The sequence below is a fragment of the Lonchura striata genome, chromosome 5 (genome assembly GCF_050655825.1).
Source record: "Lonchura striata isolate lonStrDom1 chromosome 5, ASM5065582v1, whole genome shotgun sequence".
NCBI lineage: Eukaryota > Metazoa > Chordata > Aves > Passeriformes > Estrildidae > Lonchura > Lonchura striata.
Window position 1 is genome coordinate 8,714,871 of NC_140707.1, and position 72,089 is coordinate 8,786,959.

The 72,089-nt window shown below is 38.7% G+C and overlaps 2 protein-coding genes across 5 annotated transcripts; one reads left to right on the forward strand and one right to left on the reverse strand.

The window, feature by feature from the left end:
* Positions 1–5,427: 5,427 nt before the first annotated feature.
* Positions 5,428–35,769, reverse strand: KIF18A (kinesin family member 18A). Of its 4 annotated transcripts, none has more exons than XM_085581224.1 (17): positions 35,701–35,769; positions 34,390–34,773; positions 33,566–33,723; positions 32,568–32,672; positions 31,552–31,662; positions 28,438–28,635; positions 27,035–27,208; positions 26,066–26,140; positions 25,732–25,841; positions 22,444–22,606; positions 21,763–21,927; positions 21,214–21,335; positions 20,801–21,039; positions 11,502–11,982; positions 10,880–10,984; positions 8,216–8,325; positions 5,428–6,029 (listed from the first exon to the last, which is right to left on the reverse strand). In XM_085581224.1, exons 2-17 carry the CDS (start codon positions 34,712–34,714, stop codon positions 5,881–5,883), a joined length of 2,790 nt encoding a protein of 929 aa, XP_085437350.1. In that variant the 5' UTR covers positions 34,715–34,773; positions 35,701–35,769; the 3' UTR covers positions 5,428–5,880. The 4 variants fall into 4 exon arrangements, with proteins under 4 accessions (XP_085437350.1, XP_085437349.1, XP_077640523.2 ...); XM_085581223.1 differs by having other exon boundaries at positions 35,472–35,765; XM_077784397.2 differs by lacking the exon at positions 35,701–35,769 and adding an exon at positions 35,538–35,678.
* Positions 34,874–46,353, forward strand: LOC146767218 (uncharacterized). Its single transcript, XM_085582354.1, has 4 exons — positions 34,874–34,912; positions 35,039–35,165; positions 35,243–35,793; positions 46,089–46,353. The coding sequence occupies exons 1-4, from the start codon at positions 34,874–34,876 to the stop codon at positions 46,203–46,205; spliced, it is 834 nt and encodes a 277-aa protein (XP_085438480.1). The 3' UTR covers positions 46,206–46,353.
* Positions 46,354–72,089: the final 25,736 nt, after the last annotated feature.

Here is a 72,089-nt window from a genome sequence, read left to right on the forward strand (position 1 = left end):
TTAATTCTACCTCAAATACAAACATATTTATAAAGTTTTTTTTACTCAAAGACCAAGTTGCACATAGTAAATAATAATAAAAAATTAAAACAACACAATATATACCTCAAAAAATCTAATTATTAGGTAAAACTATGTGCAAATATCACTGCTTGTTAAATATTGCTGCTATTGTCTATATATAACTTTATGCTATATATATGCAAATATAAGATAATTAGTTTTAGTAATAAACTAACAACATAAAAATAAAAAGTAAATTATCCCGAAGTAACTTTGTAATACTCATATCCCCATTTGTCTCTGTAACTCAAAAGTAAGTTTTAGACCCTTAAGATTAGTTCTAAAAGCAAAAAAACACCAATCCAGAGCTTCTTTTCAAGAAAACTGCACTCACTATTATTGCAAAACAACATTGTCCACAACACAAACAACAAAACAGAGCTCTCTTTTATTTTAGTTAGCTTTAGCTAACTAAACCAGAAAAGTTCCCTAAACTGTAATTTTTTCCTTTTCTTTAAATCTACTCTAAACTAAAACACCCAAAAAAACCCCCACCAAAATCTCACACCTATAACCCGCCAAACCAAACCTAAAACACAACACTTTCAATGCCAAAAAAATTAATAACCAACAAAGAAAGCCAAGCTACAGCCCATTAAAAAACCCTTTGAGTTTTTATCTTTTAAAGCAACAAGTTTTATTGTTTAATATTGTTCATTTTTTGTGCAAGTAAATGCTTTACCTATTAAATAAACAATTTTTTCCACTTTTCTCCATTTTTTCCCCAAGCCAATTAAAAAAAACCTGCTTAAACTTGCTTTCTTAAAAAAAGCCCTTTAAAAGTTTTTCTCCCAAAATTATCCTAAACCAAAAACATATGCCTGTGTGCAAAGGGGAAGACTTAGAGACACAAATTATCATGTGCAAGCATTCTGATCATCTCTGAAAACTCTTAGACCAGGGACTGAGGAATGGGAATTGATTCATTAGGAAAATATTCTCTAATTTCAATATATTGTATCATATTCAGCATATATTTTTGTGAGTTTCCATAGCACCTTTAAATTGTAGATGCATAAAATATGTGAAAGCAATCCAGCTTTCCAGTGCTTTAAAATTTCTTCAGTGCTTAAAAATGTATCTTTGCCATGTCAATGAATCTGAAATGAAATATCCTACAGCAATCACAAAATCATTCCCCCTGTAACAGTGTCCAAGACATCTTTTCTCTTCTAGGTGAACGAGAACAGCCAAGCGTCACAGAATCAGGAAGCCTGGGAAATGCCTGGTTTAAAGGTCAGCTGGAGGAAGACAGACTGTGAACCAGATGAAAAAGCAAAGCCAGACTATGGAATAAGTTTATGATGCAAGTTTATGAAAAGATAAAAATCACTATTTCCAAGTTTTATAGCTATACTGGAATATTTGTGGATTCTGGTTTTTCAATTTTTGTTGATGGTTTGTTTTAGGCTATTGTAGTTTTTTTCTGTCACTCTCTGTGGTAGTTTTACATGGAAGGAATCTACAGATGCAATACAAAAGCTTCTACATAACAGTCTACCAATCTCAAAATTAAAAAATTCTCCAATCAACAAACCAAAACCACTAACTCTCCAAAATGGGAATTCCTAATTTACACAAAGCCTAATTTACACTGCTGAGATCAGAAACAGCACTTGGTGCCCATGATGGTTCCTGGACTTCTACATCTCCACACAGGTGGACTCTCATCTACAACTCCTTATCTCAGAAAGATGCCCCAGGCAGGCTAAAAGGTCAGAAACTTTAATCTGTTCTTCACCAGGGTGCATTATTATAAATCCACACATATAGAACTATTATAAACACACACATACAGAGTTACCATAAACTCACACAGTATATAGAGAGTAAACATGAAACTCATTTGGGAAGAGATATCCAGACACCAAACTTTAAGGTCCTCTAGGAACAAGATTTACCTGCCAGGTGAGTGCATTGCCAAAAGAATCCAAACCAGTTTCCCATTCTGAGCTGCCTTCTGGAAGAGGGTCTCTTCCACCATTTTTTCCTCTGTTAACTACACAGGATGTCAGGAAGACTACCCTGACATCTACTACACCTGTACCACTGACACCCTACTTGTATCACAGCACATGTCCCAGCTGAGACAGCCACAATCCCAGTGTCACCACACAATTCCAGAAAGCTCCAACCCACACAGAATCACACCAGGGCACTTGAGGAGGCTGCAGGCTCTGCTCCCTTGTCCTTCAGCCCAGCCTTTCATCCCCTCCTGTTGATGCACTGCCCCTGTGTGCCTCTGGGCCCTGTGTGCTTGCCCAGCACACCTGGGCACTCCCTGGCTCCTTACCTGCAATTTTATTCACCTGTCCTGCACAGCTGCACCCACTGGGGATGAGGCTCTGTGTGCCTACGAATGGAATTGTACAAATACAACCCCAAACATTCCCCCGCAAGAACTCCTTCAATTACTGTTGTCAGGTTAAGGTACAAGGTAGAAAATAATTCTCTATTCTCTCCCTTCCCCATCTTTCAGGCTTCCATTAAGCACCTGCTGTTGGGCACAGCTGATGCCTCGTGAAAGCTGACCTAGAACAAAGGCTAGACTGAGTTAAAGAAGAAAGTATTCCACAGATTTGAGTAATCAGTTTTGAACTCAACTCTTTTGATATCCATCACATTTTAAACTCCAGACTTCGTCATCAAAATATGCTATTCAGGGAAGAAATGTCATGTGTTTTGAACTTGTCATTTAGGTCTCATAAAGTAAGAAACAGTGAATAATTGTTGCCTAGTCCCTTTTTTCCATGATTCGTTATTTCATACACTTTGAACATAACTCTTCACTTCCAGGGTGAAGAGCTCCTAAATTACATTACTTGTATTCAGGCTGTTCACAGCTTTAATTGCTCCTCTCATCCATTTTTATACCCTTTGTAATTCAACCACATTTATTTGAAATGTATAGGACAACACCAAGATTCAGGCAAGGAACTTGCACAATGGTTTGTTCCCTATTCATTTTTGTGCTATTTTGACCACAGAGACGATGTTTTTATGGCATTTTTATAATAACTCCAAGGTCTCTTTCCTGAGTAATAATATCTATTTGAGAACCCATTGCCACATAAGTAGTTTGGGCTGTTTTCCTTCTTGTGCATTATTATGTATTCATTGACATTGAGTTTCATTTATTATTTTATTTCCCAGTCTTTCAGCAACTAACTAACATGCTTCTTCATAGTTAACTTGTTTCAGCTAGCTGAGTAATTCAGTTTCCAGAATTTCTGTCAGTTTACCTCTGCACCCCTTTTTGAAATAATTTGTGGACATATTAAAGCCTATGGACTGGACTGGAGCCCCTGTGCCAGGCTGACAGGGGTGCCAAGCACAGGGCACAATGCTCCACTCTGCCCTAACCCAGATCCTGAGTGGCCAAATGACCACAAGCCCCACCTGGGGGCAAGGCACAGGGCTCTCTAAGGCCAAACATGAGGTGAAGCCCTCATCTTGACCCCTGTCTCCATCTTGGAGTTTCCAGCTGAACACTGCTGGAAGCCAGAAGGGGGTAGTGATAAGTGTGCTTTTCTGTCTTTCTTCTTCTAATTCCATCTTCTTGGAATTTCCTAGGCTCAAAGTTTGCTAAGTTGAATGGATCAAGTTAATGGTCTAAGCAGCATTTTATGTTGTTATAATAAGCAAGTAAATGAATAATAGTACAACCTATACCCTTCAGCCTTTCAATGTTTTTGTAAGAACTTCCCAGTGGGAAAAGATTTTTAACATCCTTTTCACACTTGCACCACTGACACAACTTAACCCTGCATGGTACAACAGCAAAATCAACAAAATGTGTTCTTCAGATAAATGCTATTACTTCATTAGTTTGTAAAGACAAGCCAGCAGGTATCAAAACAGATCGGCAAGAAAATGAAATGGGCTTTATCATACCTCCACTGCGTCCCAAATACACTTTGCTTTCTACCTAACTGGCAATCTGACAGAAAAACTGCTTAGGCAATGAAAAGTTATCAGAAGTTTTGTACCAGTAATGCGTGTGGAATGTGCTGGGAAGCACTTTCTGCTTATGAAGTCTAGATATGCTCACAGTACATAAGAAAACAAATGCATGTACAATGAAAGTGAAGATTATTACTCAATAGCAATATGAAAAAATTCTCACTTCAATCTGCTGTATCTCTGGAAACAATTTATGCTAGTTATAAGTGGTAAATACATACCTAGCTAACAAATCTATGATCAACTCCTGATTCAATCAAATCTCATGTCAGGTTTTAATTTTCTCAATAATTTTTTTTTTGTCCCTGCAAGTGTTGTAATTCAACCAAGTGATTCCACTCAAGTGCATGCCAAAGACATTCAGAAAACATGAGATTCATCATTTTTATGTTTTGACTATCAAAATGGTGCATGCACAAGCTTATCTAAAAACTTTTCAAGACTGCTATGGACATCTAAGTCTTATATGCCACAAGAGCAGTGGAAGTAACAACTATATTTAGCAAAACCCAACATGCCTCTTGTACACACATGATATCAACAAAAACTTTTTTTTGTTGTGGACATTTTACATTAAACACTGAGAACCTGAAAAAAATCCCATAAGTCAAAAATAGTCTTTACAACTTCAGCTGTATCAAAATCATAAACTAAAATGAATTCCAAAATCTTGCTGTTCATCATGATAGGTAAATAGTAAAGCAACCCTCCCTCTTCATTCTACTGAAATCACATCACTTTGCTATGTGGACATGTCTCAAATCCTAGTTTTTAGGCTTCACCAAAACTTTCTCAGTTCTCATGACACTACAAGAGCCCAGGCTCACCACAACTCTATCACCTATAACTCTTCTAGAAAGCAACTAGGAGGATTCAATTTCTCCTAGTATTTTTAACTAGCAATGCCTATTTCTTAAGAAATTATTTCTTCTTCTTTGAACTTCCCCAATGAAGACTGCTTCAGCAACAGAGTTTGCTCCTCCCACAAATAATCCTGAAAGCTTCTGCAGGCAGCTCCCATTTCCTTCTTCAGAGGCTTCTGAAAAATGCTCCTCTAATGTGTCAAGAAAGAGTTCTACAGCATACTTCATACTACTGCACTGATCAGGTGGGAAGCTTCTTGCTTCAGACAGTTCTGACACCACAAACCACTTACTGGACTTCTTCCTCTGGTTCTCACCAGATTGGAGAAATTAACTTCATTTTCACAGGCCAAACACACCAGAATGACATTCTGATGTCAAGGTTACACTACAACTATATATAAATTGCTTGTCTCTGAATACTAATTTGCTAGAAGACATAAACAACATGCACTTATAACAATATTTATCAAAATCAATTTAGACATTTATCCTAAGAGAAGGAACATTTTTTGCTAGAAATACATTTCACATTATATTGCTCTTAATATTAGAATTTATTTATTTATAGAAGTAATTAATAAAAACATATTTGCAGATGAATTAAAATGAAAAAACAAAACAGGAACATTTACAACCAAGTAACAGACTAAAAACCAGAAAGACAAAAAATGAAAACAACACTTTTGGAAATATTTTTCTGTCTCTTGGAACTCTGTATGTCATTCATAGATGCTAACAATCTAAGAACATCTAAGGCATTGTAGTGCTCAACATGAACATGTTCTAATATTAGCATCTGCCTAACTTGCTTCCAAATTATTTTAACAAAAGGAAGCTACTCCAATGAAAATAATTTAGGGGGTCAAAATAATTTTTGTTAAGATTTCCATCCTGAAACTCTAAAAACTATCTACGAGAGGAAATGACAATTCACCCTATTCACATTTGCTATCCATCAATCCTGCTTGAAATAGGGGTGAACACAGAACTAAATCCTATTTTTTTTCTTGGAAACACAAAGTAAAAGATTTTTTGATGTCCTTGATTTAACATCCAGTGCAACACTTCCTTGAGAAAGGCTTCTAACAAAGTTCCTTGGCGTATTCTGTTCTTGCTTCCTGCTCTTCATTTTAATTCCTAGTGAAGAAAGAAATGTTATTAGAAATAGAGAGACACTTCTTCAATAAACATAAGTAGTCTGTAGCCGACATGGACCTCCTCTTTAGAATAGGTCTAAGAATCTTTACACAATTCCTTCCTTTACCGAAAGCCTAATTTTAGCATGCAAAAATGTAATCACTCAACTCAGTAAACCAGTCTTTTAATTGTCTACAAAGTCCCATGATTAGACCCACAAATGACAGGAGATGGTATTAAAAAAGCACAATGGTCTATAAAAACATGTAGAAATATGAAACAATATTATTAATCCTTATTATAGAATAGCATTGAAAAATGAACACTGTCACTATAGAAAGTTTTGTCTTTTTAATCTGAAAACAACTCTTCCTCTTAGGTATTTGGTTAAGGTTTATTCTGCTCTGGTAATGCACTCTCCTGAAAATAAAGTCGATTTCATATTCAGTTCAACACTGAATAATCAAAATTTTATTCTCATTTCAGAACATGCTTCTGCATTACATAGATCCTTAATTCCAGAATAGTGATTGAAGAGTGGTAACTTCATAACCTGGTCTGTGGTAGCAGACATTGATACTGATATAACCCTGTGTGCAATTTGCCAAATCAGTAACTTATCAGAGCTTAGACTCAGATATTCAGTTTCCAGAAAGCTTCTTGTAATACGACCTCAACATTTCCAGTGAATAGAGAATAAGTCATTTTCCCTCACAGCAATTTTTACTTAAAAACATGTATGTGCTGTAAAGCCAGTGTATTGCCCCATACTACTAGAAAAAGCTACACAATGGAAATGTTTTCTCACATTGCTTTTCTATTTCATAAGAAAAGCAGACTAAAATTTTAAAACTAATATTGGATCTCCTCTAAATAGCCCAAGAATATTGTTAAGTGTACCTTTGAAGAGAGAGGAAAAGGAGGCAGAAATTAAGGAAAATTGTACATGTTTAACATATTAAAATCTGCTGCAAGTGCCAAGCAACTTAGTGCCATGCACTAGAAAAGGCAGAGGCTTTTATAAAATTGTGAAGGCATTTGTGAACATTGGCTGGAAAAACTATTTGTAACTGATTTTATTACAGAAAATATTTATACACCTCAAATAGAAGCCAAATAATTAAGGTACACTTTCACATAACAGAACTTGGTAATATAATCATCAGCAGTATGTTAGTTGCAAAATAATTTTTCCTGTTATTGTTTTTGCCCTAAATAGTACCAAATTTTAAGACCAAAAAATTTCTGAAAGAACCTTTTACCTGTTAAAACAAATAATTTTGGTGTTGTAAAATAAAGCAAAGAATTAAAAATAGGCATGAAAATTATTAGAGAATTTTATTTCTTGATAAACCACACTTAGGCAAAGACAAAATAGATAATAAAGTTCACCAAATTTCTCAACAAGTACATAAAGTATTTTAGGTGGAAGACCTTGGCTCTTGGGAAAAAGGGTTTCCCAACAACCTTGTAATATTGAACTGAGTTTTGATTAGATACTATCTATATAACTGATGTTCCTTTTTTTTTTAATAAAGGGATATACTAGTCCAACCAATGGCCTAGTATACTAGCACAGCAATAGCTACTATTGAATTGACAAAGCAAATTGAGAGGCAATCCTAATTTGCACTTGCTGTGCAATTGCTGTTACCAAGGTGATGCCTTCTGTCCCTCTGTGGTCGCCAGAAACTGATGCCTTGAGGAGGCTGGCCTAGAGCAGAGGCTGGACAGAGCTAAAGAATAAATCAGGGATTGATTAAAAGCATCTCCTCCATGGATCCACCTTGGGCAGCACCAGAGCCCAGCCAGGGCTGCACCCAAATGACCCAAAATGGTCCCAAAATGCACGAGCGCTCCCGGGGCTCTCCCTGGGATCAGTTCTGCTCCATTGGCACCTTGGAGTTCATTGTCCCATTCCAGCTTCAGCCCAGGCAGCCCCATCCTGCTTGTTTTTCTCTCTCCAGCCCACGCTGTTTGTGCTCCTGGGCTGAGATTTGGATCATTTGTCCTTGGTCCCAGCTGGAGCAGGAATTGTTTTGTGTCCCTGCTCTGTGCAAAGAGCTCACCATCCCCTCGTGTGAAGCTCAGAAGTGCACACTAAAGCAGCACAGAATGCAAAAGATACAAAAACTAAACCCTGAGGCAGCAAAGGCAGCGTCACCCACCCAAGCTCTGGCACTCACCAGCCACCTGGGGAACTCGCAGGACTGTGTGGCTTAACAGCACATCCTGCCGAGAGCGCTTGGCAGAAACCGGGTCTTGCAGGCTGCCCAGCACCGTGTTCGAGGTGGAGCTGCAAAAGGTGCCAGAAAGGAGTTTGCTTTCAGTACAGTCACTGCTAACGGTGATTCTAGCCTTGAAATATTATCCAGTGTTCATAGAATCATAACAGAATGCAAAGAATAAACAAATTTACTATGTATATCTATGGATACTATTCCTCTTTTTCCTTTTTTTAAAAATTCACAAGAATGCTTCAACTGTGAAAATAAGAAGTAATGTTGGCACTTGTATTCAAAGGCTGGACATGTCACAGTTTTGTCTGAAACCATAGAAGGCAATTTGATGGCCATCACATACAAATTATAGTAAGAAATAATCTTAAGGCATGTTACAAAATCCTTGAAATGACCAAGCTGTGTTTATTGAACAAATCACATTTTTTTACGGCTGCAATAACTTTTCTACAGCCTCCAACACAGTTGGAGGGGGTGGCTTCATAGCAGACAATACTTTTTAACTAAGCTGCAAGAAAACTGTTACAGCTTCAAATTTATTAAAACAAAACATCTATATTTTATCCATAGCACTTTATGTGATGGACTTAAGGTCTGCAGTGAAAATTATGAACCCATCTGATCTCACCCTTCTGCAATTGCCTCACAAACTTCCCGAGTTCCACTCTGCAGACAACCTCGTAAACAAGGTAATCGTATTTATGTCCCAAGTTCCTAAGCTTTTCCTATTCCTGTAATAAATATTGTATTATTTCCACTTTATAGTCCCCTAACTCACACTTTCTTAATAATAATTTTCTGCCTAAATGAAAATATATAGCAAGCAGCAAAGACTAAGACTTTCCTTGTGCCAGTCCTAAAAATCTACTCATGCATGCCTCTTGCAAGAGAACTTATGCCAATAAGAATATACCATTATTTGGTAAAATAGTCTCTTATGACTGACTTGCCTGAAAACACAACTGTTTCAAATTATCCTTCTAATGTGGGCCATATGACTGAAATTTATGTTTTTATTCTAGCATTAGTAGGAGATGAATGACTGGAGTGAGTCACTTGAATCAGGGAAAGCATGGGAGAGAAAAGAGGGAAAACGTAAAGAAGAGAACGGAATGAAGGCGCTCAGAAAAATAAGAGCATATTCCTTTTCTCCTCTGTAGATGTGTTTTCATTACTCCTCTTCATCACCAACCACTAGCAAAACCATAAAGAATTTCAGTCTACAGACAAGTTACTAAGGCAGAATGATCTCCATAAAAGGAACATAAGTTGTGGGATTTTTCTGTAGAAAAATTCTGGGAAATATATTTGAGACACAAAAGAAACAAGGTGAGCAGAAACATCTAATCTTTTGGGAAGATATAAACATATATATATGTATATTTTAATTATTATACAGTTATTAAAAAAAAAATATTTCAAATGCCTGTCTGAGAACTTTTACTTTAAGACTAGATAAAACAGGCTTCAAAAGGTCCCAAACCTCTCCTTAGAGAGAATGTAGGAAAAACTGGCTTGGTTGCAGAGAACAGGCGATTTTTTTTGCTATATTCATAATCAGCTATTTGAAAATATGAGCAGTGCCTCTTTTCTCATCCTAGAGCAAAAGAATTTATTTCTCATCCTGGCAAGACAGTTTAGAACAGTAACTGGTAACAATCAGAACAGTTACATTAAACTAGACCAGATGAATCTGATCTTCTAGGATAATTCTCTATGTTAAAGATGCTAATAAACAAAAAGGCTCTTAAGTTTCTTCCATGTCCTGTGATCTCTCTTTAGCCTTGTCCCAACAGTCTTGAGATATTCTTTGTAAGACCTGAGTGGTGGTAGCTCCACTTACTGTCTAGCAACAGGTCATTTGTAACATGATTTTAAAATGGTTGAATCAATTTTTGCTTTTGGAAATAAGAAAAAAGGAAGACCAGCTGTTTCATAGCTAATCAGGTTGAATTACATGAAAAAAAAACCCCAAAGCCAACCAAAGAAATGCGTACACAGAAAAATTACAATTTAAATTAATGTCTATTCAGTTGCAGCTTTTCTGCTGCTCCTGCTCATAAAGCTCTTTTATGGTCATAAACCAGAAGCAATGATACAAAAGTTCTTCCTAGAGCGACTGCAAAAATTAAATCGCAATATGTGAGACTGAAAATGAATTATCAGAAAATCAAAGTTGATCACCCAAGTATTGTTGTGTCTTTTTTCCCCCTGCTCTCTATTTTGGTAGTTTCTAATGTGCTCTGGCAAAGGCAGAACATTTCCAAAAAACTTAAGATTTTTAATGGATGATTAAATTTCTCCTTTCAGAATTACGTGCCATCTTCCTATTTTGAATAGACAGCAGCTACACAAGACATGATAATTAGTTTATAATAATTAAGACAGAAGTTCTTAAACCAAGACTAAAGAAAAAAATCTACTGAAGTTACCCAGAAAAGCAACAAAAATATTCAATTGAATTCAAGCATATTTGAATCAGAATGGGTCATATGCAGGTCCAAATGACTTCTATAAGATGTTTTCAGATTTGAAATATTAGAATGAAACTGAACTAAGAACATAAGAAATGAAAATTCATTTTTTATAGAAGGGTTAGTTTAATCTTACCTTAATATCTTTCTTTTTCTCTGAGCAGCCGAAGTCATTGCCATGTACGAAGGCTTCTCAAATACTGGAGCAGAATTTTTGTTTCTTAAGGAAGAAAGATCAAATCTGAAATAAAAGAATTATATTTTTGCAAAACATATTCTTGGTAAAAGTCAAGTAAATTTGTTCTTAAATGTAAACAAATATAAAGCAAGTTGAAAACCAAAACTTGAAATTAACTTGATTACCGTTATCTGAGGTAATTTTGCAGACTTCTGACATGCACAGCAGCTTTAGGCATAGCATTTCACAATGTGGAGAGGTTAAGTACCCATTTTAAAGACAGAAAACATAAGACTTATAGAAAGTAACTTGCCTGCGGCATCACAATCAATTTTAAAAATGCTGTATTTTCTTTTTGGTACATATCTTCTAAAATAGGATAAGCTTTCAACTTCATTTGTTGTCACTAACATACTACTGTTTTCAAATAATGGCAAAATTGAATTTGATGTTGATCAGAATTGAGGGTTTGAATGTTGGGTTTATTTATAAAATGGATACAAATGGAAAAACCCAGCTGTAAAGACAGGCAGGATTAAATTACTTGGTAATGTTTCTCACCCATATAAAAGGCAAATACCTTTGCACAATGCTGTTGCTGCATGGCTGTGACTCCTTCTCAGATGAGAAAGCAGACATTTCAGATGTTTCATCTGTACCTTCATAGAGAATGATAGTGGAGTTCATGACAGCCTCGTGGCTCTCGGGGATCACATCACACGTGGTGTCCATGATGCTGCCCTTCCTGGCTGGCACGTGTGCACTGCAGGCACTGACTGCCCCCAAGCCTGCCAGGTGCAAAGCCTCCTTCACCACAGCCTGAGCAGAGTGGCTCTGCACAGCCTTTCTGCACGAGTCTGGAGTATAGACTAGAGGGTAGACCTCCTTGGCAAGAGAATCCTCCAGGTGCTGCAAGCTGCTGTGGCTGGAGGCAGGTGGACTTGGAGCTACCACTGGAGAGTCCATCAGCTTCCTCCTGGTTCTCTTCTGTGGTGGTTCTGTGTATGCTAACACCTGTGTATTGTCATTCTGTTCTTGTGATGTTGTACCAAAAGAGGTGTCTGTCAAACAAGTAATGATGGTTAGCACATCTAACTGCACATCCTACCTAAATCTTGTTTCTTCCCTAGCGAGACACGAGCAGAAATTCTTACAAATACTATTTATTTCATATACCTATCAAACTTGATAATGTAAGAGAGATTATTTCCACTGCAGCATTGTCCAAGATGGCATTTGCTGAGACACTCGAAGTATTATAAACGTGACCAGGTTGGTACAGTTAATCCCAGAGGTTAAGGAAATCGTCACAGCTAAGATCTGACACATGACAAGAGGGGATGGAAGAGTAAGAGTATTGAAAATTATTGCACTGCCATGACAAAACTCAGACTTTAAGATGGTACAATCACAGTAACCTAGAGCTGACTCCTGATCAGAGCCAGGTTTTTTCCCCAGCAAGTACCATGCAGAATAATGAGACTGTTGATAAAGGAATGACATAGAACCATCTACAAGGACAAAATTTTCTGACAGTGTAAATGAGAAAATAGTGTTTTGCAAAGGGGCAAACAAAGAAGTTACTGGTATTAGTTACTAGGATCTATCACCCTACTCTACCAACTGTGGGGAACAAAGCTCCTGACTAACAACTTCCCCCTCCCTCAAAAATAAAGCAAGCCATACAGTGTAACTGGCCATTCTCATTCATCCTGATTGAAACAATTTTTCTTTAAGAGTCACAATGGTTTTATTTTGAAGTAAATAGGCCTTTTCTGTCTTACTTTGGCCATTGCCTTTATTACTTTCTCTTACTGAAGCTTTCAGTGAAGGAAGATAATTTTAAGACAGCTCACTGTTCAAATGGTGACTTATACAGTTATAATACCAAAAACCTATGAAATTTCTTTTTTAAACAAATCAAGAGCAGGAGAGGGCTGTCAAAACCCCAAGTGCTTCTATATTTAACTTCCAGCGCAAATTTAAGAAATGAAGCCTAGTATCCTTAAAATGCCTATGGATTGGATCCCCTTCAGCTGGCAGCCAGACTCATACTTCTCCTTTCTGCATTGCCTACTTCATGCCTATGAGCAACTAAACTGCAAAAAGAACTGCTTTTTAAACTGATGCAAGTTACTCAGGAATTAACTATGGTATTCCCAGAACAGTGTTGATAAATATTTATTTCTTCTAAATTTCATTCTATTTGTGCCTCAGACTAAGAAAGCTAGTTTGAACTCCTCAGTCTGAATACTTCTATAGTTCTCTCTCATGTGTTAACACTTAGGGCATTTTAACTGTTCCAAAAACATACTCTGAACACGACAGATTGATTAAAAACATGTATGTATTATATTACTTCACCTCCACAAGCTTGATTTGTTACAGAAAGCAAGGCTTAAATAATTGTAGCTTTTTCTCTGCTTACCATTTCACAGGACCCATTTAATATTGACCTCATTGCCCAGTTGCAACCCAATTTGCCAAGATGCTTTAAAAAAATCTGTTTTCCCCAAGCACTCTCAGAAATCAGATCTCCTGGGAAAAGGCTCAAGTAAGATCTTCATTGATAAAAAGCCAAGGAGGGATCATCTCAACACTGATTTTGCTACACACCTTGGTACTAGACATGCCATATGATTGGATGCCCAGCTAGATGAGATAATGCCCAGTTGGAAGACAGAAAACAGAGCTCTAAAGGACAGCCAAGGATTTAAAGACCACAATGAAACCTAGACCTGCTCCAGGAGGCTACAACAGGTACTACCAAAGTGTGCACAGGTACCAAGTCAATTAGATATAGGCCACAAGACTGTTCTATCTTGCCACAACTTATACAATAATGAAACCATTGAGAAACCAAAGCAAACATTAATTCCTCACTCAGGGGCTCAGTGTTACAATGAACAATGTTTAAACTGCTCATGGGAAAAGCAGTGTGGACAATTACATGAACAATTACATGGAGCTTTGAAGAAACACATAGATGGAAAACTTGGGCCTGAGAGAACTACCTGACATGAAATAACTGAATTGTGAATGGGTACAGCTTGCTTTATATATGTAAAGGACCTTTTCTTTGTTAAAATGCAAAATAGATTATTATCTTATACAGCATCTCATTCACAGCCAGCTTTCACCAGGTGAAATGCAGCAGGTTGCTGGGATGCTGATTGCAATCTAAACACCAAGCTAATTCAGGATATTCCCCATGAGCAGTGCAATGGAAACAGCAGTAAAACAGGACCAGAGCATCCCCAAATGTAATCTTGACCTCCCCCCAAAATAAAAAAAGGCCCACTGTGATAAAGACATATTTCTCCAAGACTTGGTTGGATTTAGTAGTAAACAAGAAACTTATTTATGAACAATTTAAAACATCTACTCTCTGTCACTATCAACAATGCTATGCTTCATTATGTATTTGCTCTTTAAGTTTGTTTTAATAAGTACAATATATACTTCAGTGTAAAAGACTAACAAATCTTAAAAAAAATTCTAGTCATCACAACCAAAAATTGAATCCAAACCTTTTTTAAAAATACTTTTGACATCTTATATTCTTCAATAATAAGGTTTATATAATCTAGTGTTTGAAACAACTATCCATTAAATGACTCAGGACACATTTAAAATATTCATTTATTAGTTTTTACTCCTATTTATATGCATCTGAATGTCTGTTTCAGGAAAAGTGATGGTTAGAATTCTATTAGTCCATTGCTACATTAGGACAGGGAGGTTTCAGTTTCACAAAGTTTGCTTACTGTAAGACACTGAGGTTTTGCTAATGTCCTAAAGTTACTAGAAGAAAGTCTGATGGAGAAACATTTTGGTGGGAGTGCCAAGGTTTAGAAGCTTCTACAGGCCTAAATATTGGAAGCATTTTAAAATTAACTGTAAATACCAGCATTTAAATCATTAACTAAATACGTAAAGAACACAAAAGTACTGCCAACATAAATAATTTGATGAATTCCATCATAATGGAGAGCATTTTGTACTGTAATACAAGTAAACTAATAACAATACTTGCAGGAATTCTATATAAGGCAAATATAAGCTGTTAGTAAAAACAAAGACCTATTTTTAAAATCTATTTATTTCTGGAATGAAACTCATTGTAAAACTAAGTTAAAATCAACAAGCTTTTCTTGTCATTAAAGTCTTGGAAACAATACAAGATACTTAAGGAGTGTCCCTTCCCACAGCTTTTTGTGAGACTATTAGGTTGGTCCTAACACAGTAAACAGGTGAACAAACCAGCAATATCATATTTAACTTGGCTTCAGTATATAATATAAATCAAATATGATGGACAAAAACAACTCCAAAATCCTAATTCCACTTTAGCTTCTTGTTCTATTGTATATAGCTCCAAACAGTTATGGCCTCAGGTAAATAAACATGCAGCAAGAAAAACATTATGACCCACAAAACAAAGAATTGCCACTGCTTCTATTTCCGTCTTAGTAAGGAAGCAAGATATTGAGCTAGTTGCTAACTGTTTTGCAAGTGTAAAATAGTAGCCTTTTAAGGGCTACTATTGAAAAGGGACTCAGACAACCGAAGTTGCTACAGAAACTCTACTACTTCCATAAATCTCTAAATACATGATACTGAGGATGATACTTGAAGAAGGAAGTAGGGCTATTTACATTTCCTTAAAGAACAAATCCAACTAGCTCCTGAATGGACAGATAATGGTGATCATTAATTATTGTCATTTTCCTACTGCGAGATAAACAACATGCTCAAACTATTAAAAATAAAAAATTCAAAGGTGTTTCTTAATAAGGAAGAATATTATGTTTATAGGCTATATTTGCTTCATGTTTTATAGCTACTTCAATCCTTTGCACCAATATCGTCATCATCATAATTCAGTAATATTGTTTATTTTATATACAAAAATGAATCACGTATATGCTTTACAGAACAGCCACAGTTAACTTGATGAAGTAGCTTAAAAGAAAAATTTGGAAGTTTTATTTCCTTAATTAGTACTTTCACACCTATAATGCATCTCTTTAAAAATAAATATTATCCCAAATATATTTTAGAGATCACATATTTGCTGATCCTTAATTTCAGGTTGGTGTTTAAAAAAGATTCTTTAAGATACTATTTAAGAGATTCACTCAGAAATTAAACATAAAAGCCATTGCCCATTGATCAACCACCCCCATTCAGTGATACGAGGTGGTTTTGGTCCTAAGTTTGCTGTATCATTTATCCCAAAAGACTATTCAGAACACTATTCAGAAGTACAGATTTATGTGACAAGAAACACAGCAATATCAGATATTTACAGTCCTGTGCACTAATAGCAGAAGCAGAATGCACTATGTGTGAAACATGAGTCACAGGAAAAGTGAGCAGAGCTCATGGTAAAACAGCTCTGATGAATTGAGTTAGTTCTAATTGACATTAGGGACAAAATAATGGCCAAGACTTGTCTTCTTCTGGAACTCATGCTAATACATGCATAAGGGGATTATTTCTGGAAGCTGTGCTAAATTAAGTCTAGCAGGTTGTTCTGCTAAAGTGAAATTAAATATTAATGTATGCATTTCAATAAACATTTCTGGGCTACCACTCATTGATCAAATTACAATTCTAATCATACGTTTTCATTCCTTTAACAACTGACTCATGGAATTCCAAACTGCAAATGAGGTCTAGTCAATGCATTTCAATTCCTTAATACTCCTGTGACCCAAAGGCATCATCACTGTGATAGCAAGTTTCACAACAGGTTCACAAACAACAGCTGTGAGCTGAAAAAGGCTCAAATCCAGGCTGCATTCTTGCAAGTCCCAGTGATCAGGTGTACTGCTTCATGCAGCATGAGAAAAAAATACTCAGAAGTCACTTGAGACAGTATGGAGAGCTGCTCAGTAAGACAAATCTTTCCTATTCAAGACACATGCTTTTCCTACTTTTTATTAAAATCTTTTGCTGTGTGCAACTATACCTCTATTTTCCCTGCCATACAAAATAAAAAATTGACTTTTCAGATCAGAATGCTTATGACAACGGGAGGCAATGGATGCCTTTTTTTTTTTTTCCCCTCTATAAATCAATTCCATCCTCTCAGTGGTAACGTACAGTAAGGCTTCTGGAAATGGGATGCTTGAAACAGTGCCAAGAACTTCCCCATTCAAAGAAATACATGCAAGTACCAGTCAGAGCTCTCCACCCATCAGGTTGAACTTGGAATACACTATGGCTCCCCATTAATGAACACTTAAGAATGGGTGCCCAAATACATTCTTCAATTAACTCATGCTTTCTTGGAGACAAAAAATTGTTCATGACATTGCACATTTATAATTACATGAAGCATACACAAGCTTAATATAAATTTTTAATGTATATGTCCAAAAAAAAAATATTGTAAAGCCAGCATTTTCTGTAAAAAGCAACAAATTTAACTTCTGATTAAGGTCAGGATTTTGCAAAAGGTGTTTTGCAAAAAGATTTCAAAGGCTAAAGGAAAAAGAAGACAGAAGGTGGTCAACTCCGGTAGTGAAGCCCTCCATCTTCTTTGGCAAAGCATATGATCTTTAATGAGCTTTCACTAGAAATCAAAAGCTGATTCACTAGAATTGACCATCTTGATAATTTGACCATAGAAACAGACATTGAATAAACGGCCAGAAAACATTATCTTTTCCTCCCATACTGCAAATTTAATACTGTTTGGTATATGAGAGACCCTTTCCAAAGGAGTAATCTTTATTACAAAGACTTGGGCATTACTGCAAATCAGCTGAAATTCTTTGCTATTTTTGAACTCCTGATTGAAAGAAGGACCTTACAACAAGATCATATCAAAATGACTTAATATAATAAAGTAAGAACATTTAGAATGGTATTCCAAGAACTTATTTCTGTAGAAGACTAGAATAAACCCCCCTACCCTTTCACCTTTGCTATCCTTCTCTTTGCAATTTTCAGATTCTCTTCCCACGTCAATTACTGGTTTGACTTTGTTCTTCAGGACCAGTTAAACAAAGGTAGTCAATTCCAAAGAAACACACAAGACCTTAAAGTCCTGCTTTCATAGTTTTACCTATTCTGCAGAACTTATGTAGCTGCTTTGACCTTTTGGAGAATCAAAGTGCTTGTAATCAAAAAAGTTATTTAAAAAATATTTTAATTTTTATGTGAAAACATCCAATAATAATCAATTTGCAACTGAACATTATCATGGTTCTCTCAAAGAACTGCAGGCAAAAGTCTGTGTCATTAAAAAAGTTTCTGCAATGATTACAACCTCATGTTCTGCCACACACAGAATTCAGCACTGTCTTTAAACACAGATGGTCTCCTACACGAGTGCCCACTTCAACACATAGTAACTAAAGAGAGACCTGTAGTTTGTTAATGATTGAAACTTCCAAACTGGATAATGAATGGATACTGCATACATTCCTAGATACGTCCAAGTTCCACAAGAGATACAGTTATTTGTTTTGTAAGCCTACATTGAAGAGAAGTGAACATTTTTCTCATAATGCTTTGTGTTTTATACGAGTGCTATCTCATCTTTGCAGAGGGATTTTACATCAAAAAATTATCTTCCAAATGTGTTAACATAGATTCAAAGCAGCACCTGAGATTTGTTACTAGCAGACCTAGTACACTCTCTTCCTCAATCTAAACACTCCAGACTTACATTTCATAGAAAGGAATCATTGCATTGCTATCAAGCAAACAAACAATTTAAGAGAAGCTATTTAGTTGTGTTTGTGCTGAACAGAAAAAAAAAAACTTCAAGCACTAGTAATTGGATTACTTTTTCCCTCCCCACTTGTATTGAAGCGATTGTATCAACCCCATTAGTATTTTAGGTAACCTTTCCCTAAAGGTTGCAAAATTTGGAAAACAGTTGTTTCTACCATGTTTTATCCTGTATGTAATGAGAGGGGGAAAGGAGTGACAGTAATGTCTCCTATTTCCTCTTGCAAAGGCCAAAAAGGAAATAATAAAAATACCACAAAAGATTTTTGTGGTAATCTTCAGGCAAAGGCACAATTTACAACTGAAAAAAGTCTGTTTTAGCTGAAAACTGAAAATCATTTACCTACTTGAACATAAAGTAACAACAACTTTAAATAAACTACAAAGTGAACAACAACTTTAGGATAAGAGAATAATTGGAAAACCTACACAAATTTCCTGAAAACCCCTTAAATAATGTCTAATGACTTTAATAAAATGAAATGTTCATGTTTAAATAGTTGATGTGGAATTTAAATAATAGTAATTTTAATATTTCCCTAAGAACCAACCAGGCCTCTTCCAACACAAAATTTCAAGAAAGGTAGAAAAAGAAGTAGATTAATCAACAACTCCAACATAGCTAAGTAACATCAGAAACTAAAATTCACAACAATATAACCTACATATGACAAGATAGACTCATTGCAATAAATATTTTGTTATAAAGGATATTACAGAACTTCTGGATTAGTGTCCCTATCTACTCTGTCAGAAAACACAAGTACCTCTACACAAAAAAAAACGTTTCTAAAAACATATGCCTATGATTTAAAATAAATATTAGCTTTCAATCTTGCTGAAAGAATCCCTGACTAACATGGGCAGAATAAGTGTAAGCATGCAAATCTGCTAACTTCCTTTTCCTTCCCTCTGCAGAAACAAAAGCAAACACACATTAAAAAGAAAAGCCAACCCAAATTAAAATCAAAGCCACTCATGAATAAAACTCTCAAACCAACCAAAACACAAACAAACCAAACAACTCCAGCCCACTTGCCAACAGTCTGAACTTCACACTGCAGACAGCAAGACACAGTCTATCAACTATTTGGTACCATCAACAGCAACAAAAACACATGTTAAAAAATCACAGACACTCCTAATGAGAAGATGGACAATACATGGTTTTGATACAATAATTGCCAAGTTATAAAGAAGAAAGTTATCAAAAGGAGGAAACTCATTTCACAGTTCACCAGGGGTCAATGCTCTTTCTGGAACTACCAGCTTGTGAGAAGCTGAAGTACTTTTTGAAGCAGTATTTATCTCTTTTTCTCTTGTTACCTATGGATGTCTGTCAGTTACAGATTATTAGCAGTAATGAGAAAGCCTCAGGGTGTTGAGTGCTCTCTGGCCGCAGCACAAAACACAAGCATGGGCCCCAGAGCTTGCACTATCAGGATGAAATTTGGCATGTAATCCAGCAGAACAGCACTGACTGTGAAGATTCTTCATCCCTTTTTACCCAGACTATGCTCCAGGGCAACTCACTTGACAGTTGAAGAAAAGCCAGCTTCATAGAGTTATAGGGGGAAAAAATGGGGCTATCAGGATAAAAGCCAGTTCCATGGTAGATATGGCAAGTCCTTTGATTCCTGGAAATAAACTTCTAAAATATTGTAGTAAATTTATTCCAAGAGAATCTGTAATTAATACTAAATCACATCTCCCTCAAGGCTATTGGAAATTACACAAAACTATACCTGCTTAACGTTTCAAGCCACTCTAACAGAATTATAACCAACCAACACTATGATTCCTTTCCCATCAATGTCACATGAAAGATTCAAATGCAATTTTTAATAGCACTCACAGGATCTATGAACATTGATACATGGGGTACATTATAACAAGAGGATTAATTCACCTGTTACAGTATATGCCTAGCCATTGAAAAAGTAAATATCTTGCATATATCTAATTAAGAATGGTGTAAAATTCACAGAAAGTGGGCCTGAGACTCAATTTTACATTTGGCTTCAGTATCTGCAGAAGTGCACATCTGTGTTTATGGATTATCAATATCTGACTGTTGCAGGAGATATTTACAAGTATTTCCAACAGAGAAAAACTGAATGATACACTTACTGCATGGGGTGTTTGGTCTGCTCACAAGCTCTGGGAAGGAAAAGATAGCTGACATTTCTACTTCATGGTTTTGATTTTGCTTCTTTTCTTCAGCCTGGTCAGCCCAAGCTACTGATTTTTGTCTTTGAATCAGCTGCTCAACCTCTGCATATTCAGTCTCATTTAAGTCATTTGTCAAGCCAGCTTCTTTCAACATCAGGTATTGCTTGCGAAGCACTGGAAGTGCAGTATTTAGTACTCTGTAAAACAGCAAGAGGCAAGACAAGTTCCCTTAAGGAAACACATTTTTAATCCAGAAAACAAGCTTGAGAAAAATCTTGCTTATTTCAATTAAAACTAAATTCTCTAAATAGGTCTTCTCAAGTTAGGAGTGCCAGAACATCTCATCCCACCCGCCAAGAAATCATACTTACTTTTCTGTTTGCTTATTATACTGATCTTGAAGGGATACCAGAGTCAACATGTGCTCAATCTGGGCTTTAAGGGCCTGAACTTCTAGGTTTAAATGGCAATATTGCAGATCTTGATAAAGTTCCTTTAGGAAATTAGAAATAAAATGAAAATCAAACAGCTGTACATCAAACTGGTAGAAAGAAACTAAAACTTCAACTAAAAATAATATTAGACCAGTCTATATTGAAAAGTAAAGATGGAGTGGAGCTATATTATTTTAATAAAGTTTTACAGTAGAAAAGTAGGAATTATTTGATTTTTATTGACATGCATAAATGTAACTTTGTAGATTCCTTTGACTAATAGTATGTGTGCTGCAATCAGCATTAAAAATCCAACAGGCACACATGGATGCTTATCTATGCATGCCCAAACATGTTTGACTCTTTTTGTATACTCCCTCCATATATTTTACTTTATTTTTATTAAGCTATTCTTAACTCGGAGGTTTTACCCTTTTTCCAATTCTCCCCCCATCCCCAACCATGGCAAAGTGAGAGGCATTTTACTTTTGGGATGCACCCATCTTGACCCAGGAGGTGCATTTCATTTTCAATACGGTGCAGCCATTTGGTGTTTTCCTCAAAAAGATTGGTCTGCTCTTCTTTCTTCTTCTGCATGCGTACATAGTGGCTGTTAAGTGCTGAAAGCCTTAGATCCCGCTTGCAAGTGGCCTAAAAAAAAATCCCCCCCCCACCCAGAAATAATCAACATTTAAGGTGGAAACTTTCAAATTATGTCTACCAAATTCTCTTTCTTTGTAAAGATTTTTTTCCTTATTTTTATATAACATAACCAAATAATTCCTAGCAACTCGAGCATGTCCTACAAAAAGCATTAAGTAAAAAGGAAAATCCTCTATCTTCAAACATCACTCTTCTGATGTCTGTACTGTTTCTGAACTATGACAACTAGAAGGCACAAAACCAGCAACAGCAAGCTGGACATAGGCAAGGTAGTGTCCTAACAAGGCAAAGGGTACCCTTTTCTATTTAAAAGACAGCTATACTCTGTCCTTAACCTCCATAAACAGGTCACTACATCAATAGTCATAGAGGAGTGATAATCTGTGTGTCCCATTTTTATGAAATATTTATGCCTTAATTCATTACACAATTGCTTCAGAAACACTCACACAAGTATACCAAAATGAAGAGCTGAGACCCTGAACTACATTACAGAAAACTCACCTTTTCTACTCTTTCTTCAGAGCACATAAGTTGAATTTGTTCATGACACTGATTCTGGTAATATTTCTTTAGTATATTTTCTTTCAGTTTCTTTTCCACCCTGAGGTACTCTTTTCTGATTTCCTCACGGTTTGCAAAAACATTTTTAAGTATTTCTTTGTACCTAAACCCAAAGGATAATAATTAATTATTTATTGAAGACTTTTTATAACTATCTCTTTGATAGGGAAATTTTAAATTCCAAATTAATAAAATAAAGAAATTAAAAGGAAATAAGTAAAGCCTATTATAGATAGGCACTAAATAAAATGTCAGTAGATCAGTAAGAATTTCATGTATTTGAACTGAAAATGGGATGTGAAATTTTGAATGAGTCACTAAAAATAAATCTTATCATAATTATGAAGACAACATAAGACTTATGTGAAGAAGCTTCAGATGCCTTTCTCTTAACACCAGAAGATACTAAACACCCATGTTCTCTACTTTTTACATCAATTTATTAAACAGATCAGACTACTGTTGCCATAGACACACAAGGTGCTCAAAACCCTGCTAGCTATCCTCAAAAAAAGGAAAACCACAAAGGTCTGCGGATACTCACTTTCCCTGAGGGCACTGTACAATTTCCATCACTAATGGACGACAAAAATCAGAACTTTCACATGTTTTAGGCTAACATACTAGGCTAACGCGAGGGAAAACCAAACTGTGGTAGATAGTACTCAAGGAGTTATTGAGTAACCAGTTATCTGGGTACACCTGGTCTGCAGCACAAGGCAGAATAACAAGAACAAGAAGACCTGGAAGCATTGCCATACTGCAATATAACTTTCACTGGTGGTACTTTCTCACTTCACTCCTGAATACTGAAATTTTACAGTACAGAATAGCCAAAAATTCACTGTACATCTCAATAACAACCAACCTCATGTATAAGGTATTTCATTACATCCTACGTTGTTGGAACTTTACATAAAAATCAAAGTTTAACATGCAAGTGTTCTAAAGACATACAACATTTGAGGTTATACAGTTTTCAGTATTAAAAAAACCAATAAAATGAAAAACTGTAAAAATGCTAAAAAAACCTAGGTTCAGCTCCAGAACAAGTTAGAGACGTTCTTGTAATGTACTTGACTTCTTGCCAGTGTTTCAGAAATAGTAATTCTATTTCAGTCTAAAGTTTGACTGAGTCTTTTATTCTGAATGTTTTACTACTTGTCTTTTAAAAAGAAACAGAATTAAGAAAATAATTCTTCTCTGCAGATTTAGAAATACAAGAGGCTTTCACTGAGTGTCTAGAGGATGCTATCATATCTAAGTAAAATGTGTACTAAAACACTCACAGAATTTATAAGTGCTATTACTTTAAGGAGCAGTAATAGGTTAATGGCTGGAGTCCATGACCTCTGAGGTATTTTCTAACCTAAAAGATTCCATAATAATGAAAAAGTCAACTGCAGAGTATCAGAGCTCTTACCTCACACTGTTCCTATCTATATAATTATTGATTGATTGCACACTGCTTGGAGAATTTTTGTCCTCCATATTATCCACAGAAATATGCTTCTTTCCAGCTGCTTGGGAAACAGCAATAAGGAAACAAAGTGCATTCTCCAAGTTTCCATCACAGTAAAAAACTGTGTAAAAAAATTCAGAGGAGGGTGGAGATTCTGATTCTTTGTATCCTGCTTATGAGGAGCCATGACTGCTAAACCAACCTTTGGTGTACTTATATTCATCAATGTTCCAAATGAAGCATAAAGTATAGAAGCCTTTGTGGATTCAGTCTTTCAATTAGCACATTTCTGTGTCCACTGTCTACCCTAATAGGCTCAAGACTTGAAGGGTTGGCAGAGAGCCCATCTCCAAGCTTCGGCAGAAGGAGGAATGACTTTTAGGTTTGAAGAAGCAAGTGGTACTCAGTAAGTCTCTTTCAGGTAACAGTGATGCAAAAAACCATGGGTGGTTGGACTGAAATACAAGATAATGGAAAAGGCTCTCTTCCCTGTCCCAACTAAAAGGAAGAAGGCACCACAATACCTTCAAAACCTGTAAATGAATGGGAGAAATCAACTCATTACCCACACTACATTGCTGTGATGAATCTGGCAGGATACTCCCCTGAGAAAGAAGAGAATGAGACCTCCACATCATTTCTGACATCCAGAGGGACTGGGATAGGTTTACACATTGCCCTTGGGATTTTCCATAACAATGAAATGCAAAGGAACATTCTCTGACCAGCAAACCTTGGCATGGAATATGTCCAGCCTTTTGAAAAGATATTTTAGAGACCTTGCCCTTGACTGACTCTTCCCACACACAAAGAATGAAATAAAGGGCAAATCACAGGAAATTAAATCAATCTTAAAGACATACAGTGCAAAAATATGCAGGAAAACTGTCAGAACTATCAACATGACTTCGGAGCCCACACTTCTTTTGAAAATTTAATTCAAATAACCTGAATGAAAGGGTTTATTGAAATGTCTGGAATGCCACTAAAATAAAGCACAGTTAAAGAATATCTTGCTTTGAATGGTTTCTTACTATACCTCAGAAAGTTTTCCAGGTTAAAAACCAGCACATTCAAAGGGCCAAATAAAAAAAAAAAAAGTTAGCTGAGTCAACTTAGACTTTCTGGATGTGTCTCTGCATATCTCATCTTTCTGACAATTACTTGCCTTTCTCTTCAAAACCTATCCTCTTCACTGAATACAGTGACTTCTGCAACAAATTGATACTTCACATTTGAGTTCGTTACATTTTGTGTTCTCTCATGAGACTGTCACATGAAAAAAGATCGACAGGAACATTACCAGAAAGAAAAAGAGGCCAAGAAGTATTAAAGCAATAGAAAATAAGGAACCTACAAACATAAAGCGAACCCTTTATATAAAACCTTCCAGGTTTTGTCTCTCTCAAGCCTTGCAGGAAAGATCCCACTCAAATCAGTGCCTGCCAACAGTTGCAGAGCTGCTGTCATTTATGCAAAACTGCATTCTGCCTACCCACAAACACAACCTGTTCAGGAGCTTTGCTGGAAGCCAGCATTCCTATGCTCCTTCCTGTCACGTGTCATTTCCTACGTCCTCCCCTTTAGTTTTAAAACCACCACCAAGTTGTTCTAAAAAGAACCAACACGTCAGGCAAAGCCATACCTAGATCTAAGTAAAGCAATGTTAAAATGAGAAAACCAATACTGAAAAGAGTAGGTTTGTTTTACAAACGCTTTTACAAGTTAAACAAACTCCAGCTTGGAAGCAAATGTGATTCATTTACCTTTCTATTTCCATTCGCTGGTTGTTTGAACATTCTGCAGTATTATGAATTTCAGGAATGCTTGCTTGCTTTTCTTCATATTCTCTCAGTTTCTCCTTCAGCATTAGGATCTAAACCAAAAGAGGCGCCTTTCAGTTGAGATATGTTTTTTTGTTTGTTTCCCAATATTATAATTCTGTGCTGATATTGAACAGTTTTACAAATGGCAGCAGGTCATATTCCTCTCGGAAGACAAAATTTTCTTCCTTCAAAATACATTACACCCATATTACCTTACAGATTTAATCCCATCAACTATTTATTATATTCAAAGTTAACAGATTTTTTTACATACCTCTTTCTTTTGTTCATTGCAAATTTTAGCATACTGGCTTATGTGATTGTCCAAACTAACAACATTGCTCTTCAACTGCAAAGAAACAAATTAGAATTTAAAGGCAGCTCCTTCATGTGTTCATGCATAATAAGCATGCTGTGTTTATGTACTACATAGTTACACATACACTATGTTATGAGGAAAGAGATTAATAAAATTCTGACTTGCACAATGAGAATATGACAGCTTTTGCTGTCATCTGTTGCACACCCATGGCCAGGACATTTCCCTCAACAAATCAAGAATAATTTCATTTCCATATGCATGCACATTTTGCAATTATTCAGATTAGTTTTACTATTTAGATGTCTGTCTTGTGCATTTTATTATAAAAGCTACCATTAAGTATGCAACAAATGGAAACTACAGTGAACCCTGTACAGTGAACCCAGTGAATCACAGAAAAATAATTAGGAGCTGCAATAAAAAAAGATGATGAAAAATAAAATTAAGCAATAGAGAGCAGAAAAGGACATTCCAGTTTTTAATTTATCAAGACAATCTTGCTGAGCTTCTTGACTCCAGCTGAATTCTACCTGTACAAACCTGGATTGGCTCTTGTACAACTGGTCAGAAATGTCTAATATACTTTTCAGTTCTCTGAGAAAGTAATAGCGAAACAGTGGAAAAGGATGTGAATTCTACAAGCTTTCCAAATTTCATGCTCACAAAACAAACTGTTTCAAACTGGCAGCATCATCTCATTAAGGAAGTTATGCTGCTTTTAGGCCAGATCTAGGATTTACTATGTCTCCGCTACACCTATCAGTCAGATAAGAAAGAGCTGACTGTAAAGAAAGAAGATGCAACAGAACAAATTTTTGAGTCAGAAGGGAAGCAAAATATAATATTCCAAAAGAAATTATTTTTCTTTTAATACTACCCTATTGTACTTTGACAAGAGATCAGTAAAAGCAATATACGCACAGAAGACTTGATATCCTTTGCCCGGTTTGCATACTTCAGAGTATTATAGGTATCATCATAAAACAAAGAAGATGGGCTAATAGCAGCTATCATTACTGTTCTGCAGTTTCCTCCAAGAGAATCCTTCAATAAACGAGTAAGTTTGCTGTTTCGATAAGGAATGTGTTTCTTGCTCTAGAAAGAGTGATAGATATTTGCATGGTTTAGTTAACTGTACTTTAAATAAAAGTCTGCTTCGAATTTCAACAGTAATACAAAACATGACAAACAGCCATGAAACTTTTCTTTGACATAAGCAATTTTTCTTTGAAGTGTCTGTACATCTTAAACAGTTTAAGTCTCTTGGAACTGTTCAGCACCCTTCCAACATATGTATTAGCTAAGTTACCTTCTGATGTCTGGATATGTAACTCCTATTTCTGTGATGGGACAACTAACAGAAAAGGTAAACTACATTAAATTACTTTCAGTTTACAAAATCATCCACATTGGAAAGAACCTCTAAAATCCCTCTAATTAAATTCTGCTGCTCAAAGCAGGGTCAGCTAAAGTAAGATAGCAAGGATTATGCCCAGTAGAGTTTTGATTACCTCCAAGAATGGAGATTTCACACCTTTCCAGGCAACACATACTCTGCTTTGTGAAGCTACAGAATTTTCATCTCATGATACCAAGTTTGGTCACTAGGAACCCAATCTCATATCAAGTAAATCAATGTGATTCTTCCATACATCTGTGGTACAGATTTTTTAACTCCACCTTCCCCTCCAACAAGATGGTGATGAGGAAATGCAGCATCAGGAAGGGAAATTAAATCTGATTTTCTCCCAGCATATTTGAAGGAGGAATTTGCTAGTTGAGCAGAAGGACAAAAAGAGTGTTATGGTAGACAATGGACTTCACTTATGCAAAGGCTCAAGTTTTATCATTCCTTGTCTTGAGCTGGTGAGCCAGATCAGGAGACTGACTCACTGCTTTGAGCAGGGATGTGTGTGTGTATGGATGTATGTGAGATCCCAAAAGAACAACTTGGAAGAGGTGCTGTTTTGTCCTACAAAAGCTGCTCCCCCCTATGATTAAAGGTTAATTGTAAGGTTATTCATGTACTTATGCAAGCTTCCCTATAGATGCTTCATTTTGAAGAAGCTAGATAAGAAAAGCAGGTACCATTCATCTTTGATGCTATCCTTAGGCAGCTGCACATCATTTTTGATATTTCTCACTCACTGGGACTGTCTTTCAGCTATCACAGATACAATGGTGGAAAGCCTTAAGACAATCTTATATGAGAATGATGATGTGAGCAGCATCAATGTAACCCAAATTATTCAGTCAGCTGATCACTTTTTAAAATGTTTTCAGAACCCTAGGAGGCCAAGACTGCATGGGCACGCAGCACATACCTTTGGATCTGCCAGGGCATTAATGACATTTCCAAGAGCCAGCAGTGACCGGTTAATATTTGTTCCTTCCACAAAACGAGCCCCCTTGGCACTGGTTGCATTGGCACGTTCAGACCCTGCCAGGTCAATGAGAGACATTTTGGCAATACGGATGTTTTGATTAATGCTAGCTGTTTTGTCTTGCTGCCGAAGGTAAATCTACAATTAAAAAAAAAATAAGAAGAAAACAATTAAAAAGTGACCACTAACCAATCTAAGCAGTAAATTCATTTCATAGTGCAACAACTGTTTTAAGACATTTGTATTGGATCTCCTGCCACTTTCCCTTCACTTAAGTGGAGCACAAGGTACTTTGTTCTCTCACATCCTGCTGCAGAGGATTAAGCAACCAACTGGCCCAGGCTCACAAAGCAGCAATGATAAGTGACTTTTTTTTACAGGAAAAAATTAATTTCACAGCTCTTGATTCTTCTGCACCAAAAATGCATATCACACTCCTGAACTTTAAACTGAAAGAGGTGTTCCTTTTTCAAATGCACATTTAGGAGTACACCATAAAGAGATGTATAGGGATAAACCAGGAAAAGGCTGACCTTTCAGTGATTTAGATTTAATTGTATCTTCCATTAATAGGAAACAATACCCATTTACTGCTGTGAATGTACACTCCAGGATCTTTTCAAATGTGATGCCTCCTGAAGCCATTTGCTCCCCTTCACCCCATCCTTCCTGAAATTTTCATGTACAAAGATGGACAAATAAATAAATGCTTCTGCTTCCTTCTGCTGGTGAATGTATTCTTTCGTCAGGTTTATAAGGAAGCAGGCAAAGCATGAACATACAGTCAGTAAGAAGAATCAAAGTTATCCTTAGATGGCTTTATACTTTCACAGTATCTATTTCTGCTTCTTTTGTGTTGAGTGCCCTGCCATTTGTTAATACGGCTAATGGTTACTGACACATTCATGAATGCCCTTCTGGACAGTGAATTAGGAAAGAGCTGCCATGAACACAAGGCGACTGACTAGTAAAAACAGTATCTCACTACCTCTGTAGCTTTAAGTTTTGTACACGAGAAGTGAAGTCTTCATAGTACCTTGTAACAGAAAATAAATCGACAAGTATTGTGAAATAATAAAATAAAATTAGTATGACTTGCCATGAAACATAAATCTATTTCAAACAGATATATTTCTATATCAAACAGTACAACTAAGTTCAGTTGTACTGCTTCCAGTATAATAGACAAAAAAATAAGAACCTCAGGCTGGGAACATGCTACCAGAACAACACAGTAACTATCATTAATGAAGGAGGGAAAGGTAGGGTGACAGCCAAACTGTGTTATATGACTCAAGCTTTTATAAGAATTCAAAAGATACAGGAAATGCCCCAAAGCAGAACACTCTCAATAGAACAGTGCAGCAATTCAGATTTTCCTCTCAGATGCAGTAATTGCCTGACCCAGATAGATATTTCAAACCTAAGACATATGGTACAGTAAAGCAAAACTTGCATCTGTAAAATCAGCTAAGAAGGTCCTGGGCCAAGACTTACCAATTTCTGAGTCAGGTTATTTTTAGCTTTTCTTATTAACTTTATGGGATCAGGATATTATCTGAAACTATCTCTACAAAAAAGCAACTCTTAAAAAATAATAGCAACATTAAAAATGAAGAGCAATCACGACAGCACTGGGGATTTCTCATGCTTACATCTCTGAAAACAAAGACAATTCCGCTATGCAGAATGTCACAGATTTGTGGAAACAGATGAGAAACTCAAGAGATTTATTTAATTGCTTGCCGCTTGTAGAAACGTACTGAGAAAAAGCCTGCCAGATAATAAAATGCAGAGCTTTTTCCTAAGAAAAGGTGAGGGAGATAAGAGATACCAGCAAGTAAACAACCAGAAATCAGCAGCTCACTCTGATCTGTCTGCAGCACTGTACCTGGAGCCTTTCTAAAGGCAGCACACATCCCTGACAATGCACCTCTCAACCCAAACCACTTCAAGAGAAGTCTTTGTGCAATCCTGTACAATGCAGAGCAAGGGCAGGCTCAGGGGAAATTCAAAACAGGAAGGGCAAGTGCAAACATAAGTTTAAGGTATATAGGAAAACAGAAGCTTTTAGAATGGCAATGACTTTTGTTCTGTTCCATACTTAGAAGCTGTCTTTTTTTAAACTTTCTTATAGTTATTTCGCATTGTGTAAGTCTGTAGATACTGTTAAAAACTTCCCAACAGTTAAGAGCTCTAATGCAAAGACCAGAATCAAATGTACTTTTATATTTTTCAACCCAGAGTGGAATTGAATAAATCAAGATACTGCTTTGCAGTAATTAACAGCAAATCGGGGAAAAAAAAAAAAAGACATTGTTGATAACAGGACTAGTTTTTAAACACCACAGGTGTATTTAAAAAGAGAAGACAGAAGAATAAGGCAGTGTAGCCAACCCTGAAAATCTCTGGAGAAGTCTTAAGTTTTAGCATATTTGTACAACTCATTCAAAACTCCTTTCTGAAAACTAAGAATCATCACCTCACTTTTCTAAAACTTGATCCATACCAGGATATTAGAAAATCACTTTATTATCAAAATTAACATTAACTAAGAAAGTAAAACACAAAAGTACTATTTGAGATTCTTAGTTTCTAGTCAGACATAAACTGCATTCTGTAAATTATTTTTTCCAAAGAAATGCTAAGCAACATCATGATACCAAAAAGCATTAAAAAAACCAATAACAACTTTCAGTTTTTAAGATTACAATATGCAAGTCTATGAGTTTTAAATTACCATTTTACATAAGCTATTTCCTCTAAGGAATATAAGTTAAGAAGGTATAAGTACATATTTTATATATAAGTTCAAACAACTGGAATTCGAGATCTTGTCACTGAATTCCTTTTTTCTAACATAAACATTGAGAACCATTACACACTTCCAAGGAAAAAGGAGTAACAAGAAGAGTAAACTGAAAGCCTTCAATCCTCCCTTCCCCAAACTGAGGTTCAACACCGTTTAAAAGCAAAAGCTTCCATTGTATTCATCTTTAAACAAAACCTGCAGCTCCCAGTAAAGACCACTGTTGACTGGCTGTGTCATCTTACCTGAAAGACAGCATGGGACCGGGAAGAGGAGGCATTAACATCTGTGGGATGCTGGGTTCTATTTTTGTTTCCATAATCCAGCATCTGAAGGATCTCCTCTGCTGATTTAGGCTTTAAGAGTAGAACACATAAATATATAAGTTTCTTTCCTTTTCCATCCATTATAGGAATACACCGATTCGAAAATACATTTACTTTAACATTTGCCTTCAAAAAAAATTAAACTTCAAATTTTAGCTACCTAGAAGTAAGAAATTTCCTGGTTTTGAATTGAGGCACGTCAAATATTCTCAGCTAAAAAGCAGTAAGGTATGAGAAGCAAGCACTTAAGTGCAGCAACTTAAATCAGAAAATATTTTTAGATTGGAATGTCTGGACTTAAATTAGTATACCACTATTCAATGCTTTACTACAAGAAAAGTCTTTTCCTCACAAGACTCAAGGTTTGGGAAGAAGTATGTTCACAGAGCTAGGCAAGCTTAGAATATTGTTTCCTGTCACAGCACGTAACACACACAAAGCTGCAAGAAAATAGGTCCACAGGAATGGATATTCAGATTGGAAAACTAAATTCTATCACTGACCTTACCAAAGAATTGCTGTGCTGGTCTGGAAAAGTAAGTTAACATGGAACTCTTAAAACATGGTTATTTACAAACAAAAACAACCTTTAGACTTCACAGCTGTGTAGAGCACTCCAAGGTGGTAATGAAGGCAATGCCAAGATATTTTAGCCCAAAAACAAATCTTCCAAAATCTGCTGGATAAGCATCAAGTCAATGTACCCTTTTGATATCAAAGACTGAATGCTTCTATATTTTCATTCAACAAGACTAGCAGGTTTTTTTCCACAATGTACTTTTAACTAATTAATTAGATTTTCAAGTTACTGGTGCTTATTGCCAGAAAAAAACCCACTAGGAAATGATCAAATTCCATTAAACTCTCACATAGAACAATGGGAATGTTCTCAAATATCTCAAGCACATTTTAAGTTTCTAGAGATATTTACACACCTGATGCAGTGTCAGACCTTGAACTACCACCCCTTGCTGGCCATCCTCACGAACAGCCAGAGGTCCAGAGTTGACCAGCAGATCACGAATCTGTTCATTGTAAACCTTTGAAAGGAAATGAAAAAGATATTTTTATAAAATATTCCCATAGCTGACAGAATTAAATAAACAGAATTCACCAGTCTTTTTTAATACTCCTTTAGGACAAAGAAAAGAATTCTGGCTATAATTTTTTTACATTTTCCCCATACCAAGCTTAAATATTCAATTCATATGATTTCTTTTTAGATTTTAGGAGTAATTATTTTTAGTAAATAATCTTTATTCTTTATTGAAAAAATTACCTTTTTTTACAAAAAAACAGTTTTGCAACAAGCATGAATGCAAAGCATTTGGTTTTCCCCATTGTGTATCACAATCCCTACTTCAGTGACATTTCTTAGTTCAAACCTACTTCTGTTAAAATTTTTAAATCTCTTATTTCTTGGTCTGTAGAAGCATATGGCAAGGCAAACTTTCCCCATCTCCTTCTACCCCTCCCAAGTACCAACTAGAGTCCATTAAGACACTGAAGGAGCTAAAAAGATAACCATTTGACTAGCACCCTTCAGCAACAGTGCCAAAACATTTATTTGTAAAAACAGAAGACCATTTTGTGGTGCTTTTTCACAGTATTACAGGATGTTACTGTGAAGTCCTAAAATATTACCCTGAAATGATATTTCCTTGTACACATCAACAGATGCTCAGAGGCAAGACACAAATCATGAACGATCAGTAAGTATGGTAGAAGTGGTGGTTTTTGGGCAGCCTCCTGTAAAACAGTGATAGGTGCCTAGGAACACCAATCACCAACAAGGAACACCAACAAGGCAGTTCCACTCCTATAAGGACACCTTTTGTCAAGCCCCAGAAAGGACCAGAGGAAAGCAAAACCAGCTTGTCTTTACTTACAAATATGACTTATTCAAAGCAACATATCAAATGCAGGAACTCACCTCTAAATAAGAGACAGCAACATCACATGTTTTATCATCTTTTATTTGATCCATGCGTTTATAAAGTGTGACCATAGTTAAATACATGACTCCAGGATCTTCAGGAGAACCTAACATTGTGTGAGTCTTTCCAGCTCCTGTTGCACCATATGCAAGCACTGAATTTCCCCCAAACAACGACAAAACAAAAACATGTAATTTATTTGTAAGCTAATCAGGAACACCAAAGACAAAAGAACATTTATAGTCCTCTGTCATTCTGCACAACTGTTTCATAAATAGATAGTTTCTTACTTAAACTTTACCTTTCAGATCTCTAATTAGAGATGTTTCCAAATAACATTTTTGAATTTTCAGTTCAAAATTCATTCACTGCTACGTCACATTAAAATATTATTTACTTACTCTCATAACCCTAAGCCATCAACTTATTGCTGATAGGCATTTCAATTCCTCACCAGAGTCCAGCAGCCAATTAAAAAGCCCCAAGATCTTAAAGAGTTCATAAAGCAGCTTATGTCATACACTCAGTGACACAACTGCTTCTGCTTGAATAACTCTAGAGGACTCCCATTATCACATGTATTTTAGATAAAATTCCGAAGTCTATTATAACCTTAACACAAACTTATTTTTAAAATGGAGTAGAGCTATCTAACTTCTATATGCTAAAATGTCAGCCTTTCATATCTGTGAATTAAACCACAATGCTTTATTTCTATCTCAGGCTTTTTTAACGCTCCTGCGGCTATCGGACAGAATGGTACAAATGTTGAGAAATTCCCGTAAGTTTTTTAATTAAAGAAGATAAATAACAAAGTTACCTGTACAGTTATATCCATTTAGGAAGCCATCAATTAGATTTTTGGTAGTGTGCTCAAAAACTTCCAACTGGGATGAGCTGTCATCAAAAATGGCATCAAACATGAACTTCAGGTCTTTCCTTTGTCTTTTATTGATATCCCTATGGATCACTCTCCTTCTGCTGAAGAAGCCAACCTCTTCCTCCTTTGGGTCAAAGACCAGCACGTGCTGGTCAATGACACGCACCACCCTGCTGAAGCTGCCCTGCTTTTCTTTCTGGCTCTCTGGCCGGACACGGACCACCACTTTGACATGGCTGCAGACATCTTCCCTGGCTGGAGTCATCCGTCCTGCTCCCCAGCCTCACGGCCAGCACTCGGTCAGATCCAGCAGCTGAATCCTTTCTGCAATTCACACAGAGGACATTTATTTCAATATGAGCCTTCACTCTTTCCAGCCATTCACACATTCGGTCAGGGCCCTGTGCTGGGCCCATCCCTTGACATGGGACTGCCCCAGGCCAGCGAGGCTTTGGGAAGCTCTGTAAGCGCCCCAAAGGATGACTGAACTCAGCACAGCTCTCAGAAAGCCAACCAGCACTGCCCCAGGGAACTCTGAAGTTCATTTCACAATTCAAATACTCAATGCCCTACAGGCTTCCCTCTATAGCAGACCCAGCTTTCAGACCGGACACCACGTTTCTGTGGGCTAAAGCCAGCAGCCTTTCCCGTGTTGCCCTCCCTGGACAGACACAGCCACGTCGCAGGGAGCGTTGAAGAGCTGAAGCGGGATTTAGGTGAAGGTGCCCGGCACGGGCCGCAGTGACCGACACGAGCGGGATTTCCTCGCATATCCCATTTCTGCGGTTCCCAGCGGCGGACACGGCGCAGCTCCCGCTGCCGGCCCAGGGCCGGCTCCTCTCCCGGCCGAGCCGCTGCCGGCCCGCCCGGCTCCGCGGCAGCGCCTGGCCCCGCGGGCCGCTCCTCCCCGGGGCACGGCGCCGGGCCGGGCCCTGCGGCCGGAGCGCTCCGGGGCCGGCCGCAGAGCCGCTGCCGGGCTCCGCCTGCGGCCGGGGCTCCGCTCCCCGTGCCCGGGGCTCGGCCGGCCGTGCCCGGGCCGTGCCCGCTCCCTCGCCGGGCCGTGCCCGCTCCCTCGCTCCGTCTCTCACCGGGCCGTGCTCGCTCTCTCGCTCCGTCTCTCGCTCCGTCTCTCCCCGAGCCGTGCTCGCTGTCTCGCTCTGCTCTCCCCGAGCCGTGCTCGCTGTCTCGCTCTGCTCTCCCCGGGCCGTTCCGGGCTCGCTCCGCTCTCCCCGCGGCCGCACCAGCACCAACCGCCATCCGCCGGCCGCGGGATTCAAACCCGGCCAGGCCGCGCTCCTCGCCTTCCCATTGGCTGTGGCCTGTGACGTCACCGGAGCGCCGGCGGTAAGTGCGTGAGGCCGGGCGCGCGGGGGGCGGCGGCGGGGCCCGCGGGGAGGGAAGAGAGGGCGCGGAGGGAAGGAAGGGCGGCCGGCGTGAGGGAAGGGCGGCCCGAGTGAGGGAAGGGCGGCGCTCCCGGGGCGGCCTCTGCTCCGCGTATCGGTCCGGCCCGGCCCGGCTTGGTCGGGGACAGCCCCCGGCCGCTCCTCCCGCTCGGGCCCGGCGCGGGTCGCGGCCGCTGCTCCGGTCGGCTCTGACCGAAAGTGCTTCGGGCGGGGATTTTGTCCTCGCTGCTTTAGCGCAGGGCCGATCCCGGGGCGGCAGCCTGCAGTGGGGCCCGGTTCCCTTCTGGCGAGCACTGTTAGAGAAATGAAATGAAATCCGGCCGGCGTGCTCGCCGCTGAGATCTCCCGTGGGCGGGAGGCCGTGGCTGTGAGCGGAGTCCCTCGCGTCACCCCCGGGCCGGGCAGGGGATGGTGGCCCTGGTCCCGTTCAGCCGCTCCTCGCCCTCACAGAGGGGCCGGGACAGAAGGGGAAGGGTGGGAAGGCAGAAACAGCGGCTGAGGTGGAGAGAGTTTCACGGGGGAGTCAAAGGCTGTGCAGGCAAGCAGAGCAAAACAAGGAATGCCTTCCCCTGGTCCAGCCATCTCCAGGAGAGCGGGGCCCATCGCAGATAACAGTGGTCACTTGGGAACACCAATGCCACCACCCCAGTCGTCCTCTTCCCGCGTTTCTGTCCGGATTACCGTGTCCTTTGGTCTGGAATATCCCTTGGGTGCATCTGGGTCTCCTGCCCAGCTGTGTCTCCTCCGTGCTGTGCCAGCAGAAATCCAAACCAGCCCCAGCTCAGCTGCTGGGGAGAAAATTAACTCCAGCCCGGGCAAAACCAGCAGAGCACACCATGGTCATAGATGTGTTTTCTGTAGGCACACTATGGCTTGTGGTGAAACACACACCTGCGTGTCTGCCCAAAGCTAGAGTGAGGTGCACTTGCAAATTTAAGCTGGGGGAATTACTGTAAAGTCCCTGTAGTCTGTATTGGAAGCAAAGACTACAAATTAGATTTTACCAGTCTACCTCACTGCTCAATGAAAAGTCAGTTGCAGTAAGTCCACACATAAAGAAAATACCTGAAATATGTAATTACTCAAAATACAATATAAAAGTCTCAGAAAAACACTAGATGAGATATTCCTATTTGTGTAAAAAGGTTTGGAGAAATTTCTTAACCCACACCACTGAATCACCTTTATGTCAGGCTCCATCTGTAGAATTCTTACTCATGTAAATAATATAGGGCTTGAATTCCTGTTTTCTCCAGTGATTTTTAAACCTTTGCATTTCACTTGAAAAAGAGAAAAAGGGAATCTCAGAAGCCTGATTTTGCCATTTCTAGCAGTGTGGAAAGGGGCAGACATAGAAGGAGAGTATTTTTTGATTGAAAGAATATGTAAGGTTGTGAGATGATATGAATTTCAGACTTTATCAGTAAAATTAAATGTGTAGTATTTAACATGTATTAAGTCATGCTGCCCATAAGAATATTGGCTATCCAAGAGATTTGTCAATTTTACAATAATAGAACTGCCATAAATGAGACCATAATTAAAACCTTATACTGAAAATTATCTGTTTCTAAATTAGTAAGTGTTGGAATCAAGGATCAGTTTCCCAAAAATTTGCTCGTATCTGAAGCAAAACATGTTGCCTGCTCATTTGTGCAGACAGATAGAAGCTACAGAAGGTAGTAAGTGATGCTATTTAACCCAGCAGGGATGAAACAGTTACTGAAATTGAGAAGAAACGATTTGTGATTTCATGGCCATGCTATCAAAATATCTGAACAGTCACTGTGTGCACCCAGACAGTGGCATTTGGAGTGAAGAGGTGAGGCAAAGACAGGAACAAAAGGCTAGGAAGTGGCGGTGGTTGTGGGCGGGAATTGTTGGAGATCTTTGGGTCAGTTCAGGGGAGCATAACCCTTGAGCCTTGCAGCGTGGCATCAGTGCAGTTTGCCAGAGCAGCTGTACCACCATCCCTGTTCAAACAGCCCACTGACCTCTCCAAGCAGCAGAACAAAGGATTAACACAGCAGAACTGACAGGTAAACCTTCCCATTTCAAGTTAGGCATGTTTCAGTGGCAACGAGGGAACAGAGTTAACAACGAGAACTGAACCCACCTCTCTATGGTCTGAAAGTTGGTGGGGATTCCTCCAAACAGTATAGTCTCCAGTGAGAGACTATTATGTTTCTACACAAGAGTGAGAGGCAGTTATAAATAATTATAGCATATAATATAACATAATGTAACATAATATAATAAATATAGCTATATTAACAATATATATTATATAGTTGTATTAGTTTAATATATAATACTAGTATATATAATTCAATATATAGTATTACATACAATAGATATAAATAGATATATATACTATACTTACATATAAAAAATACTATTTATATATAATATTAGCTTTAAGTGTGTATGGTCACACTTTATGGAGTGTGAGACATTTCTGCATGTCCTCTGATAGAGCTAAGGGTAAGAGGTCAGCACATCTATTTTTCTTGGTGAAGGCCTGTTTAAAGAAAAATCTATGTTATGTATGGCAAGACAAATGAGGGTCTTTGCCTAGCATGTGGATTTAGGTTTCCACTTCATTTAATTCTGATGAATTTTTAAATTTCTGTTTATTTTCACAGCCAAAAGCCTGCTTCTATAATATATATCCCATAAAACCTGTCCATAGTCTCTACAGTTCATAATTGAGGAATGAACAGGAAGAGATGAAAGACAGCAAAATAGGTTACTGGGAAACTGATGATTTTTTAAAATAAAATTAGTATATGTTAAATTAAAAGTAAGAGACATTAAAGAGAAAATGCCAAACTGAAATAAAAATGGTCAGTGATGACTAGGAAAGCTATCAGATGAGCATAGTAATAAGACATGTAACTGACAATAAAAATGGCTGAGATTAAATAATGGGAAGTGAATTAATGAGAGGAAAATCTGCTACTCTTCCCAAAGGTAGAGCTGGAAGCTAAAGAAACAACTAGTTATTTTAAGTCTTGGAGAATAGGCAGTGGAATTATTGAGGGTGTGAAGAGAGTGTACTGACGTGAAAATAAATTTTGGGAAAACATTACTGAAAATATTAAAGCAAGCTCTTTTATGGCTTCAACAATAAAGATTAAAGCCAGCTTGTCCTGATTTCAAAGTTACCTTCAAGGTTGTACAAGTAGCAATCCCATAGAAAGCCAAATGAATCCGAAAAAATGTAGCCCTTCTCTGGAGAAGAGGCAGGATTGGTGTAGAGAAGGTCACTGGTCCTAGAAGGTCCATCCCCCTTTCTCCTCTGAGCTGCAGAAGGGGAAGTGGAAAATGCAGTTACCTGACAGCTCTACTGCCCAGACAATTGAACTAGTAGCAGATCCAAAAGAAGAAAAAAAAGGTGTCTCATAACAGCCCAGCCCCAGACTGAGCAAGAGCAAAGGACCAAATCCAAATTCCACAAGTATGGAAGACTTGGAAGATTTGAATATTAGTTAATTTAATTTCATGTCATTTAAGATAGCTGTTTCAGGCACGTGTTATTCACATGAAAAAAGTGTTCTGGTGATGGGACTATTAAACCCTCTGTTTTATATTTCTTATCTGCTGGGATGTTGTTATTATTAGTATTACTGCTACCAAATTCACACTGTAGAAACGTCAAACATAGCAACAGAAATTATGACCTAGGCCATTAAGAGCAGAAAAACAAACTTTCCCTGAAAACAAACATTATTCAAAAATTTTTAAAAATGGATAGAGGGAAGAAGTGAACCTAGACATGTGTTCCACTTCTGCACATAACAGAAATACCAGGAATAAAATTACTAAGAATATGTCCAAAAGGTGTGGTGCTGAAAAAGAGGAGCCATAACTAAAAATTTTTTTCCTGACTTTTGTGATGTCATTTTAAATTTTAGTAACTTAAAAAATGCTTTATTAAAAATATCCTATCAATCACAAACTATCTCACAAGATACCCTCATGATTTTCATACATCATTCTTCCCCCTTACCAATGTTTCCTGCCCTTCTGATATTGTCATCTGAGTGTGGCAATTTGAAGCATTTATGGCAATATGCTGTAGATGCACTCAGGTTAAATAACAAACTGAAAAACCTGAAAGCTTTTTATCCTAACCCAGGCAACTCCATGTGCAGGTGTGTTGGCACAACCAAAACTGCGGCATGGGGTCAGGAGCAATTGTCTAGAAACAAAAGACTAAAATTGGCTTTCTGGCTTAAAAGAAGAAAGGATCCTATCAGAGTATGCAGGTAGGAAGGCTGTATTAAACAGAGATGTAAATAAAAAAAATATAAATATATTATATAAAAAAAGAATCTCTGGCATGTCACAGAAATACTCATGAATAAAAGGAAAAAAAAAATCTTCCTTTATAATGTTAACAGTGATTGTCTAGTATGGCTCTTAAAGTCTGGTTCTTATGCGCAGAATTGGTTAAACAAGAGAAAGAATGGCCTTGGATTCTTGCCCTTTATTGGCCTTGAACATCACTCAGAGAACAAAGATAATAGACTTCTTCACCTTGTCCCCTTCTTTTTGTGAGAAAGGACATCTGCAACATATTTACAGAAAAAAAATGATGCACTATGCAATGAAAAAAACTCTTGATATACGTACATGGTAGATAAAATAATTTGTGGGCTGCAGTTATACTGGAAAAGTTAGCTCTTCAGAAAGGATGATTTGTTGTTTCCTATGCCTGTGTCCTGGTTCTGGACAGGACAGGGTTAATTATTGCAGTAGGCAGGAGAGGCCATGGCCAGAACCCAGAGGCAATTTTATAGCACCTCATGTCATTTTCTGGGCATGGGGAAAGGGTCCTTTCCCAGGGCAGGGCAGAGTGGTGGCAGTCAGATATTGTTTGTGGTAGAATGGTGAGAATTCCCGTGGGAATCCCTCCCCTCCCTTGTGCACTTTTGCTGTTTATTTGTTGGTTACTTTTTATTTTCTTATCCCATTGCATTTCCTGTAAACTGTTCTTACCTCAGCCCCTGATCTTCGCCTTCTGTGCTTCCCATTCTCCTCTCAGTGCCACACAGGAGTGGAGTGAGGCAGGGAAGAGGGAGTGAGCAGTGCATGTATTGGGGTGGTTCCAGTGGGAATACCAAGTTCAGGAGTGCCATTCCAAAACCACAGTGGCCGTGTGTGGTGCCCTGTGTGGGTCATGAAGGGTTGAGGTGACAACAGATCTGCCCAGAGCAGGCTGGAAACAAGCTCACTGTGTTGCTTGGTGTGTTCGTGTGGCCATGGCCCCTGACCCTGTGTATCTTTCCATTCTTGCACTCTGTGCCCACCACAGTGCTCCTTGTCCAAGCAGGGAGAGGAGTCAGGATTGCTGTGCTGTGGAATATCAGTTCATGACCTGGTGACAGCAAGGGCAATGCAGGTGTTTAGGATGTGTGTGCAGTGCTGCTCCCCTGCCCTTCCCTCAGGTACCACCTTTGGGAGTCCATTAATGATCATATCCAGTGTGTGGATCCAGGGGAGGGTGATTTTCCCCAGCCTTTTACCTCCTTTTCCTCCTTCAGGCCTGTTAAAACAGCTTTTGAGACTTGAGTTCCCTTTGGATGTTAAGGAAAGCATATTCTTGTTCCTAAGTCTTCCAGGTCCAGTGGGGTCTGTACCATGTTTAGAGTAATGAAAGAGATTTCTAGGGAGATTTGCCCCAAGAGTGGATAGACATGAGTGGCATGGAATTTGGGAGAAAATGGCCCATCTTTTGAAGGATTGTTCTGCTTCAGTGGTTTGGAAATTTACCCCTGAACAACAGGACCCTGATAAAGTGGCAGAATATTTGAAAAGAAAAAAATGCTGTGGCAGTTCCATAGAGGCATGGTCTATACAACTCCTAAACCATGACAGACTGGATTTTTTAGTCTACTTCTTCACAATCTTTGATATATATGTACATATTAAAGAGTTCTTGATGTACATGTAAGGAAAAGTATGAATTACTTGAATTCACTGACATGGGAAGGTGTAAGAGGTTTCTCTACTGTCTCTAAAACTTTCAACAGCCTTTGACCAGTTAAAGCACCTTGACCTCCTGGCATAAGTGTTTACTCATCCACACTGTGAACCAAGTGGGGAACTGATCTCACTGACCGGTGTCCAGCAGAGAAAAGAATGGGTTTGAGTCGGCTGAGCTCCTCAGCTGCACAACTAGCTGACCCAGCACACTGGAAGGGAATGAGAGGAATTAGCAGCTGGAGGTGGAGCCTAGTGCAGCCTAATTAAACCAGCACTGCTCCTGAAACATATGTACATCCCAGAGCAGCCTCAGGCTTCCTGAGCATTGATTAAATGTTAGACAATACCACAGTGCTGCAGCTTACTTTGCTTACTTTTTAGCAGATCGCTTTTCTCCAGTATACATTTTTGGACATGATTTTTAGGGTGTGGACAGCGATGAACCCTGTAATTTTCACAATGTTAAGGTGTGTGCCATAGGATTATATTTGCCTTAATTAAACTAACAGTTTAGATATTAATGTTTTAACAGGAATATTATTCATATGACTGCAAGTTTTAAACACGTTTGAGTTGCTTTCAGGTTTTTTTTCTGTGCAGCTGTTGAGTAAATTGAGAAAGCGAAACTAAAAGGAGTGTATTAAACAGGCACCCAAAGCCTGTGCATTCCTTTGATGACATGTGGAACTGATAACTGCACTGAGAACAAAGCTGGGAATGCCTCAGGATGCAGTAAGATGAGCCAAGAAAGTGAAATATATAATCCTTGAGAAAAAAAATGTCCTAACAAGAATACACAGTGGTATGATTTGACCGAAGGAAGCTGACATTTGCAGGGATTTAAGAAGAAACTGTAAGAACTCTTCTCCCTGGTAGTGCTGGGACTTGGGATATTTTCATGAGACTTCACATATTTTACAACATGAAATGCCTTGACTCAGAGTTACCACATTTTTTAATATTTTCCTTTAAAACTCAAAGGCAAGATGCAATAAATCTTTCAGACTACTTTTCCAAAAAATGAGATGTGTGTGTGGTGTGCATGCCTGAAGCAAGAGGCATAGCCTTACTAATCAGGGACAGTAAGTAATGGTACCTATTAACCGCTGAATAATGGGACACATTCCTCCTTCACTGACCCCTTATTTGTTTTTAAGAAATCTGCCTAAAAAGAAGTTTAAATGTTCAGCTGCTCATCTTTTTGTCTTTCTGTATGTTTAATGAAAATGTGTGCTTCTGTATAATTTTGTAACAGACATTTTTATAAAACCTACCAACATTGCAACTTCCTACTCTATGTAAAATTAAAATAAATCTTGTCATTTTCTATCATAATACTTGTCTAACACGTGGAAGGGTGAGCTGCTGCACCATTGGATCTTACACAAACCTTAGGTTATATTGATAATTACAGGACTCTACCACATGACCCTTCAGGGCACAAACAGGAATAGCTGTGCTAAGCTCCTGCTCTAAACTGCCCCTTGGAAAAGTTGTTCTTTCTCCACCGACTGCTCTGAGAAGTGAGGGAGATTTATCCTATGCTATAATTAGCTGGTGTGCATTCCTTCTCAGTACCAATGTCCATCAACATCAGTCAAACTTCTCCTCCATCTTCAGCTGGTACAGTGCGATTTGTGAAAATATCTCACATTAAGAATTCTGCTGTATTGCCTGCTTGGTAGAAAAAGAGAGATTCATAGCCTCAATTCATAATTCCCATTTAAAATTTAATTTTTAATATTAAATATGTAATCTGCTACCCATAAATAATTCCCAAATGTTAGTGAAATAATTTTGTACACTGCTTTCAAGTACCTGGTGTGATTCTTGGAGTAGTCCTGTGCAGGGCCAGGAGCTGGACATCAGTGATCCTTAGGGGTCCCTTCCAGCTCAGGATGTTCTATGCTTCTACAATTTGAATTTAATCTTCAAAGTAAAACAGGGAAATGTGTTCATATCTGGTTTGGAGGGTAAAATCTTTTTGAATGCCCACAGTATCCATATATAAAAGTATATAATTACTATTTCAAGCAGCCTGGGAAAATACATAATTGGTCACATTGCAGTATTGAAACTAAAAGAAAAATATTTAGGTGGAATTCTTGAAACCAAATTAACTTTTTTAGGAAACTTAAAGAACTTTCTTGTTGCGCCTGAAACATCAGACAAAAAAAACCCAATACACAGAAATGGATTAAAGCATAATCTAAAATGTTTCATGTAAAGCAAAACAAATCAATGCAACTACCTAAATCTGAAGAGAAGATCTTAAGAACTCTTGGAAAAGCAGGTGGGATGAGAAACCAGGACTGAGCCTGTCAAACAAAGAACGCAGAGCCCCTGAGCTGGACTCCAAGACAAATCTTTCTAACTGGACATGTTGTCAGGCTTGGGTGGGAAGAGGCAAGCCGGCCCTGGCAAGGACAGTTTTGGAATCCTGGTTCCGTGGGCACTGCTCCCAGTTCAGCACCATCTTTTCAAACTTTCTCCTCTCCACTCATTATCCACCATGTTCCTCTCAAGCTGCTGCTTATGAAATCATGTCAGCTCCATCAATCTGCCCTGAAAATAAGTCTGTGGAAAAGAACTCCACAGGACAGGAATGAACTGCTGACATCACGGCAAGAACAGCCTGACCTGCCACTCCTGCTGAGAGAAAGAGATGTAATAACTTTGTCATAAATGAGCAAATAATTGTTGATGGTGCTTTTACAAGGGCTCAGTTCTCAACAAACGAGTTCTACACAAAGCAAACAGAAAGAGCCATTTAATTTAGTTTTCTTGGAAGAGATTTCATTGATTGAACTAAAAACATGGTGTTTACTTACACCTTGTGTTTTAAAAGAGGAAATACAGGGTTTATGCCAATATTGTATGTTTTCTGCTTTTTTTAATGGGAAAACTAATGCAAATTTTTGCATTTGACTCTGGCCTTTCTACCCTGTAATAAGCTGAGTTGGCACAAACCAGAAAGTTAAAATGGATTAATAGTTTCTTCTGAGTTAAATCTGAATGCTAATAGAAACGAAACATGTTAATTTTGGTAGGTAAATTCCACACATAATAACTCTTTGACCCTGGGGGGGAAAAACAGGGTGAAAATACAATGCAAATTATTCAACTTTGAAGGCTGATTTTCAGACTCTAGAAACTTGTCTTTTAACATACCCTGTGGCAATGAATGTCTGAGGAGATAGTGCAAGTGAAGAAGATCAATAAGCTCCACAAGTTCTCTGGATGGACACCAGAAAAGTTTGTATTTACCTGAAATGGGGCTGTCATTCATAAAGATGGAGTTCAAAATTTCCTGTCACTGAACGTTCCTTACTGTCTCCCCCAGGTGACTCAAATGTTTCATCTTCACACAGATCATCTGAGTATCAGGGGAAGGGGGAGAAAAAGAAATTAGGTACATTTCTGTTAGATTTATGGTTTTTTATCCATTTAAAATATTTTTTTTGTTGAATATTTCAACTTATGTGGAAATAATACTAAAACAGATGATAACAGGAAAAGCCTAAGAGGGAATCCAGATAACTAGGCTACAGATATTTTCTGGGAAGAACTGAGGAACTCAGGCAGCAATCCTTATCCATCCCTCTGGACTTATAGGAATTATAAAGAACACATTATTCCACTTCCATTCTATCAAAGATTTTCTCATATACTAAGCTGATCATGTCTTAACCCAAAGGACTACCTAGATTTACCATTATTCAGTACCTTACATTGCAGTGATAACTAAAACCCCAATGTTGAAGAGCTTTTCTTTTTTCCAACCAACATTCCTTTTTCTCCAAACATGTACGTACATATTTATTTGAGTTTACAGATTTATGCAGTCCAAAGTTATATGAATGCATTTCCATTAAACGAAGCTATCAGCTAAGAAAAAGAATTTCAAAACTGCCTCAGCAGTGTATTCAGGCAGAAGAAGAAATAAACAAACAAAAATACTCAATTAATGGCAACACTTGAAAGCCCAGTCCACGACTTAGAAGGCTGGGGATAAGAGCACAAATCTTATGTCTAAAACTTTTCAGGATTTTGTCATCCTTTATGCAAAGGCTAAGACAAACAAGAGATGACAACCCTGCTCCTACTTAGCCTGAAGCAATACTTCTGCCAAACAGGCACTACCCAAGAGCACTTTGTACAGCAGGGCTGCACACCAGGGCACAGACCAAGAACACGTTTTATGTCAAGTGCTCTGCAGCATCATGCTACTTATTTCTTTTCCAGTCTCACATATTCATAACTACAGCCCAGCAAAACCCAGTGATGGCTGGTCCATTGTCACACTGCTGCTGTGGGGGCAGAGACCCTTCTTCCAATGAAGAAATTCACACACCAGGCTGATTCTCCAGTGTCAAAAGTCAGTTTCTTTACCAGCTCATGCAGCTAAGCAGAACACCTGAACTTCAGTGAAAACTGGGAATGTACAAGAAGGCCTCAGTTAAACATGGTGAGACCAGCAGCAGCTCTGTGTGATGCCCAGTGTGCATGCATCCTTCCCTTGTGGAAAAGGAGAGGCAGCAGAAAACTGAGGTACTAGCACCTCAGCAAAAAGAGGGTTGGAGGTCCTCTGTCCTCAGCTCCAAACCTGCCCATTTTCACCATCCTGAAAAGCTGGGACCTGAGTCAAAATGCTGCCCTTTGAGGTGGTTATCACCATGTTGACTGAGTTGCCAAATGACTAGAATAAAAATAATAACTACTTGTATTTTGATAAGTGTATTAATTACCAAGTAAGAAAAAGATCTGAGAAAACAATCTTTTTCTTAGGAGTTACTGTACACTGGTTTGTGATTGTGTGAGGAATACAGGCAGCTCTCTTCATGATCATACACTTTTTAAGTGACACAAATCCAAGGACATGCATGCCAGTAACCATGGAAGAGATACATCTTTGCACTTTATTTGGGACAGGACTGAGATTACCAAAGGAAATCACAACTACAGCAATTCATAGTAGCTATCTCATAAAGCAGACTGCACCCTGGGCACACAGGATGAAAATCTCACCTCCTGGTTCTGGAAAACAGGCTCATCCATCTGCAGGTTCCTCCCTTGCAGCACAGCCATTCCCCTGCCACACAAGGACAGAAATTCTGCTCCATTTCCATTTCTGGGGTGGTGCTCGTCAGCAGCTGCTCCTTCTCCCCGTGCTTGTGCCACTGAGCTGACCCAACCCTGTCCCCAGCAAACTTCCAGGTGTAGATATTTTATGTGTGAGTTTAATAAAGATATTTCCATCAAATGCAACGTGCCCAGCAGAGGAACAGCTTGTGTAAAGCAATGCACATAATCTGCCGTCATCACAGGCCACTCGGGCTTTGCTCTCATGGTTACCATGATATCATCACAGTCCCTCAGAGTGTGCACTGCCTTCTGTCTCACCACCAGTGTCAATTATTAATGCCTGCTCATCATACCAGCACATCATCCAGAAAGGCCTTTTCTGTCTTCCTGTGTATCTTAAATAAATAAAAACCCTCTCTCGTAATTTCTAACACAAAAGCACGTGTTATAAAAGAAGTGTTCACAGATGTCCTAAAGAATTTGCCTCTCCTGGATTAACTGGTCTGCTAATTACCCAGAACGAGAGTAGTGAGTATTTATCACAGGAGGAGAGATAAGCAAGGCAGGTGGGAAATGTTTACACAGGCCAGATAACCGAATGTTCCTGTTGCCAAAATAAACAGGTGCAGGTTTTATTGAGGCAACAAACAAGGAAACAAAACCAAACAAATACACATTTGATGAGGAATATTTCTGTTCCACAAAAACAGTACCCACAAAGTAAAACAAAAGATGCTCTCTCTCCTGGTGGCAACACTTTCAAAGCTGGAACTTCTCCTCTACCTTCTGAATTGCAACGTGAAGGATTACACCCAGGGGATTTCAAGAACCTTGTCCCAGAACAATTTGAAGGAAATCAACTGATTCTATTGCACCCAGAATCACACAACAAACTGGAACTCTGATGTAGATGCAGCCTGGGAGCTTTGAAGCTTGTGAAGTGAATAATTTCTACTGTGCCCATGCAACCAGTGTGGTTCACCTATGAGATATTAGGCTGTGCAGAGTAGAACTGAACCAGAAGATGCACACAGCTTCTAGTGGTGTTCTGCCTATAAAACCAGCACAGAGCTCATCTGGTGCATATTTGCCGCCCCCAAAAGCATACACCATGAACTCTGGATCACCAGCATCTACTGTTCTACTCAAGAAACTAATTTTATTCAGTAATAACTCTTACTAACTCCACTGAGAAACTCTAACCTCATTTTTTTACCATGTATTTTGGACCAAATTAACTTTTTTTTCTCCTTTTCACTACTTAGGAACAACTAAGACTAGCAATTTACCTTCCTGCTAAGCTGTTTGTTTTATATACATAGATGTAAAATATTTTTTTTTTTGTTAAGCTTAATTTTAAAAACAAAGTACAGCTAAGAGAAATGAGATCAGTGATGGCTGTATAGTAAAACATGCATGCTATCAAAAAGGACATGCAATAAAGTCCATTGTTAAGACTGAGCTGCTTTCTAAAATATGTTTGATATGTCTCATCAGAGCAGAAATTTGCTGTGAAGGTACCTACAAAAATACATTCCACGTTCAAGCCTTATGCATGTTTTCAAAAAGTCTTGTAAGCTTAAAAGATGTATTTCAGCAATTCTTCTGGCTGAAAACCTGAGGTGGAGGGAGATGGGCAGCTGTTTCACACTTGAATGGTGATGAGATGTGGCAGGGTGGTGTCAGCTCTAGGGAACTGGAGGTTGTGTTATTCCTCTGTAAATTACTGCATTTCCTGCCCAAAGACAGGATCCTCTGGGATTATCCCACATATCCCAGCCTCAGAGATGGTGCTCCTCCCCCTCCTGAATGAGAGCACTGGTAAATAATTACTGCAGGCAGCTGAAGCAGTGCCTTCCCATACACTGATTACCATGTGGTTGTTATAATACCACAGCATATCTTCTGGGTAATTCAATTCCCAGTCTGGGATATGGAGATGCCCAGAGTGAGGAAACTAGGGAAACCTGCTTACACTGCTGTGGAATTTTGGGAACCCTCTCAGTAAGGCCCTCTGTAGAGCTTGGCTATACAGAATGTTAGGAGAGACAAGCAGCTTCCATTTCTGTTAGAGGAGGGACATGCCAAGGACCTTTAAGTAGCAAAACCACCTTTGAAAGCAGTCAAAGCTGCCTTATGGGTCTCTGCTTCTCAAAAGCATGCGGCTGAGGATGGAATAGGGTAGCTGCTGCAGTGTATTTTAACTCCCTTCTGCAAGCAATCCTTAAAATCATTGCCTGAACTGTGAGATGCTCTTTGTTTCCCTTCTCCCTTCTGCCCAGAAAGGTTTCCCAGTCCTGGAAAGGGGAGGGCAAAAAGGAAAGCAGCACAAGGACTAATGTTTCACTGAACACGATCGGACTCTGAAGGGATTTCCCACAGAACTGAATCATCTGGCTGTGCAGCATCCCTCCAAAAGGCAGCTGCTGGACATCCCAGTATGTCCATGTGGTGGGCCCACAGCTCCTCCCCCAGTGCATCTTCCTGTAAACCTGATTTTCTCATGACCATCTTTTATTTGAAATATTGAACATTGTATAGGACCGACTCTACGAACACCTGATGGTCTCAGCTCTCAGTAAAAGCTGAGACCTTTATTTTAGTCTAGATCTTTGTCTTTGAATGTCTTCATATACTTGTAGTTGTCCTTTTTCATCTTTACTGCTTCTTTATTGTTGTCATTTTTGCTAGAAATACCTGAAAATTTATCAGGAGTTATTTGCTTGTTTTTTTTTTTTAATTTGCTAATGTTTTGCTGATTTGAGACGTAGTGGATCAATGGTTTATTTCGTGATCTTAATGACAATTATTTTTAAGAGTTTTGACATGCAAAGTTACTGGATTTCTTTTCAAGAAATCTTGCCTAAATCTTAGCCACCATACCCTATCACCAGGAACCATTTTCTAAGTTATTCAAATAGAATTCTGTATTTTCTTCTCCCTTATCTGTGTAACTGTTGCCTATAAGCTAAATACTTTTCAGAAGCATTCCCAGCTGTTCTTTCTTGTTCCTGTGTCAATAGTGCATTTTAGTGATTAGTACATGACATCCTTTACTGTGCTAGTAACCCATGTGCACTCAGTCTAGTCAGACTCTTGTGTAATTGCTCATTTCCTACCTTTTTGAGCAACAACCTAAAAACAGAAATGAGAAATCTGTATTTCAGAGCACGCTATCACTATGCACCTGTAGTCTTGCAAGAGTTAGATTCTCAGCCACTAGGTAGAACAGGAAATTATTACATTAAAAAAATCAGAATATTTATAGACAACATACTTCCTTCATACCAGCCAGCTGCTTTTCTTATCAGTAGTGCTTGGAAAATGTTTAATTATGGTACCTTTCATTTCTTTTCACAAAACAGAAAATCCGTACCTCTCTGAATATTTCCTTCAGATTGCTGTCTAGTACTGTGGAAGGAATCCCTTTCTTGTCTGGCGACAGCTAGTGACTATGACAGTGGAAGCTGTTTAAAGAACAGACAGCTGACAAATTAACTAAAGAATTAGTCAACATATGGATGTGTAGAATAATAATTTGTAATTGCTCAGGAAATATTTCGCTGAAGTTAGTCCACAATAAGCTTAGGGAAAGCTGAACTACTGTTTAAAACAAAAGGCATCACTCATTTGTTAAACTGTCAGGAACAATCAGGCTAATCTCTCTATTGTGCAATAACTCAAAGTCCTCTACCTGCATAATGAGCCAGAATTCTTCCCTATGCTTCAATTCCCAACCTGAAAGATCTGTGATATTTACCTCAAGCTCTAGTTGTGTTCACTACAATTCTGAAAGCATATTGCAGCACAACAGAACCTCAGTATTTTCACATGAAAGGATGAACTGGCACATGTGGCACACACACACTTATTTGTTGCCACACAGGGGTACAGGAGATAGCAATTATTTTTAAAAATTAGCATTTAAAGCTTTGCCATTTAACATTTTTAGCCATATACCAGAGAGTCATATAGTATGACTGGTTCTTTGAAAGCATAATCAACATATTTAAAAATTTGCAAAATAATTGCTATTAATTTGAAATTATGAAAAAAATAAACACAGAGCTTCAACAGAACAATTAAATTCAGTAACCAAATTGGATTCTTGGTAAATATTTTAGATTTGGATAGAAATAAGAATAGCAAATCACAATAACACGCGTGGAGACTTTTTTTTTGGTAGCACAGTGACTTCCATAAGAAATATTTACAAAGTGGATATGGCTATGAACTCTCCTGCTATCACTGAGTTTTCCTAACAACAGGACAAACGTGCACGGATAAAATTTGTAGGAGTATGTTTCCAAAGAAGACAGCACTGGCCTCCCTGTATTCCCAAAAGCAAGAAGATCAGAGATTGGCAGCACTGAAAACTTCAGAGAAGTATAACTGAAATCATCAAATAGAAATGCAATAATCTGGTGATCATGCTCAGGCTGTAGCTAGATATTATGTTTTTTGTTGACACTGTGAATATTTTTACTTCTCTACTTCACGGAAACGGAAATATTCTTCTATCTCTTAATTAAAGAAAGGATGACTTTTAAATATCTCAGTTTGAAATATATAAAAAAATATTATCTTTTAAATATATCACTTTTCAAGATCTATCTCAATTTTTTTCTACAGTCAATCCTTTGTCAAAATTATTCCCAGCATCAAACATTATTTGATGTCAAATAAAGCCACTTAAAATACCTGATTTATTTTGTGTCTTTGTTCCTAAGTTTTCCAGCAGCTCTAAATATTGTATTTATCTTTTGACAAGTTGAAAGGGAAGAATATATCTGGGTTTTTATCTTCTTCAAAAATATGCAGACACTGGATTTTTAACCACTATCTAGAGCAGGGACATCTCGGTTTCTAGGAAAAGCTGTGTTCATGTATTGTAGCACAATGATTGTGGACATTTTTGTTACCAAGATCTTTCCTAGAAAAATTAACTCACATTTATAAAGTACAACACATTTGATAATGTCTTCAGTCTATTTACATTTTCTCCCATGGATCTGTCTTCTTTTCCATTTCTGCAATCATTGTCATAGTGGCTTAGAGAAAGATTTAAGGTGCAGTTTTATATCACTTTTGCTGCAGTTTTAGGCTTGTGTGGCCAGCTTAATTGGAGATACATATATGCAGATATAAACATAAATAGCATGTTTTTTTTTCCTAAATTTCTAGGTGTCCCTAAGTATATTTCACTAGGATTCCATTTTGCACAGACAAAACCAAGAATACCACTTCTGTCTGCCCTCTGTAATGCTCTTCCCACCGTGGCTAGCTTTCACTTCTAGCCCCAGTACTGCCTGTGTATGCCTTGGGGGCAGCTGCACCCAAGTTAGGCTGGCTACACTTCTCTGCATCAGGCTCTGTGTTTTTCGCTACTCATACAATCTCTGGAGCCTAAGTGCATTGTTTTATTCAATAAGAATAAATAAGCTGACATTTCCCCTGATCAATGTCAGTTTCTAGTATTGACTTTTCTGCATGCTTTAATTAACACGTGCCTTGCAAACTCTGATCCCATGAAATATTGGCAGAGGCACAGGAAACAGCAGTGTTTAACAGACAGCCCTGACTGCCACTCCCATGTTCTGCAGAGGTGGAGGAGAAAGTGCCTCTCCTAACAGAAAGCACAGGTGAGTAATCACATGTTGGTAAACTTAAGGTTTAAGTACCTTAAAGTAAGCACAGCTGGCTGTGGTACAAACACAAAGAGCCAAATCAGACTTACTGTCAAACTTAACTGGTCTTGCACATAGCCTTACATTTGGAAAGGTGAGCAAAACCGAATCAAATCCAGCTTAGAACAGTGACTTCCACAACTTCAGGGTAACTAACATTTGATCTAAGTTCTGCTCTCAGTCCTGAAGAGCAGCCAGAAGAATACACAGTTTAACAATAGAGCCAAAAGTACACACAGGTTCCCCCAGAATCTTCCCCTGCAAAATATCTGCCAGTCAGATCCACTGATGTGAGAATAGAACAGAGAAATCTGTGGGTGAAAAAATTACTTTTCTGGGGAGTTGATGACTTCAAGAGAGAGGCAAACATTTTACAGTGTTCCCTAGCCACTGTGACAAGCTTTTCCACATAAAGGTCCAGTGTGTTCCACAGGATTCCTCTCACCAACTGTGTAACAGTCAGTGAGATTGTGAACATGACCCTAGAGGCTGGTGAGTAGGATGGTTCAGAAGAAATTGTAATCTGTTATGGAACCAACATCCCCCAGTATACATATGGGAAGGAGGTGACGTTTGCTAACTCACAGGGCAAGGCCACATCTATTTCCTTATTCCTCTGTTTCCATTTCCATCCATTTTCTATTTCTGTTTCCATCTATTTCCTCTATTTTCACCGTCCTTTGGCACAAAGCTGCTGAGAGGTAAGGAGGCAATTACTGTGGGATAAAAGTAATCTGAAGGAGAAGACAGCTTGGTGTTTGGAAAGTTCCTGAAGGCTTCACAGTGAGATAGCTCAGCTCTACGACAACAAAACAGATATGTCTTATAGCTAAACATAACGAGGGAAAAGTTTGATTTGCTTTGGAGCACTTTAGAAATTCTCTCAGTTGTCTGCACTCCCCCAGTCCATGCAGATAAGAGGAGTGTGTGGGGGCAGAAGAGAACCCACTTGCTGGAAGCTGCCTAGAGTGAGAGCAAAAGCAAAAAATACCAATTACAATGCAATTACTCCTCAGGCATGACTGTACTGCTTCCCACTCACCAACTGCCCATGTCTGTGGGTTGTCTCTAGCTTAGTTTTACTATAGTTAAGGAAATATTGTATCACTTGTCGTTCAGATAGATGGCATGCATTTAAATACTGTACTGTTTTCTCCTTGTTATTTTAAAAGATGTGCTGTTTTTCAAGGGTTTTTTTGGGTTTTTTGTTTTGTTTTGTTTTGTTTTTGGTTTTTTTTTTTTTTGTTTGGAAGACAGACAAGTACAGCTACTTTGACAGCACACAGCACACGACAGATTTACCACCATAGACCCATTTGCTTTGTTATTTTTATACTTTAGTAGTGGTAGAGATAATTCCAACACGGATAATGTGTAATTTACAAAGCATGTTGTAGTAGGCCAAAATTAATCCAGAACTTCCTCCCACCTCCAATTTTGTTTATTAAGACCCGAGTTATTTTAATTGGAATGAGGTCAGCCTATATGAAAGAGCTTTGCAGAAGATTTAAAATTGTTACAGAGTACAGTGGAAGCCAAAGGGTCACTCTTAGGCAACTGAGCTGGAGTTTTAGCTAAGAAACGTAGGGGTTTCTCTGATATTGTGGAGCATTAGACCACAAGAATAGCAGAGAGAAAATTAAAAAACATTAACTTTTTCAGCCACATAGATGAAAAAGAGACTGGTAAAAACAAGCAAATTTTAACAAACAGAAACAAGGGCACAGTGAAAAGAGGAGTGGCAGTTTTACTTACCTCCAGTAGTAGAGAAGACAGGAAAATACAATTCTTCATTTGTGATCATTGCCATGGTTTGACTCCAGGTGGCAACTAAGCACCATTCAGCTTCTTGATCACCACCCTCACCTCGGGCCCCTGCCCAGCCCCACACTGGGATGGGGAGGAGAACTGGGAATAAAACCTAAAACCTGTGGGCTGAGATAAGCAGAGTTCAACAGCTGAAACAAAATTTAATTTAATAATACCAATGGTTGTAACAGAAAAGGAAACAATGACATGAGAGAGAATAAAACCCAAGAGAAAAAAAGGATGCACAGTGATACAATTGCTCAGCAGCCATGCCAGCCTATCCCCAGACAGTCAGCTGTGACCCCTGGCCACTTTCCATACTGGGGATGACCCAATGGATGGAAATCCCTTTGGCCACCCTGGGTCACCTGTCCCAGCCCTGCTCCCTCCCAGCCTCTTGTGCACCTGCCCACTGGCAGGGCTTGGGACACTGGGAAATCCTGGATTTAGGGTGAGCCCTGCTTAGCAACAACCAAAAATCGGTGTGGAATCAATATGCTATCAGTTATTCTCATCATGATTCCAAAACACAGCTCTGTACCAGCTACTGGGAAGAAAAACAACTAATCTAGCTGAAACCAGGACAGTAATTCATATATGACCACAGTTTTACGGGAACAACAGCACCCCTCCTTCCTCTACAGTTTTTACTCCAGAAATCCTGTGGAATTTTTCTTTTTTGATATCCTACATTATTTCATGAGAAGAAGTTATAATGGGCTTCCAGAAAACCTGTAAAAGATATTTCTACCCTAGTAATACTCAGTGTTTTACAAGGTGCTTATAAAAATGAAAGGACAGTATCTACTAGACAAAAATGTAATCTCCTTAGATGTGAGGATTAAAAAAGCCAGTGTGACACAAACATAATGGAGCAGGCAGTCATTTCAGGAGAGCCCAGTTATGTCAGATATGGTCTTTTGAAGGTCAGCAGTTGAGATGATCTTCATTATTACAAGTTTAGAAAAGGACCAGAAGTTCCTTGATCTGCATAAAATGTCCCATAAATTATTTTTGTTAACCTTTGCAGATAATTAATTTTAAAATGCAATGTGTTTTAGTGATCTACCTCAAGGAGAGATAGGTCCATGGTTCAGCAGAAGGATGCAGCCATTATTCCCTGTGTTCTAATTATTTATAATTCTTGATCCACAGTGAAATCTCTTTTGTTTTCACACAGGTTGTTCAAGCAGATATTTAGTAATTTCCTTAAAAGATAGTTTTCTGATAGAGATATGTGTAATTATAGACTCGTAGAATAGTTTGAGTTGAAAAGGACCTTAAAAACAATCTAGTTCCAGCCCCCTGCCATGGGCACTGTGCCTTTCACTGGATCAGGCTGCTCAGATCTTCATCCAACCCGGCCTTGGACTCTTCCAGGGATTCAGGGGCAGCCACAGCTTCTCTGGGCACCCTCACCAGTCCCTCACCACCCTCACAGTAAGAATTTCTTCCTAATGTCTAATCCAAACCTGTTCAGTTTGCAACCATTGCCCCGTGTGCTATCACTACTCTCCATAAGAAGACCCTCTCCACCTTTCTTGTAGGTTCCCTTCAGGTCCTGCAAGGCCACAGTGAGGTCCCCCCAGAGCCTTCTCCTCTTCAGGCTGGATAAGCCGAATTTTCAGTGCTCCAGCCCTCTGGGCACCTCGTGGCCTCCTCTGGACTGAGTCCAGCAGGTCTGTGCCCCTTTACTGTGGGTGAGCCCAGGGCTGGATGCAGAGCCCCAGGTGGGATCTCCCCAGAGCAGAGCAGAGCAGAGGGGCAGCATCCCCTCCCATGCTCTGCTCACGCTGCTTTGCTGCAGCCCAGGGCACATTTGGCTTTCTGGGCTGTCAGTGCCCATGGCCAACTCAGGTCCAGCCTCTCACCTACCAGCAACCTGTGTCTTCTTTTTTGTAGGAATGTCTGCAGCTTTAAAGCTCAGGCAATTCCATGATTTATTTTTTTCTATTTTTAATCAAGCTTTTCCCAACCAGTTAGTTCTAAGATTGGGGAATATTATGATCATAGACACATTTTGAGATTTTTATCTTTTAGCATAACAGGCAGACATGATGCAAAATACATTTGGAGCAGAGACTCTGTAACAAATCCAGAAATGAACATGAAGTCTTTGAGGATTTCTAGATCTGGAGGAGATACATTTAAACATTTCCAAGAAGCAAGGAGAAGACTAGTCAAATGGTGAGGAAAAAAAGACAGAAACTGCAAAATGTCTGTATACATTAATAGGAAATAAAACCATGATAAAGTATAAATGGAAGCTATAACAAAAGAGCTAAGAAATAAGGAGGAAGTAGTACATAATTTTGTGAAGAGAGGAAAATATGCTGGAAAAGAAGAACAAAAGAGAAAAAATGTCACAGTGGGTGGACTTATTCCCTCTTAACCAGTCTTACAGCTGACCAGAGGGGAGAGTTATCACAAGTAAAGCTTATCTGAAAGTCAAAACAGAATCCCTTTTGTTTCTACTTAATTATGTACATATATATTAAAAAAGAGAAGGAAAACAATAAAAAAGAAGAAGATAAAATAAAAATTTACAAGTACATACCATGACAGAATTCAGGCCAAGCCAGAGGAAGGGGTCACACCTCAGTATCTCAGTGTGTCTAGTTCACACAGCACAAAGGTTATATTTTGGTACTGATTCCTCAGTGGCTCTTTGCATAATTTGAGTTATATCAGTGACTATTTTTACAAAGCTATAGAAACATATTATGAGGATGTTCAGACAGGATTCATGTCCTAACCTGATAGTTGTTAGTCACATGCTTAAATGCAGCTTAGAGCATGTGCAATAATTTCTGAAAGTTTATTCATATGCTTGAAGTTAAACAAGTGTTTCACCATAGAGATGCCTAAACCCCTATGTATTTCTCATCCTGACCTCACCCTATTTGTGCACACTGCAAAACATCAGCCACTTTGCTACTGATGTTTTGAATATTGGATGTAACCCACCAGGTCCTTTGTTGGCCCTCTACCTTTGTGCTGTGAATTTAGGAAATAATTTTGATTTGCACTTACACTAGCCCATACTCTAGAGGAAGGTAGCAAAGAGGGGCTGGCTGAACAGTACTCTGGAGGCAAAATAAAGAACAGCTAAAATGACAGATGAGGAGGCACCTAAGCAAGCTACTGGAAGAATCGTGTTGTGAAGAGTACATGTGGAAAGTGCAGGTGGGGAGGGTATGGACTGACCTCTCCTTTGAGCTGTAACTTACAGGGATTCTTTCCCACTGAAGCACCTACACCTGCAAACCCTCTCCTGAGGGCAGGAAATCCTTAGCAGCAGCAGCCTTACAGGGCAGCTCACTTTTGGGTAGAAGAGTGGTCAGGAGCCACAGCTCCTATTTGACACCCTCAGGTCCAGCAGCACCCAGTCAGCGAGAGACCTGAAGCTCCAATCATTAATTTTCTGTGTCTTGCAATCATTCATTTTTTGTGTATCCATGAGACAAACAGCAGGTACTCACCTGCATGTGTGATTGTTGAGAGGCATCTGGGCAGTAACTACAGCCAAGCTCTTGTTAGCAGAGAAAAGCTATGATGAAACAGTGTCTTTTGCTGTTTTTTTCATTGATATTGAATAATAAAAAAAATTAAATCAATATTCCTTTTGAGTTGTACTAACCAGCATAAAATAAAAGAATTGTGTTTCCTGATGAGCATGGTTTGCTCAAAGGCTTATACTCTGAGTAATTCTGAAAGTCCTCCAGTTATTTTCTGAAAGGGTTGATTTATGAACAGTGAACTTCAATGAGCTAAAATATCATCAGTTTTCATCATTTACTGTATTAATGAGCTTTAAAATGATACAATTATGCACATTGTAGTAATTACTATGTACATACATATAGATGCATAAATGGAAAATGAGATTTCTGTTATCTACAGATAATCTTATAATTCAGAAGTATAAAAGATGATGTGTTGTTTTTTTCTTATCACATGGGCCTTTAAGGTTTGAAATAATTTAATAAAGGTTTCTGATGAAGCTGGAATAGTTGGTGACTCATAGGTCATCAGTGGGTGGCAGGTGAGAGAAGGGAAAGCCTAAAGCAGTTAAGGTTTTAATGAGACTCAAAGCTAGTTTCCAATTCAGAACATTCTTATTATTTTTTCCTGTTATTTTAACCACTACACAATGTTAAATATATTCCCTTTTCTCAGTTTATGTTTAGGCTGATTTGTTCGTTCCCTTTTCTCCAGTGTTTCTAAAAAAGAAGATTCTATCAGAGTTTTTAAAAATTGACGGATTAGTAAATACAATGATATTTTAGCCATAATGTAATGAGTATTTTTTTTTAAGACTCCATAAGTTTTGACTAAAAAAACCTACTATTAAAACATCATAACTTTAGTGCTGCATCTTAACTTATTCAGCATGTATTTATTTTATTTATTTAGAATTTAACTTGTGAGGAGAAGCCAGAATTTGACAAGCTTCCACAATTTCCCAAGCAAATCTGACTATGATAACCATTTCATATGTCAGGAAGGCTGGGTTTCATGTGTCAGTTCAGCTGAGATGTCATGACAGGACCAAGAACCGAGCACCTGGATGTTATGTTCTAACACACCAGACTGTTCTGCCTCAGTTCCCCCAGCTGAATTGCTGAGGCTGATCCTTCCATTTTCCTTTGGCTGCAGCCCTCATCCCATGGTGGAGAATCTCTCCTCTGCCATGTGGATGCAGCCATGCCCACATTCCTTTGGAGGGGCTCACTGTGTGAGTCAGCTGGACTGAGTGAATCATAAAAGAGTAAAAAGAAATGCAGCACTGTCCCCAGTGGCAAACAGAAGCCAAAGATAAAATGTAGAGATGTTTTAACTGCGTGAACTTCTTTGAATAGCTTCTGGACTTCACTTTTCACAGGCTTATGTTCTTCCATGGGGAAGAAAAGTCTGGTTTCATGTGGTTTTTTCCTCCGAGAAACATAGATCACCACTGCACACTGGCAGATTCATGTACTTCTCATTATAAAACAGAAATTATATAGTTCTGGTATGCTCCATTCTTCTTCCACTCCTTTTAGCTTCTCCAGTCTATTCTGTTGTTGTTCACCAAAGACTTCAAGGAGCAAACATGACCTCTCCTCTCCACACACAGGAGCAGTAGAACCTCTTGTGGAAGATAATTTCTATGGCTCACAGCCTGCCAAAATCCAAACAAATTCACAGAGCTTCTCAATATCACATAAACTAAGTGACAAGGCAAGAGAAGGTCTGAAGGTCTGTCCTCACACACCTCTGCACCCGTTTTATTTTGACAAAATGAGGCAGTGCTGTGGTTGGAATCTCTTTGGTCAGCTCTCTGCCTGCCTATCTGGAGAGACAGGGTTCTCTCCCTTTGCAGGTGCACAGGACTGTGATCTGTCTGAAATCCTCAGCATCTATCCACATCTGGAAGACATATGGTTTCTTACAGGTGCTCTAAGTAAAAAAAAAAAATAGTGTTTCTTACTAAGATGAAAGAAATAAAGCAATGAACCCTAGACCCGACAGCAGCACAGAACCCTGCTACCCTCTCCAAAGCTTTTTGAGCAGAACTGACAGCATAACATGCACAAATTTCTTACTGTGTTCCAAACAATTCAAAAGGGAACACCCTGATCCTGCAGCAAAAAGATGGCTTGATGCTGAACTCTCCTGCAACTTCAGCTTATCTTCAAGAACCTCCACAACATGTCTAGTATCAACCCCAAACTGAACAGAGGCAGAGGATTACTACAACCCACAAGAGTAATCTGATGACTGAATCTAAATCAAATCTTTGAAAAAAAGACCTAGGATTTAAAATTATTGGATAATAATTCTTATTCTGAGACTAACAGTCACATGTGAGTTCTGTTCCAGTTGCCATGCTATGACTGCCTTTTGTCCTGTTGGTGCATTGAAACAAATCCATTAGATTGTAGCCAAAGACAGGAATATCCATCCTCCCTGAGCTTCCACATTAGAATCCCTGGTGTCTGAAGGCAAACATTAATGAACTTCATGTTTTAAAACCTCTAATGGGAAAGCTGTCCTTGATCCATTAGAATGACCCCAAGGCTCTACCTGCTATTCACATCACTTTAATAATCTCTGTGCACAATATTTCTAAAGACCTTAGCAGCAGCAAAACTGATTTTGTGTTCCTTGATTTTATTTTCTTCTTCTGCAGAGCTCACGTTTAATAATTTTAAAGAATATGTTTTCCACACAACTGCTTCTATGCATGTACAAGTGTCTTATGAAGGAAAAAAACCCAAAACTGTTCTTTAACACAGTAAGGTAGGACTGGGGATTGCTTTGACCTGGATTTCATTAACCAAACCTACAAAGAATTCAATGACTAATAGTATGGATTTTTAAAAATCTTATTAACCAATGACTTCCTATTTTTCCTGTCACTGTACTAGGCAAGAAAAGGAAGAGAGCATTTTGCTGGGTATTGTACACAGCGAGAGAGTTCCTTCCATTTTAGAAAATAAATTATCCGAAGTTTTGAAAAGAAACAAAGAACTTAACCAGAAGAAAAGGATGGGGTCAAGAGTGGAACCAAGTTATTCAGTCTAACAGGTGGCTGTCTTGGTACTCCATGGACTTTCTTTTTCTATGCATGACAGTGGAGAAACTCATTCAATCACAAATGACTTACCATGATTTCATGTGAGATTAGAGTGAGGCCCTCCAAAAAATATGCATGCTCTTCAATTTCTGGTAGAGAGTGACAAGGAGGTGGTTTTGTATGCAAAGACAACCAATTTGTAGTTCAGCTAACAGCTAAGATCAAAAGCAAAAACTCTACTGAAGAAAAGCAAAACAACAAACTATAATCTAGATAGTGATTTTTAGACAAAATAGATGTAGTTTTCTCCCTAAGATTACGATGCTAAATTTAGAAACAACCAGAAAATGTTGTTGTTAAATTGTCAGCTGCAGCAAATTTAGGGTTAATTTGTAATATAAACTAACATTGTTTCAATACTTCTAGTTTGCAAACACAAAATTTCCAGAGAGCCTTTTACTATGAAAGTTGATATAATACTTTCATGATCTTGTATATAATGATGTCCAAATATCAAAAGAAAGACTAATGTAATATACAAACTGTGAAGGTAATTTTAAAATATCAATTAATTATATGCCCTCTAGCACTGAATTTTGTGCATTTGTTTTAAGGTATCTAGAATCTACACACATAATTTACTCATTATGTTGCCACTGCGCTTTTAACTCAACATTATTTTTCTTTTACTGGAAAACACAATTTTTGCCTCTTCACCATTACCCTGTGGGCAAACCCCCTCCCCCCCCCAGTGCTCTTGAATTATCTGGATGTGCTCTTACTGGCCATGGACTCTGATCTAGTAAATCACAGACTGGTTCACTTAACTGTGCTTTCCCTCAGCTCCGAGCTGAACACCAGGGAAAGGTCAAGGAGTCTCCCTGGGTCATGCTAAGGAGGTCTCAGCAAAGAGACCCAGCCAGGGCTGCACCCAAATGACCCAAAATGGTCCCAAAATGCACGAGCGCTCCCGGGGGCTCTCCCTGGGATCAGTTCTGCTCCATTGGCACCTTGGAGTTCATTGTCCCATTCCAGCTTCAGCCCAGGCAGCCCCATCCTGCTTGTTTTTCTCTCTCCAGCCCATGGTGTTTGTGCTCCTGGGCTGAGATTTGGATCATTTGTCCTTGGTGCCCAGCTGGAGAAGGAATTGTTTTGTGTCCCTACTCTGTGAATGGAGACCAACACTCAGCAACACTTAATATGAAGTTCAGAACTATACAAGAAAGCAGCACAGAATCTGAAAAATACAAAAGCTAAAACCTAAGGCATCACATCTTTGTCCGATAACTCTCATACTGAGTTCAGCAATAGCACAGGTTCTACACAATGATGAAGAATTGCACAACCGGGATAAATCAGCTGCCTGCTAGCAAATACCCTCTGCAGGATAGTGATGAAAAAAACAATCATGCATGTATTATCCTAGAGCAACAAGGAAACTGAATTTAGGCTTTCTATGCTGTCCTTCCTAACAGTGATAGTATTATTGTCTGAATTTCTGAGAGAAGGTAGCCAAACCTGAACACTGAACTCAGCTTTCTGGTGCATATAAAATACGTTCATCAACCTTTGCAGAACTAAAAAATGTGATTCTGTGGAAAGAAATCCGTAAGTCGACAGGAAACAGGCCTGCACAGTGTTAACATCATCTTTCTGGATTTCAGTAAGGCATTTGGTACTTACACAGCATCTTTCTGGGTAAGATGTCTGGAATTCAGCTGAATAAACACACCATGAAACGGCTGAGAATGGCTCACAGCTGGGCACAAGGCTGGAGTGACATCAGGCTGCTGAGCTGCCATGATGGAGCTCTCCATTGTGGATCCCAGGCTCTTCTACATCCTCATAACAACCACGTGTAGTCCTAGGAGAGATATGAAGTCTGCAGATGGCACAAAACTGGGGGCAGCTGTTGATGGCCCTGAATGCAGAGAAGCCCTGGGGGCAGCAGGCACAGCATCTCCAGCTGGGCAAGGGAGGGATTGTCCCGCTCTGCTCTGAGCTGGGCTGGCCTCACCTCGAGTGCTGGGGCAGTTTTGGGTGCTACAATATAAAAAAGTTGTAAAACTGTCAGAGAGTGTCCAAAGGAGGGCTGTGAGAGTAGTGAAGGACCTAATGAAGGGCAGCCACGTGTGCTGGGGCAGTTTTGGGTGCCACAATATAAAAAAGGCTTGAGGCCATTAGAGAACTTCCAAAGGAGGCCAAGGGGAAGATCAAGGACCTTGAGGGGAAGGTGTGTGAGGAGAGGCTGATCTGCTCAGCCTGGAGGAGACTGAGGCCAGGCCTCAGGGCAGTTACAAATTCCTCCTGAGGGGAGCAGGAGGGGCAGGCACTGATCTCTGCTCTGTGTGACAGGACAGCACCCGAGGGAACGGCCTGGAGCTGAGTCAGGGGAGGTTCAGGCTGGAGAGCAGGAGAAGCTTCTTCCCCCAGAGCGGGGCTGGGCACTGCACAGGCTGCCCAGGGAAGGGTCACGGCGCCAGCGTGACAGAGCTCACCGAGCGTTTGGACAACGCTCTCGGGCACACGGTGGGGTTCTTGGGATGTCCTGAACTGGACCAGAAGCTGGGCTTTGATGATCCTTGTGGGTCCATTCCTACTAAGAATATTCTGTGATTCTGTGATGGTTGGTTCAGTTGAAATAGTTTATTTCAACTTTTCTGGCCTGTGAACTTTTGGCAACTAATTTGATATTCGTGGTAGAAAGTTAAAGAACCCTTTAGCCTCTCTGGTCAGGCAGTAAAAGTGACTACTTTGAATTTTGGTGACTAACTTTGTATTTTTTTACACTTGCATTAAATACTAGGTCTCCAAATTCAATTTAGGCACCTAGGACAACAGTTCAAACATTACTATTTTTTTGCACAATTTTAGGAAGTGAACAAGACCATTTTTTACCTTTGTGAAAAATAATGTTATACTGAGATCTAGGAAATGTACATGAAGAAATGTTTTGAGGATCAAGAGAAGTGGCAGCAGGAATACTGAATAGTGGAGGAGGAAGAAATATCAGATTTCTGGTGGGTTGGTGAAACCCAAGGGGTTCAAGCCACTTGATCATCACTACAACAATATTCCCAAAATGGATTGCACCAAAATTGCTCTTTTGTGGTAGGACATATAATCCTACACTTAATCGAGAGAACAAACAATTCTGATATGTAGTTTCTTTGGAAGAATCTGTTGAGTAAATTTAAGAACAAACCTGAATGTCAAGAGCATGTAAGAGGTAAGTGCAGACTTCTCTCTTCTGCCAAATAAAATCAGAAGAGAAATGTTCATATTCTAGTAAGGTTTTCTGAATAGCCTCTGTTGTACGTGACCATTTCCTTATTTTTCCTTGGATTCTGTTAAATTTCTAAATTTCTCATTAAAAAATTATATACTTATATTGATTTGTAATATAAACTAGGCCAATAAATTACCAAATTTCATTGCAATTTGACTGTAAATGATTCACTGTTTACTGGAGAACAGTGTTCCAGGTTTCATTGTTAAATTCTTAATTGCTTCAAATTTGTGCTGTCTTGAAATAGACACTTTCTGTAAGTTTCAGATTCCTATTGCTTGAGGCGTACTTTCTAAATAATATAGTGCAATGAGCTTAAAGCAGCAGATAAACATGAACTTCCTTCTTGTTTGAGTCCTTTTCTTAGGTCATATGCATCTGCTGTCTGTTGAACCTTCTGAATAAATGAAACTGATAGCAACTTAAGTGCAGTATAAAAACATATTTCCTTTTCCTGTTCCTCTTGGGAGATGCCTACAGACCTCTAACTTCATGGACTCTTCATTGTAATCTTATCTTCACGTAAGAGAGAGGGGGAAGTGAAATTTATCAAAACCAATAGGCTTGCACCCCAGCACTCAGACCTTTTCAGCTTTCAGATGCAGACCTAGCATTAAAGACCTAACATTCTGCTGCTCTGCAGCTGGGCAGCAAAAAGCAGGGGGAAAATAGCTCACAACTCTCTGATCCTTTCTCCCAGCCTTACTGGGAGGGTCCAAGGTTTAACTGTTTGCCATATAAGAGAGTTTCTGCTAGTTGAGAAGACTCCTGAAACATTTGCAGCGTCTTCTCTCTTCCCTGGCTGTTTTCTAGCATATTTCCTGCTTCCAGTTTTCAGTACAGATGTAACAGCTCCAATTTTTAGTACAGGTCTAACAGGTCTGGGCAGCAAAGCAGCTGCAGGAGTCAAAACCCTATCCCAGGCACTGTCTGGTGCATGTGGTGTTTTATGATGTCCTAGGAACTCAGGAAGAGTATTATTTTCCATTTACTTTTGTTTCTGTGCAGAATATCAGGGGAACAAGTGACCTTAATGAAGTGGCAAAGTCAGATCCTGAGAATGTGTGAATCAGTCTGCAGCTCATAGCAGTGAATGAACCAAGAGAAGAATGCAGTCCCTCCAAACCTTAGACTTCTTCAAATATTCCTCTGCTGATTTCACTGCTTGTAAGATAGGAAATATGATAGGAAATTTAATAAATAAATAGATATTTTAAAATTATACTTTAAAGCTGATAGGTACCTTGTAGGCTGGTATCTTTTCCCAGGGTCACTTAGTTCTGTAAAACCACTGCAGAAATCTCAACCTGAGGTTGTTTTTCTTTGTAGCGAGTTTCCTCTTCCCCCTTTCCTAGCCTTCTCACAAAAACAAGTACAAAGTGAGACTCCTAGAGTTCTCTCTCATTCCTCTGATGGAGCTGATTGGTGACAAGATTATCACATAGAACTAGAGCTGGATTTTCTAGTTCTGAATCATACTACTAGGCTTTACAGCAACAATTATAGCCTCTTTCCTTCTTACTGGGAGAAGTATGTGATTTAAACATATTGAATTTACCCCATTTCCAAGAAATTGACATCAGACTGAAGTTTCTACCATAGTAAGTCTCTCCATATCTGTTGCCAAAACTTCAGCATTTGCTTGCACATTTCTCTTAAGCTGGAAATGAATCCTGGGCATGCAGCATCACCTAAAAATGTTTCTGAGGTGTGGGAGGAATTTCAAGATCTGAAAATGAACAAACCATAGAAAATGTCTTGAAGCCAAAATACGATGGTAGAGTGACATAGTGACTGCATCATGATTTTTTTTTCTGATTAGTGCTGCCAGCATTCACTCTTCTAGAGACTTGATTTTTGTTAAATAGACCAAAAGCATAAAGCTTCAGTAAAGTTTTATAAGAATGTAAATGTCTCTTAAGAATTAATTATTCACTTTTTACCTTGAAATAAACCAGATTTTGATACAAAGTACAAATATAGAAAAATCCTTTCTGTCCTCACTTTCAATAGTCTCAAGAAAACTTATTCTAAATGGTCTACTTTTAATTCCCCTCTCAGCAAGATTGAAATTAGAGTAAAATTGCAAACTTCATGAGCATAGGAGGTTAGCTCCAGCCAGCAGTTAGACCCACATCAGCTCATTTCCGTCAACTAGAGGAGGGAAAGAAATTGGAAGAGCAAAACAAAGAAAAGCTTGTGGGTCAATTGACTCTTTAATAAGTGAAAAAGGAGTAAAAAACTCAACCCATCCAGAGTGGCACGAAGGAAATCCCTCACCACATGCTGATAACCAGCTAGTCCCTGGGTAATGGCTGCCTTGGAAATATTGCTCTCTGCTTTTATTGCCCACCAATAAATGAACCCTGCTGTGCTATCAGTACTGCTTTGGTCACTAATCTGAGCCACAGCACCACACAGGCTCCAAGAGAGAAAATTAACCACACCCAAGCCAAACCCACCACAATGCTTAAGTTACCACAAGGACTGAGGGGGATTTCTTAGATTCTGGTCGTTTTTTTCCTGTGTTTTCAGTGCAATTGTCTAACAACAACAAACTACCAAACTGTCTGTACCTACGTAAACAATTTTTGCCCTTCTGAATCGCTAGCTTTTATCTGTTGACAAAATCACTACACTTGGAAATTGCATATCTAGTGTAACTACTGCTCACCTAAGGGCTTCCCATTGCCACCACTCCTCAATGAGCAGAGAGGTGACAGTCTCAGCAGCCATTCATGGCCCCATGAAGGTTGGCCAGGCTTGTCCACCAGGACTTGGTGAAGGCCGTTCAGGGTGTTCACTCTGAGCACTCTCAGTCCAGCTCCTCAGCAGGGCTCATGCCAGAACCATATTATGTATTCAGAAGTATATCACTCGCAGGTAAAATTTTATTCAAATAAATTCAAAAGCTTTTATTTGCCTTATTCAAAAGCTTTAAAAGCATAACCAAGGCTTTATCAGAAGTAAAATCCTTCCACAGAGTCAGGGAGTCAGGATCTTGGGGAGTTGGAAGGGACCTCGGCCATCACCTAGTCCTGAGCCCTGCTGCCAGGGGCAGAGACACCTCCTGACAGCCCTGACTGGTCAAGGCTTTGTCCAGCGTGGCCCTGAACTCCTCCAAGGGATGGGGCACCCACAGCTCCTGGGCAAGCTGTTGCCATGGCTTGCCACTCTCAGAATTTCTTAAAATAAAGAATTTCTTAAGGTAAAGAATTTCTTCCCAATATCTTACCCTTTAATTTTCACCCCTCACTCCTTTTCCCATCCTTACAGTTTTTGACAAAGAATCCCTCTCCATGCTCCCTGCAGAATCCCTTCATACACTGGAGGGTTGCTACGAGGTCTCCACACATTTCTCATTTTAACCTTAATTTCCCTGTATCATTCATTATCATTCACAATGTGGTAAGTGTTGTCTACATGCTTCACTTTCCCACTCAAAATCAGCCTGCCTGTTCAAGCAGCAGAGCTTCAGACAGCAGCATAAATTGCCTGTAAAAAATGCATTTGCAAAGAAAAGTCTAGATATCCATAGCTTTGTATTTTGTGAACAAACTAGGACATACATAGATAAAAAAAACACTAGTCTGTCACCACAGAACATTGGTATTGTATCAGTAGAAACTGACATTAAATGTATTGATTTTAAGACTATTTTTTAATGCAAAAGTACAACAGGATAGGAAAAGCGAAAGAAAAAAAAAAACCCAAAAAAGTAAAAAAGACAACTCTTTCAGCAAACCAGAGACTGCAAAATACCAAAGCATGAGACATAGTGTCTAAACACCTGAATAATTGATGGGCATGCAATGACCACCCAGCTGGAAGAGAGGAAGATGTACCAGGACACTGCTCACCTACAACTGAAGTGAGGGAAGAGCCAAAGACTGCTTGGAACAATGCTCAGCACTGCATGTCTGTACTCTTGGGGTGGCTTTTACTCCATGTATTGCTGTTGGCATAATTCAGTGGTAAGTCCTTTTTAACTCTTTTGTATGAATAAGGAACCATCTACAGGGAAAAAACTGAACGTTTTAGGTTGTTTTCCTATTTTCTCTAAGTAATCAAATTTCTAAATGTCAGAAGAACTTCTTGCTTCAACAAGGGTCTCAGAATGCAGTCATATCCAGACCTCAATTAAGCTGGTACTTTATATATTGACCGTAGGAGGAATGGATACTTAGCAATAGTTACAGGGCTGTGGTGGGCACCTATTTAATGGGGAAAAAATTAGTATTTTGTTCCTAAAAGTGAGGCAGTAGTCTTTCAAAATCTCTTCCTGAACTGACACTTAGAAATCCATGGTGAGAAGTCCCTATACACCTGGGTTTCATCATACCTCTCTCAAATTTTGATTTTCCTGGCTCTTTCCTTTTCTTCCTTCTGTCTCAGATTTTCTGGCTGTTGGCTATTGACACTTTTTTTGGTCTCAGACCCTCATTGGAGGAGACACGAACACAAGTGCAACTCAAAGCATTAATTCAGAGTCTGACAGAATATTGACAGCTCCCAGCTAGCAATGATGGATTATAGATACTTTATATCTATATATATTATAGGTATAACTATTTTTTCATCAACTGCTGATCAACAGCAAAACAAGCCCAAAATAATGAGGGATGGGAGAGAGTGAAAGCTCAGGTGCAAAGAGGAGGTGGGGTGCACAGGTTCTGTGTAACACAGAATTCTTTGGGAAATGAAACCATTAAGGCTACTTTTTAGTGGGACAATTCCACCAAAGCACAGGAACCATTAACCCCCTTAATTAGCCTGCATTGGAGCAGCAAGTGCAAGTTTATGATTCTGGATTTCTTTTAACATAGAGCTGCATGTGCAGCCCAGCAGCAATGCCACGACCCCAGCAGAATTTTACATACATTTTATGTCCAAAGTTACACACATCTGGACTTTGGCAGCAAAGTCACCACAGAGAGCTGCTTGTTTGTCTCTTCAGCTGGCACAACTGCTAAAGGAATCAAATATATGTTGGTTAAAAATGACCTTGTCAAAGCAATCACTTCAAAGATCTCTTTGAACCAAATCATTCATCGTTATATTTCAAAACATAATCATTGATCTTTGTTACCTGAATGGTTTTCTAAACCACTGTCTCAAATTGAGGGGAAGGAGAAGATTATTAGATGAAAGCAAGTATAATAGATGGAGTATATAAAACAGAAAAAATTCTGAATTTCAGTCGAACCCCTTTCACTCTGGTGCTACATTCAGAACACAAACTTCTTGGAGACTATCTTGTCTTCAAAGAAAAGCAATTACAGTAAAGAAAAAATAATTAATATAGTTTTTTTTTATAGTTAAACAGTAAACACTGCTACACCCTATAAATATTAATACCCAATAAATATTAATTTTCATACAAAATGAAGTCAAGCATCATAAAAAGGATCCATTAAAAAAAACAAAAAAATCTCAGAATTATACATTCTTTTGCTAAAAAGGTAATTGTTTTTAAAGATGAAATTTATGTTTTTCTTTTAAAATAGATTCTTTTTCTACTAGAAGAAAATAGAGGCCTTTTCCATGATTCAGAATAAGATTTAATCAGACTCTTGTATGCTTTCCTCCACTGTTTTCTGAAAGCTGACTATGTATTTGTATGTGCGGTATGGTATGTACAGGAGAGGGAGAAACTCAAGAGTTCTTTCCCATGATACTTTACCAGATACCCTCTCTCTATATCTTAAAAACTAATTAAAATACCATGTCTACTGGGAAAAGGACTAATTGGACTTATCTGCCCTCACTGTGCCATGTCACAAAGTGAAAAATCCTCACTAATGGTTCCTGAAACACCAACCTGAGAATAGATGGCATTAGATGATTCACAGAAGGCAAGCATTTCTGTAGATTAATTACTTTTATTTTTTTCAGATTTTCTGATTTATTTTGAACTGGTTGTGGGGTAGTTAATAAATGTCATTCACTTCATTAAAAAACAAATTTCTCATCTGCTGTAAATAGTAATCAAATTATATGTAAGAGAGCAATAAAAGTGCTATTATGCCCTCTGCTTGGTATTAAAAACCACCCCTAGCAGATTAAGATTTAAAACTAACTTTAAAAGGAATTATGATGAGATTCACTTCCCTGATAAATGGAAAAACTTGCATTCATAGTGGAAAATAACAATAAATTAAAAAACCCACCTCCCAACCTTGATTCTGATGTGCTATGGGACAGCAGTAAACTGGCAGAGATGGGCAGCAGAAATGGGCTGTCACCACTGCCAGCCCAAGGACTGAGCCAGGAATGGGCAGAAGAATGATTCCCCTGGGAATAAATATTAATTTATATATATATATATGTATATATATATAATTAATAATTATTAATAATATAGAAAAGGTAATATATATAATAATATAAATTAGATAATATAATAACAACAAAATAAAATATAAATATAATAATATAAAATATAATAATTGTTAATAATGACTATATAAATTAATAAATATTATTATAAATAATTATTCCTTGGGAATCACACCCAGGCTCAGATATGGAGCTACACAGGAAACCAGCCATGTACTTTTGCAAGCACAGCATTCAGAGGGTTTTGAGGTGAGGGAAAGAACCTAGGCCTCCTTTCTGGAAGGTGGTGTAGTTCAGCAGGAGCAGCAGCAGAGAGTTTACAGGAATTGAACTGTTCCATTTGGACACTGCCTCCCTTCAGAGCCTTCTACAAACACCATCACTGCACACAGAGCTGGGGCTGGCAGAGCCCTAGGGCCCAACACCCAGGTCAGAGGTGATATGAAAAACAGAATTACACTGAGCTGATCAGACTCCTGGGCCTTACTTGATGGCTTTCCTGCAAAAGACAATTCCACAATACACGGCTTTAAAAGCTGAACTGAACTGAGGAATTTTCATTTCTCCTAACCTCACAATCTCACTAATTAATTAATGCAATTATATCCCTGCAAACAGTTCTACTGATGCCTGGTGAAGGCTGGCCTAGAGCAGAGGCTGGACAGAGCTAAAGAATAAATCAGGGATTGATTAAAAGGATCTCCTCCATGGATCCACCTTGGGCAGCACCAGAGCCCAGCCAGGGCTGCACCCAAGATGAACCCAAGATGGACTCTGAGTTTTCACACTTTTATAAGTTGTGTTCCATGTCCATATTGGGGTTAGTTTTCCAGTTACAGCTCCAGGTGATGCAGTCCCATCCTCCCAGATTGCTCTCCTCAATTCCCTGTTGTTTGAACTTTTTGGGCCTTTTGGGCCTTTTTGTTGTTTGCACTTTTTGGGCCTGAAGCTGCAGTGGTTTCCTTGGTTCTGGGGCTGGAAAAGGATTGTTTTGTCTGAACTGCTAACACTTCATCTGAAGTTCAGAGTTATACAATAATGCAGTACAGAATTTGGAATACCTGAAAGCTAAACCTTAAGGCATCACTGCCTTCTCCCTTCTACAAAAGCAATTCCTTTAGACCACATGATCCACTAGAAACAAGTTTGCTTACAGAAAGTGTTTAAAAAACTACTACTAATAATAGATTTTTAAAGTTTCCTTAAAATTAAGCTTAATGTGACTAATTTAGGAGAAATTGTCTATAATACAGCAGATTTTGATTGCTCCAGAGTAATCAGTATAGCTTTACTTCACTGTGCAACAAAGAACATTCCCCAAGTCTCATCTAATCCTATTAGAAAGTCAGAACCAAGAAGAAATTATTTGTGCTTAGCGTGCAGCCTTTTTCTTTTCTGTATTGAAGGAGCTACTTATTTAAAAAATCCCACATTTTGTTGACTTTTATCCTCTGCATCATAGTTCTGTCTTGCAA

Bases quoted from the DNA above. Each gene is read 5' to 3' on its own strand.
- KIF18A (XM_085581224.1), bottom strand. From the start codon at position 34,714: ATGACTCCAGCCAGGGAAGATGTCTGCAGCCATGTCAAAGTGGTGGTC. The intron at 28,636-31,551 runs GTAAGATGACAC...TTTTAATTGTAG, and splicing joins GGTCCCATGCTGTCTTTCAG to ATTTACCTTCGGCAGCAAGA. The intron at 8,326-10,879 runs GTAAGATTAAAC...CACCTTTTGCAG, and splicing joins AGAAAAAGAAAGATATTAAG to CTCCACCTCGAACACGGTGC.
- LOC146767218 (XM_085582354.1), top strand. From the start codon at position 34,874: ATGGGACTGCCCCAGGCCAGCGAGGCTTTGGGAAGCTCT. The intron at 35,166-35,242 runs GTGAAGGTGCCC...TGCGGTTCCCAG, and splicing joins AGAGCTGAAGCGGGATTTAG to CGGCGGACACGGCGCAGCTC. The intron at 35,794-46,088 runs GTAAGTGCGTGA...TTTCTTTTCCAG, and splicing joins ACGTCACCGGAGCGCCGGCG to TCTCACATATTCATAACTAC.